The following is a 71,024-nucleotide window of genomic DNA, read 5'->3' on the forward strand; positions in this document are numbered from 1 at the left end:
AGTTTTTCAGCCCATCTCAGTCTTGTTATTTCTCTGAATGGAGTGATGTGGCTAATTGTGTTGAAAGTGGGTGTCCGTCATGTGGTTTTGAGTTATTTTCCAGGTGCAGAGGTGAATTGTTTTGTGCCTCTACCCCCCTTCACGACAGCTCTCCCTTGTGACTGGTATCAGGCTTCTGTGAGGCAGCCCTGTGGGACTGGGGAGCTTCCCCCGGGCTGCTCCTTATGCAAAGAGCTGTCCTTTATGCAAAGCTGCAGGCCTGCCCTGGAGTCGAACTGGCACCCTAACCTCATTTGCACTGCTCTCTAACCATGGAGCTGAGTTAATCATGTCTGAGAATAAACAGACTGTCAGCCAGGCTTTGGGAAAGTGGCTGAGGAAAGTAAGCTTGTTCTTAATGATGTATAACCATGAGAATATTAAGGATATTTGTACTCGATCCCTAGACTCCTTGAAACAGAGGTGTAGAAAGCTAGCTAGCTCGCTTTCTCTCTCTTTACACTTCCCATCTGTCAGTCGTTTACTTTACAGACCTTTAGAAACACCCAGGTTATACATGTACTGTGTTTGCTGTTTTGTTCAGGACAGAGGGAATATGCCTTCACGAAATAGGAGATAAAAAACTTCCTTGGGCTCTGGAGCCACAGTTCTGAGCTCCTGTCCCAGCTCTTCAGTTTGCGGGTTTTGTGATTTGGGGCAAATTACTGAAGCATTCTGTTCCTACTTCAGCTTTCTCATGGGGTGAGAACAATTCCTACCTCATAGCGAAGTGCTTAGCGAGGTTCCTGGCAGCAGTCAGCATACTCAGTAAGTGTTAGCTGCTACTGTGATTGATATTCTGCCTTCTGGGAGATTATAATCTTAGATGTGTTTTGGGGACTAGGTTACATATACAGAATAGAGCAGGCTCGAAGAATTACAACATAAAAGAGTGGGAGAGGATATTCAAGATTACTGGAACAACCTCCGTATTTTACAGATGGGGAAATGGAATTTTAGAGATGCTGGAGGATTTACTCAGTCTTCCGGGCAGTACCAAGACTAGAGCTCATTCCCAGTCTAGTTGTTAAACCAAGGATTTTCATAGAGTTGGCATCAGATGATGATGATGATAGGATGATACCAGGATTTTTTTGTTGATGTTGTTGGGGGTGAGGCAGAGAGAGGCTTGTGTTTAAATAGAAAAAGCACACTCAACATACCTATTGTTTTTATAATGCAGACTGCAGTGAATAAGTTAAAAAAAACTCGGCAGATGAGAGTATACTGAAGATAGTGAGAAAGCATGATTGTGGGGGCATAGGTTTAAAACAGTTCAAGTACTGTCTGCTGTCCTTATAGACATGGGGTAAGTGGGATGTAAGGATGTTTTGCTGTTGGGAAAACCAGGTTATATTCATCTTTGGGGTGAGCAGCAGAGATAAAACAGGTACGAAGGGCATTGTAGCTCCATAATCAGAGTGGGATGGGGATCATTACAGGTCAGTTACTGCTAGGATTTTGGTTTTTTTCCCCAGTAGTTAGTATTTATTTTGGATTAAAGAAGTAATACACTGTAAGTATAAAATTTAGAAAATACAGCCAAGCATAAAGAAAATAAAGACTGCATAAAATCTCATAACCCAAAGATAATTTACTATTAACATTTTGGGTTTTGTTTTTTGTTTTTGTTTTAGTATGTGTGTAATTTTTCAGAAACATAATTGAGCTCATATTTTATGTATGGTCCTGTATATTAACTTCAAATGTTGAAGTATAATCTAGAGGCAAAGTGTCAGGTTTTCAGTTCTCTGAAAATGTGGACTTTACCACATGCCATAGAAGCACATTCTTTGGTATGTGTTTTATATAGTAGTAATGTCTAAGTCAGGCTGATAGTGCTGCACCTTTGTTTTTATCAGAATGACTCATATTTCCCCATCTGCAGGCAGTCTCAGAAATTAAAATAATAAATTAATCCTCAAGGAAGTTTTGCCTGACTCAACAAGCGCTGTTTTGATCGCTTATAGCTCTTATCGGTTGTTAAATAATATTCTAGGACCAGAGCTCAGGCAGTCTGCTAATTTAATGTTAAATTAACCGGTTGCCAGATAAAGCGAGGTAACTATAGTTCACAGCAGAGAGAATAGTTCATTCTTGCCAAGAAAGATACGGTTTGGTCATACACAGAAAGGAAATCCATGTATTCAAGGAATGTAAATTATGGATAAAATTGAAATCGTGGCTGAGGATTCTTCTGTAGAATATTTTATGCTCCCATGAATTAATAAAAACAGAATTTCAGCAAGCAAGAATAGTTGTTAAGTAAAGGATTCATATGTTGGGCATACCAATCAGTGCCTTCTTTGGGGCTAAATATTACATTAAAAGGTACTGGCAGCAAATTAATTGTTGGATTAATATCACTTAAGGTGGAATTTAAAGGAATTATAGGAATTTAAAGATGTCACTTTTCCCCAGCTTTACATATATAAGTATATAAATTTAACTTTAGAAATGTGCTTTCATTTAATATTTCATAATTAAAGTGATCTTTTCAAACATTGCTTTTCTAAGATTGATTCCTCACATCATAGACTTGAAGATTGTTCAAAATGCATTTCTGAAAAAGAGTGGGTTAGAAATGACACTTGCTCTGGGAGGGGGAAATGAGCGTTGGGATTGACCACAAAGAGGCTGAGGAAACTTTTGGAGTGATGGTGTGTTTCATATCTTGATAGGGATTTGGGTTACACAGGCGTGCCATTATCAAAACTCAGCAAATGCACACTTTCATTTTATGAAACTTTATATCCAAAGGGGAAAATTATGCAAATATTGAGCTCTTACTAATGATATGCTGAAGTATTTAGAGAGCAGTTTACTGATCTCTGCAATTTACTTGGAAATGTATGAAAAAATAAGATGAATGGATGGATGGCTAGATGGATATATTTGTGATAAGAAAGTTAAGAATAGAATCAGGATGGTGGGTATATGGGTTTTCCCTGTAAAATTCTTTCAACTTTGCTTTATGTTTGAAACTTTTCATAGTAAAATGTTGGCTTAACTAATGTAAATTAGTATCTCTAAGATTCTGTCACCATGGGGCAGAAATGGAACCATTTGAATCTGACCACTGCCTTGATCATTTTAACTTTGAGACTGATAGAGAACTAAGAATTGTTGAATTCTTGATCTTTACTATTGGGGCACCTGGGTAGTATAGTCAGTTAAGTGTCCAACTCTTGGTTTCAGCTCAGGTCTGATCTCAGGGTCAGAGATTGAGCCCGCCCCGTGTTGCGCTCCGAGCTCAGGGGGTCAGCACAGAGTCTGCTTGAGTTTCTGTCTCCGTCTCTCTCTGTCCCCACCCCACCCCCGACTCTGCACGTGTGTGTCCTCTCTCTCTCAAATAAATAAATCTTAAAAAAAAAAAAAAGGAAAGAATCTCTCAGTGTCTTTCTCACTGAGTCCCAAGATTATTGTTCTGATTATCTTACTGTTCAGAAATAACCAAGTAACATAAACCCTGTATAGTTGTCAGAGAGGTAGTGCCTATGTTCATTTCCACATACAATATCCAATGGACACATAAACACTATTTGCCAAGACACTTTCTAAGGCTAATGCTCAATACAAATCTGTATTTTTCTGTTCTTCTCTCTGGACTTCAATCTGGGTATTTTTCATTGCCCCGACATCTAGTTCACTACTTCTCCTTTTTTGCTGTATCTAATCCAATGTTAAACCCATCTATTAACTCCTTAATTTCAGTTACTGTATTTCTTAGTTCTGCAGTGTTTATTTGGTACGTTTTTATAGTTTCCAATTTCAAGATGAAATTCCCCACTTTCTCCTCATTTTTATTCTCTTATTTTTTTTTTAATCGGTAAACACAGATTTTAGAAGGCATGCTTTCTTGGAGTTTCTTCACAGTGCATCTTAGAAATGAAGCAAATTTTGACTCGCTGGTACACAGTGTATTAATGTATTACATTAACGTATTACTGTGGATCCTTTCCTGTTGTCTGGTTCTTCTTTTGCTGTTCAGTCATTTGGTCCTGTCTTTTGGCATGCTTGGTAATTTTGCTTGAAAACTGGATGTTGTGTATAAAAAATTACAGCAGACCTCTATGATTTCATGCTTCTCTGGAGTGGGCTTAGTCCATTTGCCAGGCAAATAGGGTGGGAACTGATCCCATTCATACTGTTAGGGAGTGAGCCACCAAAGGTAGGGTGTGGCTGTGGTAAGGCTCCACTGACCTCTGGTTTGCCTGTACTCTTAGGGAGTAGCCCTGTGGGAGTTCTGAGAACCTGGGGTGTTCACCACAGCGTGTCCTGGACTTCAGTCTTTGTCTCCTTAGCACAGGGAGTGGATGAACTCTGCTGTGCTCTTCTGAGGATTTTGTTTGGTGTCTTAGCCTCCTAACCTCTGCAGCTATGGGATTCTGAAAATCTCTTAAGGGGAAAACTGGCTCAATTCTTTTCACTAGGATTCTGGCCCATTAAATCTCTATTTTTGTTTCTCCTGACAAGGAGGTATTGCCAAAGTTTTGCTGGTTTCTCTGCCTCTTAGTGGCTTCAGTCCTGTGCCCAGACCGCCTGCTCCCTCGGCCTTATTCTTGGTACCTATAATTGGCAAGTGCCCTGCATAATAAACCCATTGCAGTAAGCTGGCTCGCTTCTGAGGGGTTCACCCTTTTCCAGGAGCTTGTCCCCTGAAGTCCTAGTTGCCTCAGCAGCTCTCCAGAGTCTTCATACTTTTTTTTTTTTTTTTTAAATCTGGCTTTTCTAGTTCTCTGAGGGATCCCTGATCTACAGCAGGCTACTCAGTCATAGTCAGAAGCAGAGGCTATTTTATATAATTCTTGTTTATGTGTTTTGTTCCTTATGTTGTAGAAAAGATACTAGTCTGTGCTGCATTTATTAAAGAGGACACGTTCAGTTCAAAGGGAATTGAAAGAAATACCTGTTTATTAATCTAAAATGAACAGCCATTTTATTTTATTTTATTTTATTTTATTTATTTTTTTTGTAAGATTTTATTTATTTATTTGACAGAGAGAGAGACAGCCAGCGAGAGAGGGAACACAAGCAGGGGGAGTGGGAGAGGAAGAAGCAGGCTCACGGCGGAGGAGCCTGACGTGGGGCTCGATCCCAGAACGCCGGGATCACGCCCTGAGCCGAAGGCAGACGCTTAACCGCTGTGCCACCGAGGCGCCCCTGAACCGCCATTTTAAACTCATTTGTACATACTGCTATGCTTTTTGTGTAACGATATCAACAGTTAACTTCAAAGGAAGTTTTAACACAAAGAAGTTAAATGCAGAGTTTCTCAATCCCAGCACTAGTGACGTCCGGGCCGGTTAATGCTTTGCTGTTGGAGGCTGTCCTGTGCACTGTAGAATTCTAGCGGCATCCCTGGCCTTTTACACACTAGATCCAGTAGCACCCCTCTCCCTGAGCTATGGCAACCAAAAATGCGTCCAGGTATTGCAACATGTCCCCTGCGGAGCAAAATCACCCCTGGTTGAGAACCACTGGTCTAAGAGTTAGGATTAGTTTTCCTAATCTGGTACAGTGCCAGAGACGTGGAGTGAACTCTGTGGTACGCAGGTGAACTCTGTGGTACGCAGGTCATTACCCTCCATCACTGGGTGGCTTTCCAGCTTCATTCTTGCCTGATCATTTGATGGTGGAAAATGGTATTAAGAGTATGTGGATTCTTTCCTTATTCGCTTGCCTGCTGTGAATGGGGAGTTCAAGTCCCCCGTTCACTTGTCCTGGAGTTGAGAGGACAGATTCTTGATTTCTAGGCGACAGGGACTGTTGCAGCCTGTGTGTGGTATCTCCTGGGGCTTCTGCAGAACGGTATCTTTGCAGCCTGTTCTCGCTGTGATCTGACGCACGTACAGCCTTTAAGCTGACAGGAGCAAATTAACACAGAGAAATCCGCTCAGAGTCTAAGTAACCATTTGGAATTTAAGGTAGGAAGGACATAAAGAGACCCAAATTAGGGCTAGAACTAAGAGTTAAAAGAGGAAAAGACTGCTTAAGAAGAGAAATGACTTTGGAATGGACATTTCTGAATGGTATGATGCTGCCAAAAGTGATTTAAGCTGCTTGCTACTCTTTTTCTTACTCTGCAGACATTTTCCTGTTTTCCAAATCATTCTGCTTTGATGCCAAGGCTCTTATTAATAATGCATGGCTTGTTTATGGTCCTCCCTTCCCATCGTGCCTTCTAGGTGCTGAGTCAGAGAAGATGGCAGGGCGGCATCCCAGCACCGGCAAGGAGGAGAAATCCCTCTGCGGTGCCCAAACGCTCCCATTTTCTTGTACATACATCTTGTAGCAAGCATTGCACACGAGTTACTCTAATGCCCCAATTCAGACGATGCTTTCTTCTGACTCTTAAAAAATGAGGCTTTAGAGGCGCCTGGGTGGCTCAGTGGGTTGAGCGTCCGACTCTTGATTTCGGCTCAGGTTGTGATCTCAGGATTGTGAGATCGAGCCCCACATTGGGCTCTGTGCTCAGTCGGGAGTCTGGTTAAGATTCTCTCTCGCCCTCTGCCCCTCCCCTGCTCTCCCTCTCGTCCTCTCTCTCTCAAATAAATTAATTAATCAAAAAAAAGAGATTACCTTACAAAGAATGAGGCTTTAAAAACTATCCAGAAATGTCTATGACGGGAGCCTTTTGAGAGCTCTTCAAAGTGAGCCTGAAACAAGAAAAAAGTTGGTTCAAATGTTAGTGTGAATCTTACTCAATTTCTGGGACAATAGCTGTTTTTTTCCCGCTTTTCTAGCTGTTGTCTGGACATGTCTCTTCTGAGTCTCTGATTTCTGTTTTGTAAAATGTAGAATGATATTTTTGCATTACCTTTATGATAGGCAGCTGCTAGGAGTCAAGCAGATATGAAGAAATGGGACTGGTAATTAATTGTTAAGTGTGTGCTCGGATCCAGGCTCACATCCAACATTTTTTCCCCTACCTTTGCCAGCCCACAGCATTCTGGATGGCCACTCAGAGTCTGACCTTCGAGAGCCCAGCAGCTGCTATCCCTGCTGCTTTCAAATGCAGGCCTGTCTGGGCCATAGAGTGTTTCATTTTCTGGTTGGTTAGGAAGTACTGTGTTGTGATGGGCCTTGCAGGGAATAAAAGGTGTTTTTGAAGCCTCTGGGTTTGTGGTGTGACTCGAGGAGCTACCCCCGCACGTGCCGAAGCTCCTATCGGAGATGGTACCGTCGAGAAGGTGTTGCTGTGTCTGTGACGAGCATCGTAGCCTCTTACTCAACATCTGCCTTTAAACGTATCTTACGACATCTCTAAACAGACCCGTTAAATCGGTCCACTGATGTGGTCTGGTGTATTTAAGTGCTTCAAACAGGATTTTCCCAGAGTGACCGTCTTCACTGTTGTCAGGGTTTTAAAAGTAGCTTAGAAATCATTTCTCTGTCTTTATAACCACAATAACAATGGGGATAGAAGTCATAATTGTATGGGAACACTTTGTAATATATTCACCATTTTTCTGTAAATCTAAAATTATTCTAAAATAGAAGGCATATAGAAAAAGTAATAGCTGTGACTTCCTGAAGGCACTATTTTAATCACTACCTCGGGGGTCTGACATTTGTTATTTCTAAGCCTTCACAGGACTGTGAGCAGTTCAGTCATGAGCTCAGGACCACAGGATCCTGACTCACACCTTCATCTGAGCCGAAGGAAAGATGAAACGCACCCCATTTACCTTCCTCTCGGTCTGCTGGGGAGTGGGGATAGAAGTATTTGAACAAGTGGCTCTTCAGCATATGCCCACACGTATGCCTCGATTTCTTTCTGTTATAGCACCAATAATAGTGTGTGGCACTTACTGATTTGTATGCTTGTGTTCTGGCCGTGTGGCCTCTGTCAGTTCAGGGATCAACTTCTCTCTCTTTTTTTTTTTCATTAATTTTTAGAAGTTTTCATTTAAATTCCAGTTAACATACCTGAAATATTAGTTTCAGGGGTACAGTTTAGTGATTTCTTTAAATAAATTTTGAACAAACACATGAGTGTTAACCGTATACAGGGCCCTGGTCTTTGAACTTGGATGTGTTGCTTATCTTCCTAGCCCAGTGAGATAGGTGTTAATATTTGTTTCATTTTGTAGGTGAGGAAAATGAGGTTCAGAGAGGCTAAGTAACATGACTAAGTCTACACAGTTAATACGTGACAAAGCTTGCGCTCAAGTCCGGGGGGTTTGCTCTGGAGGCCAGCTCTTAACCACTAAGCTGTAGTCCAGTTTTAGTGTCTTTGGATCCTCATTGTTTCATAGTAGACACTCACATGTTGAAGGATGGTTAGTGGGGTGCCTCTCCGATTGGGTGGGGGCCCCCAAATGTGGGGTGACTCGATCAGCTGGAAGCCAGTGGCACAGGCAGTGAAAGGATTCACCCGAGGCAAATGGAAGTTTATCGAACGCAAAGCAAGGGAGCAGCTGTCTGCAAGCAGGCAGTGGGTGGGGGCCATATTTAAAGGGGGAGGATGAGGAGGTATGGGGACATAGGGTATTTTCCCTTTTTGGAGACTGTACCTGGTTCTAAGTAGCCCCATCGGTCAGTTAGGGCCTGTGGGTATTTTGAGGTGGGTCATCTAATGAGCTGGTTTGTATTCAGCTTAGTGGTCTATGTGGGGCCCTTGTGGGTTGATCATGTTTCCATTGCTCAAGCATGTTGCCTAAAAGGGGCCTCTGTAGTTATATAATATAAAAAAAAAGAAGTTATAATATAACTTCTTGGAGGGTAGAAACAATGAAATTCTGATTTTATAAAATATTTTCCTTTTTCAGTTTAGATCAGCATAAATGGGGGATTAGGGTCAACTAAAAAGATTGTGTTCTGTTAAAGGGAGACAGCCACTGGGCTATTCAGCACCTGATGATTGCATCAAGGTGGCGAGGTGGGAATCTTATGCTTGTTTTTGCTAGATCTTTCAATATTTCGAGAGACTGTAAAAATGTGGATTTTTATATGAATGATAGTAACAAGCATGTAAATAAATGTAGTCCTTATTATGTTCTAGGCTTTCTTCTTGGTGTTTTACAAATATTAACTCATTTAATCCTAAATGAAGTACAAATATTGTCCCTGTGGATGAAGAAACTGAGGCACAGAATGGTTAAGTAATTTTGCCTAAGGTCATTCAGCCAACTATGATTTAACCCCAGGTAGTTTACCTCCAAAGTTGATACTTTTTTTTTTTTAAGATTGTTAAATTTTTATTTGAGAGAGAGAGAGACAGAGAGAGGGAAAGCATGGAGCATGAGTGGTGGGGGAGAGAGGAAGAGGGAGAAGCAGATTCCCCCCTGTGCAGGGAGCTTGACTGTGGGCTCCATCCCAGGACCCTGTGTTCATGACCTGAGCCGAAGGCAGATGCTTAACCACTTAACTGACTGAGCCACCCAGGTGCACCCAGAGTTGATGCTTTTAACCACCAAATTATTTACCTGGTAGTTAAGTCACAGTTTAAAGATAAAAGGAAACCAGAAGACACCTTATAGGCCCAACAAAACAACCTTTGTGTGTAGATAACTTTGCAGCTTCTCATCTGAACGTTAACTATTTGTGAGATCAAAATAGTTTATTTATAACATAACTGCTTCATTAATCATTGCTGGGAATTTTTATCTGCTGTATTTAAGCTTGTTTCACTCTTCTATATGATTTCTCTCTATATTTTTCTTTTACAAAGGAAAATGGAGTTACAGAAGATTAAAACGTTACAGAAATGTATACTCTTAGAAGGTTAAAAGCCCTGCGTAACCCCACCATTCCTCCAAGTAACTGCTATTAAGCAGCCTGGTACATATTTTTCTAAGCTTTTTTCTGAACATTAATAATAGTTTTTGAGTTCATTTCAGGTATATTATTCTTGTTAAATGTCAAAGTTGTATTTATTAAGCTGTCGCCCCTTAAGGCCAATTTGTTACAAATTTCCTTGATGTTCTTGATTGTGGGGCAGAGAATTTACTACCATTCTTCCATCTTTGACTTTTCTTGAATGGTACATTTTTCTTCTTTTAAATATTCCTTATAGCAACTAGAGTTATCGGGTGCGTGGGTGGCTCAGTCAGTTAAGTGTCTGCCGTTGGCTCAGGTCATGATTCCAGTCCTGGGATTGAGCCCCACACTGGGCTCCCTGCTCAGACGGGAGTCTGCTTCTCCCTCTGCCCCTCCCCCTGCTTGTGCTCACATGTGCTCTCTCTGTCTCAGAGATAAATAAAATTTTGAAAAAAAAAAAAACAACTAGAGTTATCCATTTTCTCAGCTCTGGGTTGATGTGTTTTTTTTGCTAACATACCTTTTTTTTAACTTTCATCAAAACAGGAGGGCTTTTTTTTTACCCCCTAGTTCTGATCATTTCAGCTAAGAAGGTGGAATGAAAAGCAGTATTAATGGGAACTGGAATGGAATGATAGGATATATATAAATTAAGATGTTGATTTTGAAGATTAAAATAAAGTTCAGTAAGATATGAATAAGTTGTAAAGCTAGAGCTCGAAACAGGTTTCAAGTTATGAGCACAGATGGTATTTATTACTTACTTGCAACTCTAGACCCATGTTTGATTTTTTTTAATTGAAAAATTTGTCTTTAATTTTAGACGTATTTGTCTATATTTGGAACGTGTCATAAGCCAAAATTGTATTTTCAGTTTCTTTTTAAGTATGGATCCTAATTTTTTCCATCTCTTCTGTTAATCATTTGACCCCCTCCCCCACCATTAAAATAGAAATCTTGAATTTTTGCCTTAGGCTCGCTAGCTGCTAGCCGTACCACACACACTCTTCGAGCTCTAGGTGACATTTATTTATTTATTTATTGGGCTGCTACGGTATGCTAGCTACTGTATGCTGGGCACTGGGATAAGCAAATAGAAATCACAAAAATCTCTCCTCTGGAGCTAATATTCTAGTGTGTAGGGGTCAAGTGAGACAAAGAAAATTATGTATCATATTAAGTGATTAGCACTGTGGAGAAAGATAAACAGGAAAAAGGAAGGTGCCGGTATGTGTTTTTTTGTTTTTTTTTTTGCTGGGCGAGGGTTACAATTTTAAATATAGTGTGATTAGTGAAGATCTCACTGAAGTGACAGCTAAATACTTTCAGGGTTTAGGAGACAGCCATGGTCCAGAGTTTGACTTTTACTCCGAGAGAAATGAGAATTCATTGGAAGTTTTGACGAGAGAGGACTGAGATCATCTGACTTGTTTGAAAGGATGCCTCACAGTTCCTGGTTGAGAATGGCTGTTAAGGGGTGAGGTGGCAGGGTGGGGTTGTACTTAAACCAAGACAGGAAGGCTGTAGGCAGGGCGGTCGTGGGTGAGGACGGTGATTTGGTTTACACAACTTAAGTTTGGGGAGACTGTTAGACGTCCAAGTGGGGACATCAAGGATGCAATTGGCCTGCGGACCAGTGCGTAGGAGAAGTCAAGGCTAGGAGAAGTCAAGGCGGGACTCAGTTGGGAGCCTTCAGCATGCATGTGACATTCAAGGTCATCAGACGGAATGGAGAAGAGTGGGAGCGGCTATAGCTTTATCTGGACTGTTTCTACACTTTGGGAGTGTTGATTCTTTTCATTCTTTTTTTTTTTAAGTGGGGGAGGGGCAGAGGGAGAAAGGGACAGAGAATCTTAAGCAGGTTCCACGCCCAACATGGAGCCAGACTCCAGGTTCCATCTCATGACCCTGAGATCATGACCTGAGCTGAAATCAAGAGTCAGATGCTTAACTGACTGCCACCCAGGCGCCCTGATTCTTTTCACTCTTAAATGGATTTGAAGTACAGAACCTTCGTGCCCTTTGGGTTAGGCTTATTATTTACCACCTCTAATCTTACTAATTCTAGTTCTTACATGCAGCTTTTTAAAAATTGTGGTAAAATATACATGACGTACAATTGATCATTGTACCCGTTGTAAGTGTGCAGTCAGGTGGCTTTAAGTTCACTGTGAATATTGTCTAACCATCACCCCTGTGCGTTCCTGGAACTTTTGCTCATCCCAGACAAAAATTCTGCACCTGTTAAACAACAACTCCCCAGTCCTGCTTTTTCCTGGTCCTTGTTAATCACATTTCTACTTTCTGTCTCTATGAATGTGCCTGTTATAGGTCCCTCGTATAAATGGAATCATGCAGTATTTGTGCTTTTGTGTCTGCTTTTTTGACTTAGCATAATATCCCCAAGGTTCATCCATGTTGTAGCCTGTCAGTGCTTTCATTATTTTTTTTAAACTTCTTGAATAATTAATACAAACCTCTTATTGAGTCCTGTTTCAAAGAGGAGTTCCTTGCTTCTGAGAGGTCTCAATGACTCAGCCTTGTGTTCTAGAACATTCCTGGTCTGTAGATCTGGGAAGCCACAAGACCTTGAGGAAGTGCTCCTTCAGCCCACACAGCCCCCTTCTTCTTCTTTGTGCAACTAGTAAAATAGTGACCGTGATAATGAGTAGCTGGATGGTTGACTCTCTGATGTGATCTGAAGCATTTTCTGATATTATATGGCATTTTTAATCAGAGGATAAGCTGGTCTCATTTGAAATCGATAGAAAACCTTTAAAAAGTGACAGCTTATAGGTAGCAGTTGTGTCAGAATAGTTCCTTCTGGAAATGGGATGAGAGGTATTTCTGGAGAGCATAATTTTACAGCTTGCTCATTTGACAAATTGCTAAGATTGGGGCAAGTCCTGTAATGTTTGCCTGTTGCCTCAAGGCATTTGTGGTGTTCTTCGCCGAATCTCCTACGTAAGCTCCTGACTCTGTGCTAGGTCACAGTAGTGTTTATGGCGGGGAGTGCATTGAGGGAGAACCTGGCCCTCCTTTGGGGTTCAGAAGTTAAGTCCACTGAAAGCTCAGTTGACAAGTGAACAAGGTGTTGTTTGTTTAACCAACATTCAATCTCCTAGGCAAGGCTCAGTAATGTTCTTTACTGTGGTGGCAGAGAATAATGAAGAGTAGAACAAAAATCAATTTTTAGTTTCACTTGAAGACTGGCAGTTGCAAAAAAAAAATCTCTGTTAAAAAATTTTATTTTATTTTTTATTTTTGAGGAGAAAATTAGAGGCAAGAGGTTGTTTTCAGGACGCAGCCCTGGTGTAGTCGTTTCCGGTAGAGCTTTCAGGTCACTTCCCAGAGCTCATTGAGTCATCCCAGCAGTGCTGAAAACCGTCCACTCTACGGAGTTGAAAAGGAACATCAAAGTATCCATTGTTCTCTCCTTTTGAACTGTGGTTAGTTTGGGGTCTGGCCCTAGGTTTTTAAATTTTTCTTTTTTCTCCTTTTATGTAACCATCTAGTAGGCAAGGGATGAAATTAATATATCTGGGAGATTGGAGGGGACTTTGCTTTGGGCTCCATGAACGCTGAGAACTGTTCATTTGTGCCCGTTAGCTGTAAGAGCAAGGGCAGCCTTTACTGAAGTACTTCCGGGGGCCAAGGATCGCCAAGGTCTCGGTAGCAAGCTCGGTGAGAGCTCATAGGCCACATCAAAGCAATGTTTGACTCTCAGCTTGTTTTTCTATAAAATGGAAATATTGGTACTTCATCAAAATTAAATGAAACCGCTAAGCGCTTAATTTTCTTCTCGATTAAGGCTTGTGCAAGGAAGAAGTTTGAAAAGAATGTGCCCTTGTTACCTGTCTACCTCACTTTGACCTGCCATAGCCCCCGTAAGCCCCTGCCTGAATGGCTTCCAGGGCTCAGTGATTGTGTATCTTATCACGTGTGCATTGCTAGGCTTTTTTCAAGACCTCCTGGCCAACTGATTGTAAGTCTTGCCCTGCAGAGGTGGTGTCCACACCGTTGGGTGTGTCCGCTTAAGGGCTGGTGGCTGGTGCCTAGCTCGTGGCTACAATAAGAAGGCACCTACATTCTTTGAGCAGTAGGTGAATCAGCTCAGGAAAGGGCCTAAACTCTTATCCAGCCAAATTATTATCTACTTGTTCTGGACTATAAATAATGCTGTGACATGCATTTAATCCTATTCGAGTGTTCCGGGGTTGGTTCTGCTTTTCTATCTTGATTCCCTTGGGCTGCCTCTGGGAAATTAGTAACCAAGTTGACCTTCATCTTTTAATTTAGCTCAGGAGCCCTAGGCTGTATCTGATTGGTATATCAGGAGGGGTGAGATCTAGGCTCCCTTCCAATGTCATCTGATTCTCTACCTTGCCATTTTCCTGTGCTCTGAAGAAATAAAATTTATTTGCTCTGTGTCTTAAGGTGGAAAATAGCTCTTTTTTAAAAAATTGTTTTTAAAATTTATTTCTTTTTAAGTACTCTCTATGCCCAATGTGGGGCTTGAACTCAACCCCAACAGTAAGAATCGCACACTTTTCCAACTGAGCCAGCCAGGCGCCCCAAGATGGAAAATACCTTTTAGAACACATGCTGACACATGACTTAAAAGATATTTCACCTGCCACGTTAGCCAGATCTGTATGTACTTCTGCAGGATGTGACTCTTGTTTTGTATTGCATTCTGGTTATATTTATATTTTGTTTTATCCATTCAGCTGCATAATAAAAAAGCAGTCTCCCCCCTTTCCTTACAGAGACAGTTCCACTTCAGAAATCAGAAAATAGATCGAATAAGAATCAAGGAAGCCTTCCTTTAACATCGTTGCCAAGAAGTGTGTGCACCTAGCATTAGGCATCAGAAATCAGTGTTCACAGTCTAAGTGGTACGCAAGGGGATTAAAAAATGAAGTAACGGGGCGCCTGGGTGGCACAGCGGTTAAGCATCTGCCTTCGGCTCAGGGCGTGATCCCGGCGTTATGGGATCGAGCCCCACATCAGGCTCCTCCGCTAGGAGCCTGCTTCTTCCTCTCCCACTCCCCCTGCTTGTGTTCCCTCTCTCTGGCTGTCTCTATCTCTGTCAAATAAATAAAATCTTTAAAAAAAAAAAAAAAAATGAAGTAACAGTACATATTAGCCCGAATTGTCTGTGGATTAAAGAGCAGTGCTGTCCTGAAAGTGCCGCTTTGGGAAACTGCCTTTGGGTGCGGTGCTGGGGTGGGGGCTGCTGATGGCCTGTTTTACCAGACTTAGTGTCTGTGGTGTTATCTTGGGGCCGGGCTCTGGGGAGGGAGATTGACTTCTCTTAGTCAGGAGGAACTTGTATTTTAGTTGACTGTGGGTCACCTGTGCACAACAGCTCGTGTGGTTATGACCACCTTTGAAGCTCTGTGGTTCCTTTCTAGCCCATGCTCACCACATGACATCAGAAAGCTGTAGTGCTCTCTGGCTAAACACTCGAAGCTTCTTCTGAAAAGGCTGCATGCAGACAAAGAAAACTATAGCACCTCTTAAAAGATAGGCACACACACCTCATCAGGTGGGATTCGAATGCCCCGGTGCCATAATTTGGGGATGATTATGCCTTTATGTAGGTGGAGGAATACAGAAGTAATTCTCTGCTTCTCAGAATGACTCCCCTTCATGATGACTCATCAGAAGGCAGCAGGTACTAGTCATCGTAAACACAGAGGATGAGTGCCATTTAACCTTGTTCCTCTAAAAGAAAAGAAAAGAGTGTGAACACTCTCTGTGTAGTGCTTCCTTTTCTTCCCCCAGCACGGGCCGGGACAGCTGTTCGCTGTCTTGTATCCGGTTGTGCCTCTCCTCCCTTCAGCCAGCTTCTTAGTAGTTGTGCTATGTGCTGCTTGAGCCCTGGCACCACGGGGCCGTTGCACACTTTGCAGTCAGTGCCCATCGGCCAAGTGCAGACAGTGTTGCCCGTCAGAGCAACGGGACGTCTTCAACAAGATCATTTGGCAGGTACATCTGCTGGGTCTGGAAGGTACCCATTCATCCTTCTCTCTCTCTCTCTGTTTGACAAGGTTAGTATCTTCAATCAATAGCTTAACTTCATCTCTGCTTTTATTATTGCTCCCAGCATAAATTATTTACCACAAATGCAGACATAATCTTATAAAATTACTTGGTGTTAGTGTCCTGCTGTGAGCATCATTTTCTTGAGTGTGTTGTGCTCTAACTGCAAATTAGCAAGAGACACTTCAAGAAAATCTTTCTGTGAATCCATTGAGAGGGGTTGTAGTTGGTGTAACCTGATTTTTTTTCATTTTTCCTTTTATTCCTTTTTTTTTTTTTAAAGTAGGCTCCACACCCAGTGTGGAGCCCAGCACAGGGCTTGAACTCATAACCCTGAGATGAAGAACTAGCTGAGATCAAGAGTCAGATGCCTCACGGACTGAGCCACCCAGGAGCTCCTACTTTTATTCTTATATAGTTCACAGCTTTCCTGGAACATGGTTTTGTGTGTTTTTTTGTTTTTGTTTTTTGTTTTTTTAGTTTAACTTTTTACCTGATGATAATCCCTCAGAAATTTCTCAGTTACCCCATCAGTGGCCTGGTCATTTTATGAGCAGGGATCCAGAAAGTGCAGGCTTTGTTTGGGGGGCTGGATTTGGAGGAGAGGGGAGTCTTCTCTAACCAGAAGTCTCTGGGCCTGTAGTCGTTTAAGGATTGGGTTTTTTTAGGGGCGCCTGGGTGGCACAGTAGTTGGGTGTCTGCCTTTGGCTCAGGGCGTGGTCCCGGCGTTCTGGGATGGAGCCCCACGTCAGGCTTCTCCGCTAGGAGCCTGCTTCTTCCTCTCCCACTCCCCCTGCTTGTGTTCCCTCTCTCGCTGGCTGTCTCTGTCAAATAAGTAAATAAAATCTTAAAAAAAAAAAAATTGGGTTTTTTTAGGGTGGCCTCATAGTACAATGACCCTGCTCTAAAGATAAAATAACTCGTCCCCTTAATGATTTGCCAGATTGTTGAAGTAACGTCTAGAGCTAAAAATTTTGCTCCGTTTTAACAGTGATGTAATTGTGAAAATCACAGATGGCTACTGACAGTTTATGAACGTTAGGCATTTGCTGATATTCAAAATTAACTGTGGGAAAGGAAAATCCAAGGTAAGAAGAGAAACTAAAAATCAGGGGCGCCTGGGTGGCTCAGTCGTTCAGCTTCTGCCTTCGGCTCAGGGCGTGATCCCAGGGTCCTGGGATCTAGCCCGCATCAGGCTCCTCCACTGGGAGCCTGCTTCTTCCTCTCCCACTTCCCCTGCTTGTGTTCCCTCTCTCGCTGGCCGTCTCTCTGTCAAATAAATAAATAAATCTTAAAAAAAAAAAAAAGAAACTGAAAATCATATAGCTACGTTATTGGGTGTTGGGGCCTTCAGACAGCAAAAGAAGCAAAACAGTACAGGCGTAGGAAATTGGCTCGCATGGTTATACTAGTTCAAGTTCGGCCTCCCTGTGCACATGAGCCCCCAGAGCATTGATCGCAGTAGCTTATTGGTCAGGGGCCTCTGCCGACAAACCCACAGGGTCCTACCTCAACTTGGAAGCCTGGAGAGTCTAGGTGTTGGGCGTGGTGGGAAATGTTAATTGGCCTCTGAGTGAACTAGGAGTACTGCTAGGATTCTTATCCCTTGATAAACTTACTCCCTCCGGCAGTCTTGTTAATATTTAAAAATAAAGTGCTAAATCTATTACAAAGCACCGTAATTTAATTTTTGTGGCCTTTCAGTGCTCTGTGCTTGTCAGCAGAGGGTCGTTTTCATAAAGTCTTCAGGCATCCTGAGTTTTAACTCTTAACCTATACAAGGTTTTTTTTGTTTTTGTTTTTTGATTGTGGGGTGTGCAGTCCTAGGAATTTTTGTCTGAGAGTGAGGTCAACCTCAGGAATTTTTAGCCACTTTTCTTTTGGTAAACCTGCAAGTGTAATTTTGAAAGGCAAACAAGCCAAGCTAGGAATGCTACTTGCAAAGAGAGAGGGAAGCACAACTGGGTTTGGCATTCACTGGCATCTTCTCCATTCCCCCTCCCTTTTCATCCTGAGCACATGCTTTTGTTGTGATGGTTGATCCTGGAACTTTTTCCTTGTTGCAGAGTTGCTGATGTCCATCAGGGTGGAATTGGGGAGTGGCAAGATAAGAAATTGCAGAGACAGGCCAGGTTTCAGGGACTCTTTAAGTCATGCTGTGCAAGAGGAATTTGAACTTGACCTTGATGGCAGTAGAAAGCTATTCAAATATAAATTGAGGGAGCCACAGGAAAATTTATTTGTAATTTCTCTTCAGTTCTCCTATGAAATTGTGTAAAAAGAGTAAATGCGATTCTTGGCTTCAGAAACAATATAATTTTTTGTTGGCATAAAATAGCCACCGAATGCTGTAACTTCTTATGTGAATATTACTTAGGTATTTACTCCCCATATTATAATTTTTGATCCATTTACAGGATTCTTAGTATGGTATTAATATACTGTGATTTAGATTTAGTTGGCAATTTAGATAGCATCCAAAATCAAACTTTTGCCCCATCTTTTTATTATGAAAAAATTTAAACCTACAGAAAAAATTAATAACACAGTATACACATTACCCTTCATCTAGGGTCAACAGTTATTACCATTTTGCTTTATTTATTTCAACTCTGGCTATTTTCTGCCCCACCCCAGCCATCTGAAATTAAACTGTACATACAGCAAGACATTTAACCTCTAAATGCATCAGCACGTTATCTCTTAAAAATGGCAAGGATAGGGATGCCTGGTTGGCCCAGTCGGTGGAACATGCAACTCTTGATCTTGGGGTTGTGAGTTCAGGCCACACGTTGGGTGTAGAGATTACTGAAACATAAAATCTTTTTTAAAAATGATAAAAGATATTTTTCTGCATAACCACAATACTGTTATTGAAATTAAGAAAAGTAACAGTACTTTGAAAGTATCTTCTGATATCCAGACCATATCCAGATTTCCCAAGTGGTGTTCAAAGTGTTATTTATAGCTACCCTCTCCTCAGATCACGTACTATATTTGATTATGTCTGTTTGGTCTCAGTCTGTAGCCGCCTTCCCGCCCCTCCCCATACCCCTCATTATAGTAACTTTTCAAAGAGCCCAGGCCAGTTGTTTATAGAATGTTCTACATTCTGGAATTGCTTGGTGTCAGTTTGATGTGTTTTTTAATCCCCTGAATTTTTGTAAACCGGGAGACAGTTCTGAAAGCTTGATTAGATTGAGGTTACAAGTTTCTGGCAAGAATATTCTGAAGGTAATGTTAGCTTGTTCCAATGTTAGGCATGCCCAGCTTGGTCCCTTGGTCAAGGGGTGCCCGTCTGAACTCTCTGTTGTAAATGTACATTTTCCCCTTTGCAGTCAAGTAATCTGTGGGAAGAATTTTTTTTTAATGTTTCGGAATAGTCTTAAACAAGTTTTGACCATGAATTACGCTTTCCAGCATTTTCTTGATTGGCCCTTCTGTTTCTGTGGACTTGGTAGGTCTTGCTTTGCTTAAACATGTGAATATCACTTAGCTAAAGAAAGAAATGCTAATGTCTTTTTTTTTTTTAAGATTTTTATTTATTTATTTGTCAGAGAGCGCGCACAAGCAGGGGGAGCAGCAGGCAGGGGGAGAGGGAGAAGCAGGCTCCCCACTGAGCAAGGAGCCCGATGCGGGACTTGATCCCAGGACCCTGGGATCATGACCTGAGCCGAAGGCAGATGCTTAACCAACTGAGCCACCCAGGCATCCCAGAAATGCTAATGTCTGGGGGCGCCTGGGTGGCACAGCGGTTAAGCGTCTGCCTTCGGCTCAGGGCGTGATCCCGGTGCTGTGGGATCGAGCCCCACATCAGGCTCCTCTGCTATGAGCCTGCTTCTTCCTCTCCCACTCCCCCTGCTTGTGTTCCCTCTCTCGCTGGCCGTCTCTATCTCTGTCAAATAAATAAATAAAATCTTTAAAAAAAAAAAAAAGAAATGCTAATGTCTGATCATTCTGGGTCAAGTGAAAGACAAAGCAATGCAACAGATGAGAGAAAATGAGTCCAGCGTTTTGCGTGGCTCAGAGGACCTCTTTCTAGGACTACAATTTCATGTCTGCTAAGGACAAACCTTCTGGTCTGGAGGAAGGGTTCATGCCCATAGGGTGTCAAGGGAAGATCTTTCTTTGCTAAGTGTTTATGCCGAGAGTCAAGACATTTTCAAGTGCTTTCTCTGGTAATTTTGCCTTTCTATGGAAATGATGGCTCTGATTTCATGTGTCTTACAATGTAAGTGTTAATGTCAGGTAGAATGATGCCTTTTGGAAGCACTTAAATTCCTAAAGAGTAGATAACCCTATTAGTCTCTTACAGTCTTCCAGGCTAACAGTAATATGATTATAATATATTATCCCCATAAGACATGGAGAATAATCTCCTTTCCAAAAGAGGATCAGGAGGGAGGCCAGAGAACTGTCTGGACGAATACTTGGGGATTATGGGCTAGGTAGAGGAAAGTTGCTTGGTGAGGTTTTAACTAGAAGAATCAGAAGTTTTAGGATAATTATGAATCATTTGGGTGTAGGTGAAGATGGAATAATGGTTTAGGATCAGGGAAATTATTTCGGTGTGGAGCAATTAAGAATGAGGAGCTAATAAGGCAAAAGCTGGGTTGTGGTTTTGTACCGCCTGCCCCCCCCCATTAAAATGTATGATTGTTTTAAAAAATGAAAAGAAGGAGGGGTGCCTGGGTGGTTCATTCGGTTAAGCATGTGATTGTTGGTTTCGGCTCAGGTCATGATCTCAGGGTCAGAGATAGAGCCCTGCTTCAGCTCGCGCTCAGCACAGAGCCTGCTTGAGATTCCCTCCTGCTCTGCCCCTCACCCCTCGAGCACATGTTCCCTCTCTCTCTCTCTTTCTCTCTCTCTCAAATAATCTTTTAAAAAAATGAAAAGAAAGAAAAAGACCATGTTTGAAGGCAGCATTCCTAGAGTGTGCTCATAGATATTCAGTGGGTGCTGTGTGAAAAAGGCATTCTCAGTAACTCTGGACACTTCAAAATTTGGGGCCAATTCAAACAGATTTGGTTACTGAAAGAACTTTGTTGGAACAGAGAACTTTATTATACGAGGATTTCTCTGAGGGCCATGGAAATGCTGCATTGTAACAAAGAAAAGAAAGTACAGATGACCCCATAATTTTAAGCAGAGATGGCCCCGAACATTTGACGTACAAATTTAAAAAATTGTTTTAGCGGTTAAGCATCTGCCTTCGGCTCAGGGCGTGATCCCGGCGTTCTGGGATCGAGCCCCACATCAGGCTCCTCTGCTATGAGCCTGCTTCTTCCTCTCCCACTCCCCCTGCTTGTGTTCCCTCTCTCGCTGGCTGTCTCTATCTCTGTCGAATAAATAAATAAAATCTTTAAAAAAAAAAAAAAAGAAAGAAAGAGGAGGCAAGTCCAACTTTAAAAAATAAATAAATAAATAAATAAAAAATAAAAAATTGTTTTATGCATGTATTTTCCTCGGTGTCTTTTTCTTTGAATTCAGGTGTGGTATAATATACACATTCTTTTACGGGATGATTTTTTTAGATGAAGTAATAATCGCTTAGATTTCCATGGTGTGACTTTGCCATAATTTTTGCCCGTAGTCCTTTTTTTGCACATTTAGGTAGGTTTGTGGTTTTACTTTTATAAATAGTACTGAGATAAACATCCTTAAACACACTTAATTTATCCAGTTATTTCTTTTTTTTTTATTTATTTATTGGACAGAGATAGAGACAACCAGCGAGAGAGGGAACACAAGCAGGGGTAGTGGGAGAGGAAGAAGCAGGCTCATAGCAGAGGAGCCTGATGTGGGGCCTCAATCCCAGAACGCCAGGATCACGCCCTGAGCTGAAGGCAGACGCTTAACCGCTGTGCCACCCAGGCGCCCCTCTTTTTTTTTTTTTTTTAAAGATTTTATTTATTTATTTGACAGAGAGAGAGACAGCCAGCGAGAGAGGGATTCCCTACACAAGCAGGGGGAGTGGGAGAGGAAGAAGCAGGCTCCCAGCAGAGTGGGGCCCGATGCGGGGCTCGATCCCAGGACCTTGGCATCACGCCTGAGCTGAAGGCAGAAGCTTAATGACTGAGCCACCCAGGTGCCCCCAGTTATTTCTTTAGGATGAGTATCTGGAAGTGGTAACTGTTGGGTTAGAGTGTGAGCGTTTCATTTTGATAGACATTGCCAGGTTGCCCTCTAAGGATTGGTTATCCCAATTTATGTTCCTTTCAGCAGGCGTGAGATACCTATTTCCCCCGCATCCTCACCAACATTCATTATTATCAGTCCCTTTTTTATGTTTTATTAAGTAGGCTCCATGCCCAGTCTGGAGCCCAATGTGGAGCTTGAACTCTCGACCCTGAGATCAAAACCTGAGCTGAAATGGAGAGTTGGAAGCCTAACTGACTGAACTACCCAGACACCCCAATTATTATCAGTCTTTTGAAAATGCAAGCAACTTGTAGCTTCATCCTAAAATCTTACGTTTCATATTTGCAAAAGGATAGAAGAAACTTAACTGTAGGCAGATAGCATTTCAGAGATAAAGAGATTCAACTCTTTGCTATAGAATTGCATTCTTTTAAATCATCATTAAATTATAATTTTTCAGCATAAACAAGAGAGGAAATACAGAGAATTAGAAGCCCTTTTATGACCCTTGTTCATTGTAGGTAGTGCCAGTATCATGTCCTGACCGGCTTGTTTGGAGAAGGAGGTAGCTCTGGGAGTGTGCTTTCCCATGGCGCCCTCCAGCTTTATCATGAAGGGGTCTGATGCACCATTGTTCTAGAAGTGAAGACCAACGGTGTAGGACAGTCAAACCCCAACCAGCTGTGGAAAGAGAGAAGGCAGACAAATGTAAATCTGAGGTTGTATGTAGGCCGGTTTTTCCAAAGTGAAGAAAGGATAAAATACACTTAGAATTGTGAGATTTTTAATGTAAGGAGCTTGGCAGTTCAGTGATCCTCAAGGTCCAAAGGGAAGGAAGAAGAATCAGAATGTTTCAGTATTATATTTTGAATGCATGTAGTGTAATTTTATCTGCAGATCTCCTGAGTATCAGTGATGGGGATTGAGGCTTGGTTGGAAAGATTGAGAAAACCACATGCAGTTCAACATGAATGTTGTATGGATGGGGTGGCCGAGGTTCAGAGACCACAGAGCCAGCCAGGGACAGGACTCAAAACCAGTGTCGTCGACCTCCCCAGTTGAGGCGTTTCCTCTCCACCATCTTCCTTAGAAGGAAGATTTTTATGAGGGGCTTCTTACTCTTCCCATCATACCTGTCATTTGTGCGGTATACATACGCTCCACTCCCCAAAGACAGAAAACTGGAACTCCTTGTCAATACATAAATTCCTGAATTCCAGAGACATTTCTGGTTCTGAGAAGCTCTCTTGGGCTTCAAGGTAGGGAGGAGTTGAGGAGTGGCCGTTATTGACAACCTTTCTAGAACAGAATGTTGATGAGATAATTCAAGTATGACTGCTGCATACTTTACATACTTGCTCCTCTCCCCACCCCCAGCCTGACTGCTAAAGAGTGAAATTGCGAATATTTTGTTTATTAATGTCTGTTGTCAGAAAAATTCAGTCTGGCTGGAGGAATCCTTTATTTTATATATATATATATATATATATATACACACACACACACACACACACACACATTTTTTTTTTAACTGTTGTAGAGAAAAGTTGTAGAAACAGAAGAAAGTCAGCTCACACCTAAACACATGGGTCACCTTGCTTTTAGTCTTCTTTTGCCTTACGCGTGTGCTTTTTCTTTTGCACTGATTACCGTAACGTAACAGAACTTTTTCATGTCAGGTGTGGCAGTCCGTGCTAGGTGTTCTACATTTGTCGTGTTTATGAGGTTTCATAGCTTTTTAAAATAAGATTCTGTCAAGTATGTGTATCACAGTTAACTTATCCATTTTCTTACTGTTGCTTTTGAGTTGTTTTCCAAATTTTTGGTTTTAGAAATCATTTAATAAAAGACTGTGCAAAGAATGTCTGCATATTTGGAATAGTTTCCTTGGAATTGCTAGATCAGAGGATATGAGCATTTTTATGGCTCTTTGTTAAATTTGCAAACAGTTTTTCCAAAGGGTTATACCAGTTTACACTTACAGCAGCGCAGTTAGTCAAGTGTAAGTTTCACTCTGCCCTTTTCTGTCTTAATCTTTGCGGTGTGATTGCAGAAAAGCCAATATACGTCTAGCTTTCGAAAACAGGTCACCTCCACCAAATGGCCATAACTGCATGCTGTGTGCTGAGCTGTAATTCATTAATTTAATAAATAGCTAAGTGTCTTCTATTTATCAAACATCATAGATGAAAAAAAAAGAATAAGACAGTCTGTACTCATAAGATGCTTACAGCCTGCTGGAAGAGCCATGCTCAGATGTGTGGGGTCATGGATAAGAGTTTATGTATCAGTTGGAAAGGAGCCATCCCGGGGGGTGGGATGATATCAGGAAAAGCTATGAAAGGGGCCATGAAAGCTTAGTAGGAGCAAGTATCACCTGAGCACATTCAGAGGGAGGAGTGGTTCTGCCTGGTGGTGGGGAGGTGAGGGCCAAGAGGTGGGCAGAGCCTTTGTCTGGAGTCAGCTGCCCTGTTGGTCCCAACAGTGACATCCCCACCCTCTCTGAGACTTTTACCCCCAGGGCAGGGCCCGCATAGCTGCAGGTATTCAGTGAGAACAGTGCCAGAAAGGTAATTTCTAGTTTTCTCTGACCCAGGGTTCCATGCAGGTTACACAGCGCAAGATCGGGGCATCTTTGTTAGCTGAGCCCCTCTTGTGGGTATGTACTTGTGGAGGTTGGTAATCATGCTCACTCATGGTTAAGAATTTAGGGGGAAGGGGCGCCTGGGTGGCACAGCGGTTAAGCGTCTGCCTTCGGCTCAGGGCGTGATCCCGGCGTTATGGGATCGAGCCCCACATCAGGCTCCTCCGCTATGAGCCTGCTTCTTCCTCTCCCACTCCCCCTGCTTGTGTTCCCTGTCTCGCTGACTGTCTCTATCTCTGTCAAATAAATAATAAAAATTAAAATCTTAAAAAAAAAAAGAATTTGGGGGGAAAACAAAGCTAAAGCCGAAGTGACTGCCTTAGGCTGCTCAGCTAGTTAATATCTGTTTAGGCAGAATTTTCATTTCTAATCTCATGTATAGTTTAATAATTTAACAGATAATAGACTAACAGGTCAGTGGAAATGTTTACAGAGTATTTCATAGTTGTTAATTTTTACCACTTGGGTTGTTGGTTTTTTTTTTTTTTAATAGCTGGGAATAATAACTAGGGAGGGTGGAAAACAGAACCTGTGATTGACTTGGCAGTTTTTCTGCTTCAGATGGGAAGAACTAGGAAACCAAAAGACTTGTCGAGTGAAATTTTTCCCTGAAAATAATTTTGGGGGTTCCTTACTCTCATAATGTCTCCCCTGCCAACACCCAGTTTTCTTTAAATACTTTTTGTGTGAAAATTGCCGCACAGTTGCTCTTGAACATTAAAATAGATGTGCCAAAGGCTGTAAATTTGTTGTCAATAAATTCCTTGCGGGGCGCCTGGGTGGCACAATGGTTAAGCGTCTGCCTTCGGCTCAGGGCGTGATCCCGGCATTATGGGATCGAGCCCCACATCAGGCTCCTCCGCTATGAGCCTGCTTCTTCCTCGCTCACTCCCCCTGGTTGTGTTCCCTCTCTCTCTGNGCAGAGGCCCGTGCCAGGCTCCATCTCACAACCCTGAGATTTGTGACCTGAGCCAAAATCAAGAGTTGGAGGCTTAACCAACTAAGCCAGCCAGGTGCCCTGAAAAAATTCCCTGCATCTTAAAAAACAAAACAAAACAGGCTTATTTTCTTTCTTAAATATGTGTCACTGTGCACCCACAGCCTCTATCTTAATATCTCTCAGTGTATGGTATGAGCCTCCAACATTTTAAGTTGATTTGAAATGCAAAAATTCAGGATTCACATTAGAGCTTCAAACTTACTGCATTTTTATAAAACTTAATAAAATTTAGGGATGCACCGAACTATGTATCATGAGCATTGGCACCCACTAGTGAAGTGTGATATTGGGAGCCAGTCAGGTATAAGATACTGACACTGAGGATCCAGATAAAAGGATCTGTAAGCAAAGTGGGGGAACAAAAGCTGTGTGTTCAAGGGATTTCTAGGTATTTGAGAACCTGAGAAGATGATGGAACATAGTACTTGTTAAAAACTTGGACTCTGGAGACAAATCTTGGCTGCACACAGTCAAGTTACTTTTCCTGGCCTGAGTCCCCTCATCTATAAAATGAGGGTGGTAACCTACCTTGATTTAGTGTAAGGAGGGAATGAGGTGACACAGGTATTTGGGAAAGTGCTGGCACACAGAGGCTCAGTAAATGTGTTACTTCTCCCAGGAATCCCATCTCTTTATAAGCAGAATAATTCTTTACAGAACACCTCTGTGCAGAGCAGTGAACACTGGTAATCTCTGTTTTTGGTGGTTGAGATCAGTTATTTTTGCTGGTTCTTGTTTTTCTCAAAAAATATTGGTCAAAAAAAGTAGTGTAGGTTTTGCAGATACTCTTGTATGGCAAAACTCAAGCCCAAAACTCCTGTGACACATCTCTGTTCTTTGTTTCCCCTTCATTTGTATCGTATCTTGTAGGTGGAGGAAGGGAGAGAAAGTGAGCAGCCTTCCTGTTTTCCTCTAGTTACTCCTTTTCTGCTTCTGTTCTCTTTACATTCTCTCTCTTTCCCCATCCTTTATTTTATTTTGAGAGCGTGGGCATCCGAATGGGGTATAACCCTGGTTCATAGATTTGTTGCAGCGTTCTCCTGGAATGTATTTGACACTGTTATAAATCACACATTGCGTGGTCTGTAGGGGTGGACAGAACAGAGATGCCTGGTGTGAATACATCGAGGGGAAGAACACGGAGTCTGGCAGCCCACTCGAATCTGATGCAGCACCGTTTGCCGTCAAAAGCCCGCCCCCCACCCCCTCCCTCCCTGGCTGTAGTTAGTATGAGTAGTCCCCAGCTTTCTGTCTTGACATCTTCACTCCATCTGCTGGCTCTAAGATTTGGCAGACAGGATATTCCTCCTGCTGCCTCACGTCGAGCGAAAATACGGCCTTTGGTAAGATTTGGACTCCCAACTTTTAATAACCAAGTGGGATTCTGCACACAGAGCCCTAGTCAGTTCATCCAAAGAACTCCCTTCCTTTGATTAAAAACTTAGGTCTAGATACTAAAAATATCAGCCCTTTATCTGGAGTCATGAATGTAAGTAGGGGTGAATTTACTTGTTTTGATTAATGCCTACTTAGTTGGCCCACCGGAAATCTGATCCTGGACTATTTCTTCAATGTCAAGCCCCTAAATATAGCACATAAAGTCCTTTGTGATCTCACCCCCTCTGTTTTTCAAGCTTCCTCTCTTGTTTTTGCCATACATACCCTTCAGTCCAGCCATACTGAGCTGCTTTTTGATCCTCAAACATGTTTTCTCCTTTGATGCCGGTTCTTTATCATGGGTGCTCTTCCCCAGCCTATTCCACGCTCCTCCTTCGAGACCTAATCCTAGACTCAACCTCTCTTTCTTTCTTTCTTCTTCTTTTTTTTTTAAGGTTTTATTTATTTATTTGACAGAGGAAGAGCACAAACAGGGAGTGGCAGGCAGAGGGAGAGGGAAAAGCAGGCTCCCCGTTGAACAGAGAGCCCAAAATGGGGCTCAGTCCCGGGACCCTGGGATCATGACCTGAGCTGAAGGCAGACGCTTAACCAACTGAGCCACCCAGGAGCCCCTAGACTCAGTCTCTTCTTGAGAGTATTTTCCCAACCCCGCCCTCACAGTATGATTTAGGGACCACTCGCCTGTCCCTTGGAAACATGACTAGTTACAGGTTTCCTTGTCTGAGTCCTGCACTGCAGATAATCGCAAGGACTGTATCTTATTTATAGTTAACGTTTTATCCACAGAGCAGAGGGCAGTTCTTGGCACATAATAGGTGTATAATGAGTGTTTTACCTAGTTTGCCTTTTGTATGTTTCTTTTTATAAAAATGTGTTAGTGTATGAATTTCATCTCATTGCTGAACTAGCACACACACCCTGTTAAGGCTCTTTGCTTTCTTTTCATTTAACAAGATATCCTAGAATTCAGTTCATAGATTTTCTTTATTCTTTTTTGGGGGGGTAAATTCTATGGAAATATAACATACTTATTAAAGTATTCACAAAATGAATACACCTTTGTGTGCCCAAGAAATAAAAGAATTACCAGAAGCCCCCTTCGAACCCCCTGCCCACTTCAAGGTATTCTCCTGACTTCTTACACTGTAGACTTATTGTGCCTGTTTTAGACTTTATGTACATGGAATGATACCATGTGCTCTTTGGTGTCTTTGTTCCACACAAGAGATCCATTTGTGTGGTTGCATATAGTTATAATTTGTTCATTCTGGTCGCTGTATAGTATTTCAAGATTCAGATAAGCTACAGATTTTTAATCTGTTCTACTGTAGATGGACTTTCGGGTTCTTTCCAGTTGGGGGCTGTTTTTACTGGTTCCTCCCTCTTCTTTATGGCCTCATAGTACCCCATCCATGTGAATGTACAGTAATTTATTCAACCAGTCTTTTTTGGGTGGACATTTAGATTCTTCCCAGTGTTTTCTGTTACAAGTAATATTGTACAAGGTGTTTTTTTTTCTTTTGAAGATTATTCATTTATTTGAGAGAGCATGCATGCAAGTGGGGAGAGGGGCAGATGGAGAGGAAGAATCCAGACTCCCCGGCTGAGCAGGGAGCCCGATGCGGGGCTGGATCTCCTGAGATCGTGACCTGAGCTGAAACCAAGAGTCGGATGCTTAATTGACTGAGCCACCCAAGCACCCCTTTTGTATAAGATTTTTTTTTTTAAAGATTTTATTTATTTATTTATTTGACAGAGATAGAGACAGCCAGTGAGAGAGGGAACACAAGCAGGGGGAGTGGGAGAGGAAGAAGCAGGCTCATAGCAGAAGAGCCTGATGTGGGGCTCGATCTCATAACGCCGGGATCACGCCCTGAGCCGAAGGCAGACGCTTAACCGCTGTGCCACCCAGGCGCCCCTGTATAAGATTTTGAATAAACTTGTGCATTATATTAAGGAACATGAAAAAACCAAACAACTTCGTGAGGAGGGAGAGTACCAGAGAACATTTTTGAGGGGAAAAAACGAATCTGTTTGGCAGTTCTGTTCAATTAGTAAAAAGGAATTGCTGAACTTTTCCTAGGAACAGGTTAGTTCAGGGAACAACATTTGGGATTTCTCTCATAAAGGACGGGGGAAGCTAATGTAAAAGAAAGGCTTGGGATCCTGTATCTCTGCCTCCTTGGGCACAGCCTAGTTCAGAAGACCCTATTGTTTAGTGTCCTGACTGACTTACATATTGGTTGTGCATTTTCTGGGTTCCAGACACACTGTTCTAGCCACTAGGGGTATATATAGCTCCTTGCCCTCATGGAGCTCACATTCTAGTGAGGGAGGTAACAGTAGACAAGACAAAAAAGAAAATGGGTAGTATGTCAAATGGGAAAATAAAGCAGGGAAGGCAGATTGGGCTGTGTGTGTACATGCGTGTGTGTGTGTGTGGGTGTTGGGGTGTTTGCACATTGGGGGTAAGACACATCTTCAAGAGTGGTCAGGAAAAGAATGGCTTTCTTTTTTCTACTTTTAGCTTACCAAGCCAGATGTAACAAACCCTCATGAAGAATACACATGTTTAGGATAAAAAATTGTGAGCTCTTTAAGTACATAGGATCTTGTCATTTTGTCTTTTCCTCAAATTATTTTGCTCCTAATCTGGAATGTCAGATCTCATTATCTTGTGAGGGATTTCTGTGAGTCAGAGTCCTTTATTGATGTGTGAGTTCAAGTGAAAATCATTTACCCCATTCATATGGATATGGGGGCTGACCAGAATTCTAATGGAGAGGAGAGAGTATGTTTTCCGTTTAGGAGACCAAGCGCTTTGCTCCCAGAAATGCTCCAGTTAAAGCCATGGCCCAAGGCTGCTTACATTGGCACCTGGATGGAAATTTCCAATTATGCAAACCTGAGTGGGGCTTACTTTTCTCCACTGCATTATGGTCATAAGAGATCCCTCAACCTAGATACTGGGGCTGGATAATATGGTTTCTTGTGAAAGTGTAAAAAAGTCATTAGTAAGCCTGAGTTTGTAGTAAATGTTATTTTAGCATTTATGACCCTGCATTATAATTTCTTGTTTGTGTCTCTACCTTACTGTGTGTTGTCCTACTCATCCTTGGCTCCCAGTTGCCTAGTACTGCCTATAAAAAGTACCCAGGAAAGCAGGTGCTCCGTAGATACTTGTTGACGTGATGGAGGACTTAACAACTGTGTGCCGATTTAAATTAGGTTTTATTAGCTGTGTTTCAGCCACCCTTGATCAAGACCATATTATGGGAAAGTGACTGTTTTCCCAAAAGCTCATCAAAGTGTTAGGGAACACCTGATCTCACCTCTCTCTGGTTTTTGACTTTGGTGACCATATGACCTTGGGTAAATGACTTTTGGAAGACTTGACTTCCTTATCTAAAATTTAAAAATCCAGATGATATCTACGTCACAAAGATGTGAATTTTAAATGAGATAATTTAGATAGAAAGCAGTGTGTGTGTGCATATGCTCTTCCTACTTTAGGCCAGAGCCACATGCTAAATTTAGTAACAGGGCTTTTAATGGGAACATTTGTAAGGTCCTACAGTTTGATCTATATAACCAGCTGTGTGAGCACAGAAGAGGAAAGGGGTAGCTTTAGCAGCCTCTATCTAGAAAGATTGAGGGTTTTTGACTCTAGCAAGCTTCATATGAATCAGTAATGGGGTGTGACTGCTGTTTATCAATGACATTCAGCAATTATCAGTTGATTACCTACAGGTAATGGAAAATTCTAAATTCCTTAATAGAAATGTCTAAAACAGAATTTCCCGAAGTTCTGCAGAGAATCACTTGATGTTGCTGGTTATCATCTGGAGGAAATGGGGCTGGTTTGGGAAGTGGCCGGGTTTAGATAATTGAACATCTCTGTTGTAGAATTTCTTTGCCCTTGTGTTGTCCTGCATTGTGAATCTCCAAGAGGGGGTCAAGTGGACGACTTTGTAACAGATGGAACAGGGTTGCTGGTGGTCCTGCTTGTTTCTGGGCCCATCACACTGCACCCGGACTACTCTGTCAGCATGGCATCACCCTTTGTCAAGTGCAGATTCCTGGGCCCATATCCAGAGGCCAGCAGCCTCGGATGCAGAGGGGCACACAAAGGACGTGGGGCTGCCTACCGTTGGGGATGGGAGAAGGTTAGGTGGATCGAGGTAAGGGTGGAGGGGAATTGAAAATGCTGTCCCTGCCTATCCCAGGTGGGGGAAAGGGATTTGACTGTTCTGTCAAGAGGTGGAATGAGAACCAGTGTGTAAAAGTGATTAGGAAACATTTTGGACTGAATCCAAAGTAGGATTTTCTTCGAAGATGGCTGCGTTTTATATACTGACTCAGTCTTCTTGGAAGGCACAGTTTTGGGGTTGGTGTGGAAGCATTAAATGGTGATGAAAAGTGTCCTTCAAAATCTCATCCAGTCCAGAGTTTGTGAATTTGTGATTATTTTCTTTTGTTTGGCAAAATTTATTTCTTCGGCCTTTTATTTTTTTCAGCGTTGTGCTAATTCTTGTAAATAATCAGAAAAAGCACTAATAGGTGGTTTGTGTACATTTGTTAGTTGAATGGCAAGACCAACATGTGAGACAGTTGTTAGCCAACTAAGACAAATATAAACAAGAAGCACATTTTTGATCATCTGTAACAGTACTGCAGAAATTCCAGAAGAGGAGGACTGAAGAAGCATGTAAACTGGGAGTTGAAGGATTAATGGGATTTGCATGGCAGACAGGAGAGCAGAAGCCCCTGGATGGAAGGCTTTTGAGCAGGAGCAGTGTGGATAAATCTGTAATTAAGGAAAATCCATCTGGCAGCTTTGTGGAGGAGATAAAGATTGGAGAGCTGGCTCCTTAGCAGTAATCGTGTAAGCCATGTGGGTACCTGAAATCTTTGAGGGAGAGGCGGCAGCTAGAGCCTGGACGAGCAAGGTCTTACAGCTTAGTCCCCGAGCACAGGTACCCCTGTGCAGGTCTGTTGCTCAGCTGACCAGGTGAAGCTGCATGGAGAACCTGAAGCCTAGGAATTGTCTATAAATTGAATAGTATTACTTGCCTCTTAGGATAATTATGAGAATTAAATGAGATAAGGAATTCTATCATTAAGTGCTCAATGAATGTTACTCACTATTTATTATGTAGCTGATGTTCTCTAGAGCCATGGTTCTGGAAATGTCCTCAGACCCCCCACATTGGCATCACTTGTGAGCTTGCTGCAAGTGCAAATTCATGGGCCCCACTTGGGATTCCAGAACAAAGAAAAGGGGGAGGGGCGCCTGGGTATCTCGGTTGAGCATCCAGCTCTTGGGGTCCTGGGATCGAGCCCCGTGTCGGTCTCCCTGTTCAGTGGGGCGTCTGCTTCTCCCCCTCTCTCTCTCTGCCCTTCCTCCTGCTCTCTCTCTCTAAAATAAATAAATCTTAAAAAAAAAAAAAAAGAGAATTTAAAAGAGGGGCCAACAACAGTGTCCTTTGGAGTACAGAAGATAAAAGTACCCAGAAGACTGAAATTTCGGGGAAGGGAAGTAGTCTGTTTTTTGCAGTGCCCAGCTAACAGCCTTACATGCAATAATATTTGTTTTCATATTATTGAAGACAGCTGGCTTAGTATTATGTTGGGGATGGAAGGAAGATTTCAGGGCAGTTATATATCATGTGTATAATGTACACATTCTATAGCCCAGGTGATAAAAAAAAAAATACCACGAAACCACATTAGAAATTTGATATTGGATGGAGAGTAAATCTTCTGTTTAGGGGTATTTCTAGACTGCCTGTCTCCTGTGACCAGGCGCTATGCTATCTATCTGCTGTCGATAAAAACTGAGATGTGACTCTTGCTTTCAGAGGCTTCACAGAATTATACTTTTTAAGGATTTGAAGCTATCTTTTCCTGTAACTTTTCTGGCCACGGAGAAATATTCTATCTGATCTCTTCTTTGCAGCCGTCAGAAGGTGACGTGTGGTTGTCTTCCAGTCGGTGCAAGGCCTGCTTTGAAACCACCTCATTTCTGAAAGCATTATAAGCATTGACTTCTTTTTTGTGTATTATTTTATGGCTCAGGATATACCTTAGAGATCATATAAATCCTTCGCAAGATTTTCTGTCCCTGTTTAATGTGGGCCACATGGGGTTTTCTTGGAGAGTTGTGCCAGTTGGTCTGTCCCCATCCCCACCCCTGTCACCAGGACAAGCACCAAACAGAGTAGCTTGAAATAAAGTAAATTGACTTCTACGTTTCATCCATTTAGTCATTATTTACTGCCCGTTGTGTGCAGGACACTGTGGATGATAATGATGAAGTGGTGTCGATAAAATCCACCTCACGGAAGAGCCAGGACAGCCCGAGGCCTCGTGTATTGAGTCTGGCAGAAGGGCCTGGTGCAGTTGGTAGCGTACCTGCCTGGGGCCTGGTTGGAGGGCAGCCAAGTGTTCAGATGATCTCCAGCACACACCGGAGTTTGCATTTGTAAATGTGCCACCCCTGTAAGACACCCCCCCTTCTACAGTGATGATGAAGAGAAAAGTGGGTAGATTAGAATGGCTGGTGAAGAAGTTGTGTTTTAAAACCTTATAATTTCTTGAAAATGGGTGGCATGGTGTTTGAGATTGCAAGGGGGGGAATACAGGAACCATACTCGCTCATCCTTGTGACTCTCTAGTTTCACATCTCAGAGACACTTCAAAAAAAAAATGCGAGTGGAGATTATTCCCCAGAGATGACGATGATTGAATAGTTAATCTGAGTAATTATTTGTTAAGAATAAAGTTTTTGTTTTGCTCTTATTGTAATTGACATATTTGTCACAGGTGTGCAGTGTAATAGTTCAGTATTTGTATATATTATGAAGGGAATGTTTCACTTGACACTTGGATCAAGTTGTGTGATCTTTTCCCATTGCTTTGGGCTTCTGGGCTGAGGTGGGTGGGTAGTCAGACTGATGACAGTCTTTTTATCTTCTTGTCCCCAAATCCCCCAAAGAAAGTAGCTGGAGCCTTAGTCTACCACTTTCAAAGGTTGCCAAGACCAGATCTGTACCTAAATGTTTCTAGTATGCAGAGCGGGCAGTGGTTTCCTTTTTCTGAGTATAGCCAGTGAGTGTTGAGAAGGTGAACTTAAATTGAGATCTTTTTTAAATGTTTTAATCCAGGGGCGCCTGGGTGGCATAGCGGTTAAGCGTCTGCCTTCGGCTCAGGGCGTGATCCCAGCGTTGTGGGATCGAGCCCCACATCAGGCTCCTCTGCTATGAGCCTGCTTCTTCCTCTCCCTCTCCCCCTGCTTGTGTTCCCTCTCTCGCTGGCTGTCTCTATCTCTGTCAAATAAATAAATAAAATCTTTAAAAAAAATAAATGTTTTAATCCAATCTATAAAGGTTTTGTGATCATCATAGTGCAGGTGGGATATAACTTTTTTAATTTATGGGTTTTGTTTTCGAAAACTGCTGATATTAACAGAAATTCCCCTTAGTCCTACTGAGCTTCTCAAGAAATGTTGGTATCCTGGAAGCATAGAGCCCAGGATGGGAAACAGAGTTAAGGCATTTTGGGGTTTTAGAAAAGAAGGTTTTTAAAAAAAAGAGAAAGAAAGAAACCCCAAGTATGTATGGGTTTTTTGTTTTGTTGTAATGACTGTTTTTGAATTCACCACTTTCCCCTTCCCTTCCGTTTTCTGCAGTGAACACCTACCTCTTCATGATGCAAGCGCAAGGCATTCTGATCCGGGACAACATGAGGACGATCGGCGCTCAGGTGTACGAGCAGGTGGTCCGGAGTGCCTATGCCAGGAGGAATAGCAGCGTGAACGACTCAGGTATATTTTTAGTAGGGAGGTGGTCTGATTAGAATGTCTCTTCCCCACAGAGGTAAATTTGGTTCGAATAATTATTTTTGATGGGGAAAAGTGCAGTGTAAAAGAGAGATTTGGCTGTCTTACCTTATTACTAAAAAACAAAAGACTCTTGCAAAATGAATCTTTGTCCCTTTTGCTAACAGTATGTATTAAGAGTGGCTGGATGGCTCCAGTTTTGCTCCTAAGACTTTTCGGGGTGGGGGAGGTAAGGAATATCTTTAAAGACCCCTTTTTTCAGTGCACTAGCCGCCAAGAGGGTACCAAAATTAAGCCTGTGTTTAGGACAGAAGCAGTACGGGAGCACCAAAAGCTGTTTCTGGAAATACTTTTATTTCAAAAAATGTTCCACACAACCAGACTTCCTTCCACTTATTTTACAGTTCAGCACTGTGGAGTTGCTTCGTTTCGTTTTGTTTTGTTGCACGTGCTGGTGGTAGTGGTGGTCCATAGTGTTTTCAAAGCAAACCTGGCTCTGGGCCACACTGGAAGAGTTGCTCCCGCTCTGTTCTTCCTGTTGGACTCTACTCAGAATTGGTCAGTCCAGTAGGACTTGTTTACCTTGTTGTTTACGAATACTTTGAGACTTAACAGATTTCCATTTCGTAGTAATCACGTAATCTGGGACAGTCTCCACACATTAAAAAAGCGATTTCTGGAAGACAAGTTTAATCGTTTACCTGGTTTACCTTCCCTAGTCAGGTGTGGTTTTCATCCTGTGGTTTAATTCCAGCTACGTGACTGAGTTTGGTGGTCAGAATCATTCACCTTTGCAGAAAGCTTCTCAAACTATTTAGCTAAAGATAGCAATGACAGACACAAGAGTGAACATTTCTGCTTTCTCAGTCTTTGGAACTTTCACCTGTGGCCTTTATTATCTTATAAGCACTAATTATATAAAGAGGAAAAAAGAACACAGAGGTTAGATGGCTTGCCTAACATTATATTAAAGGCTTGTTCCTGAATCATGGTTCCTATTTTTATAAAGGCTAAACAAGGCAAGTTCTTCACCTTTGAAAGCTGTTTTTTTAGTCTCTCTTTTTAACTCTTCCAAAAATTGAACATAGAAAGTGTTTCCAGATGGTTAAATGGGACGGTCGTGAGGCTTCTCCTGTCTGGCCAGGGATGATTTTTATTTAAAAAACAGATTCTGAGATTTTATTTTGCTAAGCATTTATGATTTGCCTTTGATTTCTTTAACTGAGAACCTGTGTGCTTTCCTGTGGCTCCTCACTGATTTCACTCAAGCCTTGTGCAGTGTTATAAAATGAGTATAGTTTAAGAAATATTCTTTCCTCCAAATCAGCCCTCTTTTCTGTAGTAAGTTCTGCAGTTGTCCAGAGCTCACTCTAGAGTGTGAAATTGCTTTGCAAACATTGCAAATGAGAATTCTGTGGTGCTTGGGATCTCAGGAGAAAGCATTGCCTCTCAAAGGGAAGTGAAATCCTTAAAAGAATTGACCACATCCTCCTTTATCTTCAGTCTGCCCTGCTGGCCAACTTAGCAACAAAGGAGTATAGTTAGCAAACTGAAGCTTTAATACTTCCTTTCTTCTTGTTTGCAAAGAGCAAGTGATTGACTTTTTAGAGCTTTTCGGCCAAATTGTGGTTTCAGGAGACAAACACCTGAGCTCTGATCTGGAAGAGGAACCCATAGAGAGCCTGAAGTCATGGGAGAAGGCTGAGCACACTTTTGTTTCCTCCTCCGTCGTGTGTGGCATTAGGTTTTGCAGATAATCCCCTCACACCTTGTCTCCCTTGACTCCAGCCTGGCCCTGTCAGGTAGACAGGATTTTATGTGACTTCCATTTCTTTTGTGTAGTACAAATAATATTGGGGGTGTTGTAGTGACTTGGTCCTGTGACTCCCTGGACCCTGCCGAACCTGCTTGTCATCGTGTGATGAAACTAGGGAGTCCTTCGACTGCTTCTCCAGAGCTCTTCCCCCGGATGAATCAGGAAAAAGGAACGTTTGTGCTGCCATGACATTTATCCTGTCCAACTGTTCATGCCTCTCCAAGGTCACATGATGCTAGGACTTCCATCTGGGCATTTGGCAAAGCAGTCTGTTCTCTTTCAGAAGTTAGAGGGGCACAAGTAGGATCTGTCCCTCCACACGCACAGGATCTCACTAACTCCCCCAGGGGTGGTTGTCCTTGAAAACCAAGCACCAAGTGAGTTGTGCCCTTGGAAGGCATATCCAGGGACCCATTACTATTTGATTTAGCATGTGTTTATTTTCAAATTATCATACACTGAAATAATTCTTCCCAGCATCCCTCTGGTTGGAATAATCATCCATTTTGTATTCACGGTGTCTATTTCTCTCATAAATTAGAAGTCTTTGCTATCAGGGGTCGTCTTACTATGTGCTAGACACTTAACTTGCATTACCTCATGGACTTGTCACAGGAACTCAGTAAGGTAACTGATGTGTCCCCACTTTAGGGACGAGAGGGTGGAAGCACCCAGGAGTTACAGGACTTGGTGTGGCTGTGGGGTTGGGCCTGCTGACCCCTGGATCCTGCAGTGCCTTCATGGCCTCTCCCGTCTCTGTAGCCCCAGCAGTTGTACCTACTTAGCACATAGGCCCTCAGGAAGTGGTTTTTGAGTGCGTGAGTGAATAGATTCAACAAGAAAACATTTTAAGTGTTGTAACCTAATTCTGAGATTACCATCTTAATTGGCTTCTGTGTTGTTGGCACATCCTTGGGGAGTGGGTATTGAAGAGGAAATATTCCATTGGCAGTGTATCCAGTGAAAACCCACCATTTTTATTCATTTCAAAGCAGTTCTGTGCCTGGCACCATCAGAGAGGGCACTCTGGACCTGAAGCTTGCTGAGATAGTCGAGTGTCTGTCATTTCTGACCCGACCACTCCCGCCAGGAGCCACCACGGGCTTGAAAGCTAAAGTGGTGATTGTCTAACAGGAATGCACTTTAGGGGATGAGGACTGTGAGCCAGAAATACACCTGATGTTATAACCTGGAGAAGAAGCTGCTTCTTGTCACTGAAAGCCACGTGTGTTTGAGATGGGGAATCCTGCAGAACCCCCTGTGAGCAGTGGGGGAGATGCTTAAAAGAACATTGGCATCAGAAGAAAATTCCCACTTAGGTTTTTTTTTTTTTTAAGGTTATTTATGTTTTTTAGTAATCTCTACCCCGACAGTGGGACTCAAACCCACCCCCCTGAGATCAAGAGTCACATACTCCTCTGACTGAGCGAGCCAGGCGCCCCCGCCCCCAGCCACTTAGTTTTATAGATAAGGCAAGTAGTTGGGTGACCTGTCCTTTCTCATCCTTACATAGGAGTTTGCAGGTGCGCTTCTACCTGTAACTTTCACCCAGAAGGAGATTTCTTACCTCTGCACGCACACAAACCTTCCCACAATTCCGACCCCAGCCCTCTTGTAGTCACATACTCAGAAAAATATTCTGTTGCCCACATCCTTGGAAATAGGACTGTTGCCATAGGCAAATAAAGTGAATAAAGTCATTGCTAGGGCACTTTGTAATATAGTCACTGAGCTAGATATTCTTATCCTCTTCCTGGTTTTTAGGTGCTTAGTCCATAGTCTTCCTTGTGTCTACTCACCCAGCAGGTGCAGGTCATCCTAGGCATGCTAACTTGTGAAAAATGCAAATTCTTTCTATTTTATGGATATTTGTTTGAATGACATCTTTCTAGTATATGTAAGTGTCCACATTTTTCAAGCAGAGAGGCAAGTGTTTGGTCTTTTCTCAAATGGAAGGGGAAGGTGGTGGTTCTTCCTGGAATCTGTTTTGGTCAGCATTTTCCAGTCCCTGCTCAACTGGATTTAATAAGATAAGAGAAAAGGCAGATTTTTGCCACCCCTGTGTATTGGGGTGGCCATGTCAATCCTGTGCACATGGAAACCCCCCCAAGGTGGGGCTTTAAAAAATACCAGTGCCTGCACCCCACCCCCAGAGGCTCTGATTAATTAGTCTGGGAAGTAGCCTGGGTGTTATTAGGATTTTTAAAAGCCTCTAGATGATCTAATGTGCAGGCGTGGCTGCCGAACCAGTGGTGTAAAGCAAGGTTGAATCATCAGGCCATCTCTGAATTTGTAGGTAGGAAGGATGTCTGTTGTTTTTCATTTTATAAATGTAGAAGCCGTGCCTCCTTTGCCCTTCTACCTCCCTTGCTGGGAGAACATGTCCTGATTTAAAATAGATTACAGGTAAATTAAAAAATAGAGCCGCGGCCATAGAAATTCAAGGGGCTCGCTCTATCCTTGCAGCCGCTCCCTCATTCAGTAGGGACACGTCGAGGAAGAGGAAGGGGCCCCTGGCCAGCTCAGTGGGAGGAGCGTGCGACTCTTGATCTCTGGGTTGTGAGTTCAAGCCGCACGCTGGGTGTAGGGATTACTTTAAAAATAAAATCTAAAAAAAAAAAAAGGGAAGAGGAAGAAGCTGTCATTTGGATGTGCCCATTTCTGGGCAGCTCATGAGGACAGCGGGCACCCCACAGTCAGCAAGCAACTTCACCAGGTCACGAGCAGTCAGTTTCCTCTGCCTCTTCGACGTCTTTGAAAGGTTTCTACTGGTGAGAAGACAGATTTCAATTACATTTTTATGTAAAGAATTTAAAATTAGAAAAGAGGAAATGAAGGTTTTTGGGGGGTTCCCCCTCAAGGTGTAGAGCAAGGCTCCTGCCACTTAGAAGGCGTGTGCTTGTGGGGTCTTTAAAAAATGATTTCATTGGGACGCCTGGGTGGCACAGCGGTTAAGCGTCTGCCTTCGGCTCAGGGCGTGATCCCGGCGTTCTGGGATCGAGCCCCACATCAGGCTCCTCTGCTATGAGCCTGCTTCTTCCTCTCCCACTCCCCCTGCTTGTGTTCCCTCTCTCTCTGGCTGTTTCTATCTCTGTCAAATAAATAAATAAAATCTTTAAAAAAAAATAAAATAAAATAAATAAAAAATGATTTCATTAATTTAGTGATCAGAAGAAGAAAAATGAGTGGTGCTGATTTTGTCTTGCTTTGTTCCATGCTGGTTGCTCCTAGGCTTATTAGTGTTTGAAGGGAGTAGAAAGGGCTCTATGTGTGTCTTCACTCAAACCCCCAAAGGTAGGATCATTAAGGCTAGAAAGTGTCTTGTCTCTTCTACACGTTAGTTTTTTGTTTTTGTTTTTACTTCTTATTTCCTGTTTAGGTTGTAGTTCTTAGGCTGGGTTCTGTCATTGCCCAGAATTATTATTCTTCTCTTCTGTGTTTTTTTTTTTAATTTGCTTATGAAAATGTTATTATAATGCCCCTGGGAATTTCTTCTCCTTCAGAGGCAAATGTAATTACTGTGATACTGTTTCGGATCAGCTTCTCCCTCCACACATGTGCATATCACAAAATACACATTTTCTAGTACACATGAAGACTTTTCTTAAAGAGAATCATTTATATATTTATGTACACACATATTACATAATTAAGCAAAATCAGGGGGCACCTGGGTGGCACAGCGGTTAAGCGTCTGCCTTCGGCTCAGGGCGTGATCCCGGCGTTATGGGATCGAGCCCCACATCAGGCTCCTCTGCTATGAGCCTGTTTCTTCCTCTCCCACTCCCCCTGCTTGTGTTCCCTCTCTCTCTGGCTGTTTCTATCTCTGTCAAATAAATAAATAAAATCTTTAAAAAAAAATAAAATAAAATAAATAAAAAATGATTTCATTAATTTAGTGATCAGAAGAAGAAAAATGAGTGGTGCTGATTTTGTCTTGCTTTGTTCCATGCTGGTTGCTCCTAGGCTTATTAGTGTTTGAAGGGAGTAGAAAGGGCTCTATGTGTGTCTTCACTCAAACCCCCAAAGGTAGGATCATTAAGGCTAGAAAGTGTCTTGTCTCTTCTACACGTTAGTTTTTTGTTTTTGTTTTTACTTCTTATTTCCTGTTTAGGTTGTAGTTCTTAGGCTGGGTTCTGTCATTGCCCAGAATTATTATTCTTCTCTTCTGTGTTTTTTTTTTTAATTTGCTTATGAAAATGTTATTATAATGCCCCTGGGAATTTCTTCTCCTTCAGAGGCAAATGTAATTACTGTGATACTGTTTCGGATCAGCTTCTCCCTCCACACATGTGCATATCACAAAATACACATTTTCTAGTACACATGAAGACTTTTCTTAAAGAGAATCATTTATATATTTATGTACACACATATACACATATATAATTAAGAAGCAAAATCAGGGGGCGCCTGGGTGGCACAGCAGTTAAGCGTCTGCCTTCGGCTCAGGGCATGATCCTGGTGTTGCGGGATCGAGCCCCACATCAGGCTCTTCCGTTATGAGCCTGCTTCTTCCTCTCCCACTCCCCCTGCTTGTGTTCCCTCTCTCGCTGGCTGTCTCTGTCTAATAAATAAATAAAATCTTTAAAAAAAAAAAAAAAAGAAGAAGCAGCAAAATCAGAATTATCCAGAGTAATGGTTAGTATTGGAGGTTCTTGACATAGGTTTTTGAAGTGTTAATACCTTCAGAAAGGATCAGTTTAGGACAGGTTTGCATGTACGAACTGAGGACTTTGGGGCTAATTTCTGTGTAAATGTAATTTTGCCTCTAGGGTTCATGCCAGCTCTGTTTATATCTGTAAAATGCAGGCTTGGTGTTTTTCAGGAAAGCTACTACTGAAAAGGACAGAAAGCATTCTGTTCCTCTCCTCCCCTGTTAAGAGACTTAATTCTCGGGGCGCCTGGGTGGCACAGCGGTTAAGCGTCTGCCTTCGGCTCAGGGCGTGATCCCGGCATTATGGGATCGAGCTCCACATCAGGCTCTTCTGCTATGAGCCTGCTTCTTCCTCTCCCACTCCCCCTGCTTGTGTTCCCTCTCTCGCTGGCTGTCTCTATCTTTGTCGAATAAATAAATAAAATCTTTGGGGAAAAAAAAAGAGAGAGAGAGACTTAATTCTCTTCCAGTCGACTCTCACTGGGTTGTGTCCCATGGGCACTTGTACAGCAGACAGCATGTGCCTGTAGAAAAGGATTCACTGCATTTATTGGCCATGGATTTTTGGAAACCCTCTCACAGTGTTGCTTAAAAAATATCTGAGTTGAAGATTGTAGAATTCTCCAGTGCAAAAGCAAGTTTGAATAGGAAGTTTTAATTTTCATGGAACCCGCATGAATCCCAAAGGGTATTGGTGAGAGAGATTTTAATCCTCTGAAAAAATAGTACAGTGTACTGGAAAGATCACTAACCCAGAGTTTAGTCAGGTCTCTGTCATACACTAGCCAAGTCTTCTTGTACCAGTTGTGTATATGGTGCCTTGGTTTCTTTATCTGTTAAAAAAAAAAAAAAAGGAAGTTGGAGGGCCCCCTTCATGCAGATTCCCTAGAAAAAAGGCATCAGCTTCACATTCTTAAAGCCCCACTAAAGTGACAGTAAAGAGGGTGTGTGGGTGTGGGTGTGTGTGTACGCGCGCACGCGCGCACACATATCTGTGTGGGTTCAGTGGCATAAACCCCAAAGAATGAAGAGAACAGGAAGTTGGAAGTTGGAAAGCAGACCACTGATGCAGGATTCAACAGACCCAGGAAAACGGACTGCTTGATGGGTCCACAGGGAAAGCCACTACCACCCCAGAATCCCCCAGAAGCTCAGGAATTAGCAGTTGTCAAGTACTTTTACAGATAAGAAAAAAGTGGCAGCTAAGATAAAAATTGGTTGAAAGCTACTTAAAAAGCAATTGGATATCCAGGTCCTTTACCCATCCTGGCAGAGGACTAGAGACTTGGTTACCCTCAGGGATGGTGAAACAAGGGCCCCTCAACCTGGGGGCACCTAAGGGGCCCCTCAGCTCCTTTTTCCTCTTCTGGCAGGAGGTTAGAATAGAATGCCCTGTGGACACCTGGCTGGCTCAGCTAGAGAGCATGTGACTCTTGATCTAAGCGTTGTGAGTTCGAGCCCCATGTTGGGGGTAGACGTTACTTTAAAAAAAAAAAAATTAGCGTTCTCTAGGGAATCTCATTGGACCAAGAAGAAAGACCCTAAGATATTGACTCTGGAGGCTTCTAAAACCAGACTTCTGGCCAGAGCACTCTACAATGAGGAACCTCAGTCCAAGTCCTTCCGGTTAGCTGGATAGTGCCCCACTCTGAAATACTAGGTGCTGTGGAGCGCTGTGCTAGGGATCAGAACAAACAAGCAGCAGCAAATTGAGAGAAACAGGCTATGCTGGGAGAAGAAAACGCAAAACAGTTTTCACATACGTTCTCGAGGGTGAGGGGAGAAGGATTGCAAACATGAAGAAAGAGTATATGGTAAGAAATGAACATTCAGAAAATAAAAAGGACTTTTTAAAAATAGCAGAAATGAAAATTAAACGAAGGTCTGGGGGGTGCCTGGGTGGCTCAGTTGGTTAAGCATCTGCTTTCGACTCAAGTCATGATCCCGGGGTCCCACGATGGAGCCCCATGTCGGGCCCTTGCTCAGTGGTGAGTCTGCTTCTCCTTCCCCCTCTGCCCCTCCCCCTGTTCATGCTTTCTCTCTCAGATAAGTAAATAAAATCTTTAAGATTGAAAAAATGAGAAAATCAGAGGACCAAGAGGTCTAACATCTAACTCATGTTTTCTGTTCTCCAGAAAGAGAGCGCAGAATAGAAGGGAGGGAATCATCACCACAGTGATACCTCTAGTGCTGTCCCCAAATTCTAGAACAGGAGGACATGAATTTCTAGACTGTAAAGGTCAAATGGTCAACACAGTGGGTGAGAATAGAACTCAAAATAGAAATGTGACATTTCCTGAACCAAGAGAAAGTTCATCACACTTTTAAAAGGAAGTTCCCAGTCACCTTCAGAAAGAGCCGGAATTGGAATGGCTTCGGATCTAACAGGTGTAGGTGGAAGCTAGAAGGCAGTGGTAGCACTTGCACAGTCCTCAGGGGGCATCGTCTCCAGCCGAGCATATTCTGTAAACCCAGCCGACCTATGAATCAAGAGAGAAAGAGCAGAACCAGTCAGGTGTACAAGGCTTCAAAACCACTTCCCATTCGTCCCTGCTTAGGAAGCCACTTGGAAGATGTGTTCCAGCGAGAAAAAGGGAGAAACTGAAGGCAGGCAAAGTGAGGTTTCACACTGGTGAGAAGTGAAGGGAGTCTCTAGAACTCCAAGGAGGGGAAACCACAGAATGGCGTCTGCGCTGCTGGCACAGGGGAGAGCCAGCCGGGGAGGGAAAACCACAGGACGGTGTCTGTGCAGTGGGCACAGGGGAGAGCCAGCCGGGGTTGGAGGTGGTTGGAAGCTGCAGGACTGTCTCTGGGAAGACAAGGTTGAGAGAATGCCTGATGCTGGCAGACATCCTAAGGGACTGTGGTGGCAGAGGGCATGGTGTTGAGTTAGTCATGATGCCATATCAAACTAAGCAAACAGAGAAACAAAACAGTCACTTCGGGGAAAAAAAAAACAACCCAAATTATGTGGGAAAAGAAAAGGAATCATAACTTTGCACATTTCTCAGCTATGAATAGTATCTATAGAATAAATACTTCAGTGTAAATACTAAAGATGGGCTGAACCACAGCGACCGTAGATGGTGGGAGACAGGACGGTGAAAGGGTGTGAGTGGTGGGGGCAGGGGAGGGAAGGGACCAAAATCCACAGGCTCCACAATGGGAAGTCAGTGGGTAAGACTACATCTGAAGCATCTGGAACAGTTGTATAGGAAGTAGATACTAAAATAGTTGGCTAAAAGAAATGAAACTAGCTCCTGTAGAGAGTAAGACATGGGTGGAAAGGGGTCCTGGTGGTTTTTTGTTTGTTTTTAATTACGTTGTAGAGGGGCGCCTGGGTGGCACAGCGGTTAGGCGTCTGCCTTCGGCTCAGGGCGTGATCCCGGCGTTGCGGGATCGAGCCCCACATCAGGCTCTTCCGCTGTGAGCCTGCTTCTTCCTCTCCCACTCCCCCTGCTTCTGTTCCCTTTCTCGCTGGCTGTCTCCATCTCTGTCGAATAAAAAAAAAAACCTTAATTACGTTGTAGAGTTACTCGACTGGACATTGAGTGCATATAAAGCTGTAATAACAGTAAGAATAGAGACACTGGTTAAAATAGTATCATCTGGTTAACCTTTTTATTGATGGGTTCAAATTTTTAGCTGCAGTGAAGAGCTAGTCCAGAGTCCTGATTCTGCAAAAGATGATACCTAAGAAAAATGCCTTGGTAGGCCTCTGAGAATTGCAGAATTGATGACCTGTCCCGGTCTGAGCTGCCTTTTTTCTTCCCTCTCTAGATTATCCTCTTGACTTGAATCACAGTGAAACCTTCCTACAAACCACAACGTTTCTTCCTGAAGACTTCACCTACTTCGCAAACCATACCTGCCCCGAGAGGCTCCCTTCCATGAGTGAGTAGAGCATCTCCTGCTTTTCAAACTGACTTGTCTGTTTTTTTGATTAAAAGGAAAGGGAGAGTGTTCTCGATCTCTCAGGATGCCTCCCCTCTGTAGGGAATAGAAATGCCTCCCTGCCACTGGAAATGGATTACAAGAGCTACGCGTGTACTGACCCTTCTTTAGCCCTTCTGCAAGGTTGCCTGTGTTCCTGGTGCCATTTTCTGCCATATTTTTCACTCTTTCTTTGCACGTACCCCCTTCTTGGTGACTTGGGGCCTGTTAGGATGTCCTAGAGAAAGTACAGGCGACCAGCTTTATCTTTATATAAATCCCACGTTGATTATACCTTGTTCGATCACAGGATGAACGTGACCCCCTCCAAGGGCTGGTTCAGAAGAATTCTGGGGTCTTCTGTCTTCGCTCTCGGTGTCTCATGTGTGATATAAAGCAATGGCAATAAGCCCTTCTACCTTTTCCGTGCCTTTGGGCTTCTCGGACCGGGCCCCTTCTTCACTTAAGTCAGTGATGACGAGCGACTGATGAGTGAATTGGGCCCTGTGTCTTCTTGCCTCCAGAGCACGTGGAGAGGCTCCAAGCTCAGCCTCGCTCTTTCCTCCTTCCTCTTTGAGAAGTTCAGCTGACATTCCGCTTAGTCTTAATTTCTTAACTTGCTGCTTTACCCAGTACTAGTGATGAGCTGAAATGCAGGGAGTTGCAAAGCAGGGGAAGGGCCTCCCATCTCTGTGAAAAACACAGCTGAAAAAAAGTATTGAACCTCCCTAGAGAGTAAAACCCTGATCACAGGGGGAAAGCATTCTGTTACTTTGTGGCCTCTTAATTCTTTTTCTTCCCCCCATTCTCTATTCAGAGGGCCCAATAGACATAAACATGAGTGAAATCGCAATGGATGACATCCATGAAATCTTCTCTAAAGATCCAGCCATCAAGCTCGGAGGGCACTGGAAGCCTTCAGATTGCGTGCCTCGATGGAAGGTAGGGTGTGGAGTCAGGCCCAAGGTGCTGGGAGGCCCACCTGGCCTTGCCATCCTTCCAGGCCAACGTGGGATTCATGGACTGTGATAATTCGTAATTTGCACGCTATGACCCGATGCAAAGTATCTGCATTTGACGGAAACACTTCAGAGGCTTGAGTATCCCTAAGCACACTGTGTAGCTCCAGAAACGTGCATCGTTCTATGACTGAGCAGGACCCTTTTGTCTTCTTTATAGGAATACTGGCTAAGCACATGGAAGGGTTGGTCGGTCTCTTGTGCCACTTTTGTAAAAGCTGTCTTCACAAATTCACTGCTTCGTGCCTTGTTTGGCATTGTTAGTAGGAGTTTAGTGCAACAAAGAGCAGAGCTATCCAGCCTGACACTGAGAATTGCTTAGTGGTTTTCTGCGTGACTGTAGTCAGAAGCCATCAGTGTGGGGGTCTGCCTCATGACACTGGCTTAAGTCCATCCTTTCAGCGAGTATTTGTCCAGGTGCTTCTTCTGTGCCCGTCCTACAAAGAGCAAGGCAGATCTCAAATTGACGGGCATTTGCAGCCTGTCTGGGATATATCAATTTAATGACCAGCATTTAAATATGTATAAAGATAGATACATGTCCAAGTGCACCGCATGTTGTAAGGGGAGCAGTGTTTTGTGGAGTGCATTTTCGTTGTGTGCTTTTATCTGTGGACATGTTTGTGTGTGGGTCATGGTGCAGAATGAGTCTCTTCCTCTGGGTTGTGGTCTAGAGTGAGTTCAGTCAGCGGGCCGACCGTGTACACAGGGTGGTGTGTATCAGAGCGAAGTCCACTTACTCCCAGGGGCCCACCTGCCGGCGTAGCTCTTCCTTTAGTGGAGGTCGAGGACAGGTCAGCGCTCCAGAACTCCCCAGGGGCCAGCTGGTCACCGGTTCTTTGGCAGTGTCCTGCTGCAAAGCAGAAGCTGAGGGGGTTCACGGGGTGGCTTCTTTTGCTGTGCCCTGTCCAGGTGGCGATCCTCATCCCCTTCCGGAACCGGCACGAGCACCTCCCGGTCCTGCTCAGACACCTGATCCCCATGCTTCAGCGCCAGCGCCTGCGGTTTGCGTTTTACGTGGTTGAGCAAGTGAGTGGCCCATCCTTTTCTATTCGTTCTGTTCTGAGACAGCAGTTCAGAGTGCTTTCAGCCGATCCACTTTTGGGGTACAGAGCCAGTGAAACTGAAATCTTAGGACTGAGCCACCCAGAGGTGAAAGGGGGCGTAGAGAGCAGTTCTGTGCTGCTGGGTTGAGATGTTACTCGACACCGGCAGCCTTGCGTGAGTCCAGGGTGGAACTTTGTTTACCCTTGAACAAAGGCCCCTAGTCTGGTGGTTCAGCCAGTCGTGCTTTGGGTGGTGTCTTTGGTCTCCAGACCCAGGAAATTCCCCTTAAGATAAGGAGCCGTGGGTAGAAATGGCCATATTGTTCTTTCTTCCCTTTGTGGGGCTGGGTACTCCTCCAAATGCTGCCCTAGGTCGAGTGCCTGTTTTATGACAGTCTTGGGAGAGAGGGGCTTGGGCTTGTTATCCTTCTTATTTCTAAAGAAATCGAGGCCAGATGTCAAGTAGCTTGCGTCGCGGTGATGAGCGTGCGGGCCAAGCCATCAGGTTCGTTAGCTCTCCTTTAGGTGGGGCTGAGGCAGCGAAGATTTTGCTCCACAGTCCTTTTAAAACTAAAGCTCTGCTTCTTTTAGGTTGGCACCCAACCCTTTAATCGAGCCATGCTTTTCAACGTCGGTTTTCAAGAAGCAATGAAGGATCTGGACTGGGACTGTCTCATTTTTCATGATGTGGATCATATACCAGAAAGCGATCGGAACTACTATGGATGTGGGCAGATGCCAAGGCACTTTGCAACTAAGCTGGACAAGTATATGTATCTGTGAGTATCATTTCCTCTGGAAGAGTTTAAATCTAAAAGGATGCTGAAAGATGCAAAGATGGCAAAAGCCAATTAGCCCCACCCCGGTTTGCATCGGCTGACGAATGGAGAAACAAAATGGAGCGCAGCCACGGCACAGCACACTGTTAGGCAGTAAAAAGGAATGGAGTCCTGCTACATGTGACTGGAGGGATGAACCTTGAAAACACTGCTGTGTGAAAGAAACTAATTACCAAAGGCCACATGTTGCATGATCGTGCTCCCGTGTCTTGTCCAGAATAGGCAAATCCATAGAGACAGAAAGAACAGCGGTTGCATCGGGTTGCAGAGAGGAGGGGGGAATGAGCAGTGACCGCTAATGGGTACAAGGCTTCTTTTTGGGGTGATGAAAGGTATTAAAATGGATTGGGGTTCATGATTGCACAACTCCACGAAGATCCTAAAAACTATGGAATTGCACACTTTGGAAACGGGTGAATCATTTGGAGTGTCAATTATGTTTCAGTAAAGCTGTTGTGAAACAAATCAATTAGAGAAAGATGCAGTTCGCCACAAAGGTCAGTGCGTCTCAGTGCAAGGAAATGGTTGCAGGTGGTGAGGGCAGTAGGCGCTGTGTCACGTAGGCTGTTGTTCTCCAGTAAGATGGTGGCCCCAGGGGAAGAAACCATCCTTTGATTCTCAGATGATTCAAGCTGTACGTCTCCTTCTAGGCTTCCTTACACCGAGTTCTTTGGTGGAGTGAGTGGCTTAACAGTGGAACAGTTTCGGAAGATCAATGGCTTCCCAAACGCTTTCTGGGGTTGGGGTGGAGAAGATGACGACCTGTGGAACAGGTAATCTCCTCTTCCGGGTTCTGGGGTCTTCTAGAAGTAACTACCTTAGGCTCCCCAGACCAGCGCCACACAGGAGGGACAGGGTGCAAGCCGTGTAGGTAATGTGAAACGTTCTAATAGCCACATTTAAGAAGGTTCAGAAAAGAATTTTGAGATGAAATTCATTTTAATGTATTAATAAAACATGCCAACAGTATATTTATCACAGAGTATAAAAATAATATCCTTCCAACATATAATCAGTATGAAATGTTAATGAGAAACTCACATTTATTTTTTCTTTTACTATACCTTGAAATCTGGTATATATTTTACGTTCGTAGAACATTTCACTGAAACCTCCCCAAACCAGAGGTCATGTATTTAGTGATAAGTGTACACAGATTTATCTATACTGTTGGATAAGGCTTGTATTACACAAGTGTGCGAGAATGATGCTGTATTTGAGTAGTGTAAATTAATCTTTTTACAGAGTAAGTAAACAGTAACCTAGTAAGGAACAAATAAGCAAAAGCATCTCCACCTTGTCTAGATGGACTTTAAAAAAGTTACACGTTGCTTTTTTTTTTTTTAAGATTTTATTTATTTATTCGACAGAGATAGAGACAGCCAGCGAGAGAGGGAACACAAGCAGGGGGAGTGGGAGAGGAAGAAGCAGGCTCATAGCGGAGGAGCCCGATGTGGGGCTCGATCCCATAACGCCGGGATCACGCCCTGAGCCGAAGGCAGACGCTTAACCGCTGTGCCACCCAGGCGCCCCGCACGTTGCTTTTTGATTACAAAGTAATACTTGCTGATAATAAAGGTGCATAACCAAAGGGTATCATTCTTAATCCCCATTGCTGTCCTATCTCGTTCCCAGGAAGTAGCCGTTTAAACAGGGCTGTTTCTTTCTCTGCTTCTTTGTATTCATACGCGAACAACCCAGACCGTCCCTTCGCCCCTTCCGACCATGTTACTACAGAGAGAGCCGCTTTGTTATCTTTAACAGTTGCATGGTATTTCTTTATGGAGATACACGCTATTTTATTTTAATCCTCTCCTGTCAATGAACATTGTTTACAATTTTGAATATCCTTGTTCACGTGTGCAAATACTTCTTCAGATTAAATTCCTCGTTGTGGAACTGCAGAGTCAGGTAAATGCTCTTTTAAATTTGGATAGTCATCAGGATTCCCCCCAAAAGTGATCGCAGAAAGATTCCAAGCAGCGGTGTGGCTACATTCCCACTTTCTCACATCACTGCCAACACTGGTTATAGACAACCTTTTGCTTTTTGCCACATTTCGGCCCTTCAGCAGCCACGTGTGGCTCGGGGCTGCTGTTCTGGGCAAAGGAGCTCTAGCCAGTTCTTCCTCAATCTGAGAGGTAAAAATGGCTTGTCATCCTTTTAATTTGGGTTTCTTCGGAACCTAGTGAGGATGAACAGCTTTTCCATAAGCATAACTGGTATGACTGGTCCCTGAATCCATTTGAGCTCTCCCAGGACATCTGTCCTAATTCTCAGCTTGCGCTCTCCCCAGCTCCCCCAGGCAGTGCCCTGCACAATTCCCAGGCACACACTAGGCGTTCTCTGTATATTTATCAAATCAGAGCGAGGACACATGTCCCAAATATCAAAAGGAGAGTGTAATTTGGAGTAAAGAGGAGGATGTTGAAATAATATTCTCCCAGGTTCTAAAATATGAAGACAACCATAGATTTCACATAGATATCCAACATCTGTCTCCGTGTATTAATTATTTCTTAACAGCCCTGTCAGCTTTCCAGTAGTAAATCCAGCTTGTGAAATCCTGTCTTTATCACATTAAGGATAAATAACCAAACACCTCCTTAAGTTCTGCTTTCCTCCTAGAGTTGGGAAGTTTTACATCGAGATCAGAGGACATGATAAAAATTATCTCCCTGGTGATGGGGGAGGTGGGCAGAGTAATTAAGTTCATAAGCAGAGAAAACACAGTGCAACTCTGGCTTTACCAACTTGCTTTATAGTAGGTTTTGGACAAGAGCGGTGCCGTCCGCCAGGAGAAAAGCGTTTTTGATAGGACCCAGAGAGAGGACGTGTGCACTCCTCTCCTCTCCTGGCGAATGCTCACTGTTATACCTGTCCCTGAGAACCCATGGTACACCTTACTCTCAAGAACTTTGAATTCCTTTTCCTTTTCAAAACTTTTTGGTATTGTAGACCTCTTTTCTTTTCTTTTTTTTTTTTTTAAAGATTTTATTTATTTATTCAACAGAGATAGAGACAGCCAGCGAGAGAGGGAACACAAGCAGGGGGAGTGGGAGAGGAAGAAGCAGGCCCATAGCGGAGGAGCCTGATGTGGGGCTCGATCCCACAACGCCGGGATCACGCCCTGAGCCGAAGGCAGACGCTCAACCGCTGTGCCACGCAGGCGCCCCTGTAGACCTCTTTTCTAAAGCCATGAACTTACCCAGAGGGACAGGCAATTGAATATTTAGATGCAGAATCAATTCTGTTGTTCAGCTTGGGGTTTCTCAAGCTTGGCGTAGGTGTGGTCATCTATGGTACTTGATCGTTTCATCTGAAAGCCCAATCTCTTTGTCTCGGACAGAGTACAGAATGCGGGCTACTCTGTGAGCCGACCGGAAGGTGACACAGGGAAATACAAGTCTATTCCTCATCACCATCGAGGAGAAGTCCAGTTTCTTGGAAGGTTGGTACAATTTATTTATTCTTCTTACAAATATCCTCTATACTTTGAGTTTCCAGATGTCCCAGAGCATATCATGTTGCAGCCCCTCGTTTTACTCCCTGCCTCCTCGACACGGTCCTGTTCTGGCTGCCTTATAGTTCCTAGATAGATTTTCATTTACCCGTGAGGCAGGCGTTTATGTGAAATCAGATTATCGGTGAAAAATTTGATCATAGATCTTGGAAGGAAGTCACTCATTTAGCGTCTTAAGCTTCATGGTCTCCTCTGTAGTCTTCAGGGAGCTGGAGAAAAATCCACTTGGTCCGAGGTTCCTGGGTAACTTACACTGACAGGACAAAGCAGAGTTGGCCCTCTTCCTGTGAGCTCTGGTTCTGGAAGGGTGCCCCCGAGCTTCTGTTCGTGCATGATAAGGAAGTTCTGTACTGTAGTAATTGGGGCATGTGGATGGAGTGACAGCTCTCGTTTTCAAGAGTGCCTTTTTGTCTTGTTAACTGGGAGGAGGACTGTTCTCTGGACCACCAGTTCTGATTGCATGAACTCTGTTGTCGGGGGAGTGAAAAGGCACTGAATGCAGACCCCGACCTCGCTCATCTGATGTATTTTTAATATCTTACCTCCCACTTCCCCATTCCGTGACCTCACCTCGGGCAAGTCATTGAACACCGGGAGCCTTGGTTTCCTCATTTGCTTAAGGAGCGGTGCATTAAATGAAATGATGTTGTAAGTAAAGCCCCTGGCACGAAGTAGGAGGTGTTCCTAGTAATAACAACTTTCAGCAGGGAGCAGCTGGACGGGGTGGGCCGGTCGCCCCGCCGTGTGATGCAGGAGAGCTGCCCTGCTCTGTCTGCCACCGTGAGGAGGTTGGGCCCTCATTCAGAGCCATCCCCTGTTCTCTGCTCAAACAGGTACGCTCTGCTGCGTAAGTCCAAAGAACGGCAAGGGCTGGACGGCCTCAACAACTTGAACTACTTTGCGAACATCACATACGACGCCTTGTATAAAAACATTACTGTCAACTTGACACCCGAGCTGGCTCAGGTGACCGAGTACTGAGATGAGGAGAGAACCTCTGTTTGCTTTACCCACCGCCACCAAGAAAGCAGCCTGGGGAGAGGTCTTGGGGCTCCACACAGGAAGAGAACGGAAATACGGTGTCTGATGAAGGATCACAGGGTCCGAGGAGAAAATGTGAACAGAGTACACGCACAAAACGCCTTCACTGTGGCTCGGGAACTTCCTTCATCAGGACTGGCTTTCTGTTTCACAAGACAGACGTCGGTCCTGCTGCTCTTCTCCCCTGGTCTCGAACCCCAGCGTCCTGTCCCAGCTGGGGTCTCCAGAACAGGAGCTGATGTCTGCCGTGGTACTGGCGCCGAGCCCGTTCCTCCGAATGGCCTTTGGAGCTTCTCGGCCTTCAGAGCAAAGAGGCAACCCCACCACAGGGCAGCTGCGTTTTAGGAAGGGCAAATGAAACTCCACACACCATTCTTCTCCATCTCCGGTGTTCTCTTTGGTTTCAGTTTTTTGTTTTTGTTTTTTTTTTTAAATTACCTGCTTTGGGTGGGGATTCAGGGTGGGGGAGGGATTGGGGAAGATAAATAGACCTATAACAATCACTTCTTGAAGAAGTATAATTGTAAATAAGCCATGTAAAATGCGTTTTTTAAATTTAATTTTATAGCTGGCTCCAATTCAAACCAAGGGTTTATATATTAGATGACTTATTTGGTTGGCAAATGCAGGAACTCAGTTAAAATGCAGTGGAAGGGCATCACCTCCCGAATTGCTGTCACCTTGGAAAGGAGTGGATACAGGGCATGTCCCAAACAGATCGGGACAGTCCAGGCTATCACTGGTAGCTAACTCCTGCCCCCTCCCATCCTCCTCTTCCAGAAGTCTTGCTCTTGACTTTTGCTGTGGACTCTGTCTTCCCTGTTGGGCACGTATGCTGTCATCCCAGTCTTCTGCTAAACAGGAGCCCTCCCTGCTCAAAGCGGACCCCTTTGGGGGGCCTCCTTCTGCACACGCTCCCGGATCCCTGGACTTTCGTTTTTGCCCTTTCCTCACCGAGAGGGGGGGGATGGGTGGGTCTTCTGCCTCTTCTTTTTTCCATTTTTCTTTTTTTGCTCTTGTGGAACTTGGCCACAATTCCGGAAATCTGTGCCTAAATTTAATCAACTAGCTTCAGTGATTCCTCTCAATATTTCCCTTTTTGGTTTCTGGAAAGATTCTTTGTCAACATTATGAACTAGTTCATAGACCTAATGAGCGATGGACTGAAGAAGTCAGCCAGGGATCAGGTGACACTTGTGTGCTGTGGGTCAGTTGGGGGCCAGGGCGAACCCAGTCAGAGCTTGGCGGGTAGACAGACAGAGCTCCCGGATGCCAGGACCCAAGCCCGAGTGCTGGGTTCACACCCCATGCACTTCTTGAAGTTAAGATTCTAAATTGCCCTTGAAGTTGTGCCTCTCTGTTTTTCCCTGAACCAAATCCCTCAATTCGTAGTCCCTCTTGGCTTCTGCAGGATTCTGAAAAATGCCAGTCTTTTCCTCTCCTTTTCCATAAAACATATTTATATATTGTGATTAGGAGTACTTTCTGAAAAGTACTTCATATTTTTTTTAATTGCCTTGTTTGCCTTCAACTTCCTTAATTTTCATGGTTTACATGGATGTGTGTGTAGGGGGTATATTTGTGTATATACGTGTGGGTGGGGATTTTCTCCATTGCATGTGCTGGTTCCATGGACATATGATCCCCACAAGCTGTGGGAGTGATTGGCCAGGCCTTGTTTTTTGTTCATGCTTTTGTTCTTTTGAAGAATAGAGTGGTATTGTAGAAAACCAACCGCGTTACAAAGCTCTTATCGGCTCATATGAGAGAGCAGACTGCTGCCCTTGAAATGCTGGTAAGTTGTATCATATGTTTTAAAAGAATGTTGAGCATCTCATGCTTTAAAAGACCTTCATGAGGGAACATTACACACAGGAGCTCACTTGGTTTTCCTTTGAAGTCTGGTGCACAGAGCAATAAAGATTTCTTTCCCTTTTCCTCCCGCCTCCCCTCAGGCCTGTGTGCTGGCCTTGACTCTCCACCTTCTCCTTCTTCTCCTTCTCCTGTCCTCTCTCATCCCTGAAGGCCATGAGTGGCTTTCAGTGGCACACAGCCATGATGTCATTTGGAAGAATATGCCAGAACAGACCTATCCTTGGTTAAGGATGATGTGTGTGTGCACGGCCGTGTTGTAAAATGCTCTCGTTCGAAGCTTGTCACGAACATATTTGCCACCAAGACCAAAATGTTGGCAAAAGGCTAAACAGCTGATTTTAGAAAGAAAAATGCTGATTTGAGGACAAAAGGAAAGGTGTCTTTTCACTGCTTGAAGTAAGGTCACTGAAATTATTTTGCGATCATGTGTTTGTTTTATTAGTGTGAAATCTCTTAATGTGCACCACTCAGTCATTTACCCGCCAAGCTGAGTATCGTGTGGGAAACATAGAAGTTAAAAACATACAGCCAGGCCCGTGAGCTGTTAATGGTGTGAGATTCTCCCGTTTAAAAAAAAAAAAGAAAAAATAATAAGAACCAAATGTGACCTTGTGCGTATTTTGGCAGCTGAAATTCTTTTAAGGCTACTGATGGGTGACCCCTTAAATCAATCTCGTCTCAGCTGCGTGCAGGGAAACGTTTCTCCTTTTACGCTGTTTTTCTGGGCGAGGAGTTATGGCAAGAATACTCCTTTTGACATGATGGGGACCCTTGTTGGAGCTCCTCTGCCACAGTCACGAATCGCTGAGCAACAGCCGCATGTACTCATTGTGTCCGCTCGCTGTTGACGATGGCATTGAACGTAGCTAGCTTCCTTCCATCACGACGTTTTTTTGAGCTTGCGCTTATGTTTTAAGAGGTGCCAGGGGTACATTTTTGCACTGAAATCTAAAGATGTTTTAAAAACACTTTTCACAAAAATAGTCCTTTGTCATTACATTATTTACTCATGTGTTTGTACATTTTTGTATGTTAATTTATGAATGATTTTTTCAGTAAAAAATACATATTCAAGAACCAAACCTTGGTGGTCGTCTGTCTTTGCCTAAAACAGTTTGGCTTCTAGGAGGCCTTTCCTCTCTTTTTCTTGTGGGAGTTTAGCTCCTGTGTGTTCCTTCAGGAGCTTGGCTTCCACGTTGCTCGGCTGACCCGTGGGTATGCCCGAGAAGGACTGCCTGCCTGAGCCCGGACACCAGACCAGCTGAGTAAAAAACTCAGCCGAGGGAGCAAAAGCACTAAACCCCACTGTGCGACCCAGGCGTCCTCCCACTCTTGGGTTTTCTTTCCAGGATGGGCCCCGGTGATGCCTATTGAGTGGAACGAGATACTTGGGCAAGAAGAGGATGAGAGTGGATGGAGTTTGGATCTAGAAGGCCCTCTGGGGTCAGTCCAGAGTTTGCTCTCTGCCTGGTTTTGCTTGGAGATTGTAATCAAAGCTTCTGTTTGTTGAACGTTTACCAATCACTGATGGTTATTGAGAGTAAAGTTCTGTGTCCAGGTGCTAGGAATATAATGATTAGCAAAATGGACAGGGTCAGTGGCCTCGTAAAACTGTCCTCTTGCCCCACACCCCCAGGTGGAGAGTATGATTAAAATTATAACCGGGGCACCTGGGTGGCTCAGTTGGTTAAGTGCCTGGCTCTTGATTTTGGCTCACATCATGGTGTCAGGGTTCTGGGATCAAGCCCTCCACGTTGGACTGCATGCTCAGCGAGGTGTCTACTTGCCCCCCCAGAATAGATAAATAAAATCTTTTTTAAAAAAAATTACAACCACAAGGAGTGCTGCAAAGGACATGGCTGCAGGCCACAGGCGCACCGTGTGGAAGTGACACCTGGTGGGAGGTGGGTGAGCTGAGGGGAGACCAGCAGGTTACCTGGTGAGCTGCAGGAACAGAGTAGTGTCGGGCTGGTGCAGGGGACAGTGGGCTGGACCGGGGACTGCGAGGCCATGAGGGGGATGAGGCCAGAGTGCCTTGCGGGGCCTTGTGTGCCAAGGTAAGGAGATTGGGTTTTATCCTTAGAGCAGTGACCTCAAGAGTTCCCAGCAGGTGGGGCTGTGAGTGATGTCATTAGACATAATCTTAATAGATGGCTCTGGCTGCAGGGAGAATGGGGACTATAGAGAAGCCAAGGAAAAGTAGGGGGACCAGGGAAGTGCACACGGTATGGAGGAGGGGCTAGGAGGATGCTGCGGAACAGATTGCCGTTGGGATGGAGGAATCCTCCTAGCTTCTGGCTTCCCGGCGTGGGTGGATGGCAAGGCCATTGCTTGGGACGAGGGCACCAGAATTGGACCAGGTTTGTGGGCAAGACCACAGGATCAGTTAGGAGCATGTTGAGTTCGGGGGTTCTGAGGCCACCAAGCAGATAAGGCAAACAGGCAGTTGGACATTCTCCGGTTTGGGGACTGCAAGGACCAGTGGGGACCGGGGTGGGTCATGAGGACGGGGTGGGAGATGAGTGATGGGGACTGGGCTGGGTCGTGAGGACAGTGTGGGAGATGAGCGATGGGGACTGGGCTGGGTCGTGAGGACAGTGTGGGAGATGAGCGATGGGGACCGGCGTGGGTCGTGAGGACGGGGTGGGAGATGAGTGATGGGGACTGGGCTGGGTCGTGAGGACAGTGTGGGAGATGAGCGATGGGGACCGGCGTGGGTGGTGAGGACGGGGTGGGAGATGAGCGATGGGGACCGGCGTGGGTTGTGAGGACGGGGTGGGAGATGAGCCCAGGTGGAGGAGCGGCTGCAGTGGCTCTGGTGCTGAGTGGAGCAGGAGCCTGGAGGGAGCCGGTGGCCTTGGCCCAGCCTCTAAGAGCTCCCTTGTAACAGCTGAGAAGCAGAGGTGGAGGAAGCAGCAGTGGGCAGGACAGGGAAGGGAAGGGAAGAGCCGTTTGAGGGGAGGGGGCCCACAGTGTTGGGTGCAGGGAAGACATGAGTAAGCTCACTGTCGGGCATGGGGAGGAGGTCACCAGCAGGGCAGGCCACGGAGGGGGCTGAGAAAGGAGGCTGAAGCCGCAGTGGGGATAGCGGCCTCGAACCCCACCTGAAGGGGCAAAAAAGAAGGCTGGGGGCTGAGGGAAGCGTGTGAGGCGCAGGGAGGGTTTTGATTTTGATTTTCCAACAAGACAAACCTGAGTGGTTTTGAACCATAGGGAGGTGGGGACCAGAGAGAGAGAGAGCTGAATATCCAAGAGACAGGGGCTAATTTAGCAGGAATGTTCCTGAACTGCTGGCAGGGATGAGACTAAACAAAACCCGGGAGGAATTAGGAGCCCTTCCTACGTCAGCTCTCATCATCGGCAGACAGCCTGTGAAGACCTGTGTGGCTGTTTGAAAAAAAAAAAAAAAAAATCAAGGCTCCCTTTCAGTAATAAGTCACCAGAATTGGTATTAGGCAGAATTGATTCCTGGCATTACCACTTCCTCCCCACTCAAAAAAATTTTTTTTAATTTGGGGGAAGTACAGTCCTAAAAATAGTGGTTCTATTTGTTGATGTTTACTTTGTGCCAGAGGCTGTGCCAATTAGTCTTCAGCCCTGTGGGGGAGATGTGGCCCCTCTTTCTAGAGCAAGGGGCGCTCAACCCTCGGCTCTTAACATTCGGGGCCGGATCATTCTTTGTCTTTAGCTGTGCCCTTGGCCTTCAGCCTCTGCAGGCCAGTAGCAACACCCCTCCCTCCCCAGCCGTGACGACCAAAATTGTCACCAGACGTGGCCAAATGACCCTGGGGAGAGCAGGGTGGCTCTAGAGCTGGGAAACGAAAGCCACCAAAGGCGATTTTCACTGGACGTCCCAAAACCAGCACAGACAGACAGCTGGGGTTTGAACTCCTGGTCGTCTTTACCCCAAGGTAATCTCTGAACCCTAAGCTACTTCTATTTTTTTTCTTTTTGTATATGTGCTCTTAAGTGCCTTTTGTTTACAGGCCGTTCATAAACATTTTTATTAATGAACATCACACAGGAGTACACGCTCACCGGAAAAGTTTTAGGTCCCTCCCCCTCGAATGGCAGGAGTTCGGCTGGTATTGATGCCTGTCTACCTGCATGCACGTGTGGGGAGATAAAGACACGTTTACTTTAAAGAACAACATAAATTGTAATTACTTGCGGTGTTTTATCCTAAAATTTCATGGAGATGTCTTCGCCGTGATTGAAAAACTTCCTCAAAGAAAGCTCCGTGTCCCCTGCTCAGAGAGGCATTGCGGGAGCCCCACACTAAAATGCTACGTCCCCCGGTCTCCTTTATTTTGGTCCACAGGATTTCTTACTCTGAATCCCGTTATTTTTATTGGTTCTTTGTTCATGGACTGTCAACCGCACTAAAATGTCGTCCCCATGGAGGTAGAGACTACTTTGTTCTTGCTCCGTCCCGGGTGCGAAGCACTGGCCCCAGCACATAGTAGATTCTCAGGGAATCTCTGTGGAACGAAACCGCCTTCCTCCTCCGAACGGCCGCCTGCGGTTACCCCTGTACGGACAGATGACATGTATTTAGCTCCTTCCCCCCTGATGGACGTGGAACTTGTTCTCAGTTTTCCACGGTCCCATCATATGCCCCACAGTGAACATAGCTGTGTGTAAATCTGGGCATGGATGTAACGCGGTCCACCTGAGTCTCAGAAGGGAGGGGGAGCGGAGTGGTGGTCAACGATAGTACGATTGTAGTTTTGCAAGATGCAGTTCTGGAGATTGGTTACAAAACTACGTGAATATACCCGGCAATACTGAGCTGGACATGTAAGAATGGTTAAGATTTCACTTTTATGTGATGCATATTTTTACTGCAATCTTAAAAATGATAAAATTCTACTTACGAGGGGCGCCTGGGTGGGTTGGTCAGTGGGGCATGTGGCTCTTGATTTTGGCTCAGGTCATGATCTCAGGCTCATGAGATCGAGCCCCACATTGGGCCCTGTGCTCACCAGGCAGTCTGCTGGAGATTCTCTGCCCCTACCCACACCTTGCACCCATGCATACACTCTCTCTCACAAATAAATAAAATCTTAAAAAAAAAAATTCTTATTAACTTCATCCAGTAGAAACTTCCATGATCTCCACTTGAAGTCTTGGTACCCCCTAACATAGTAGGCCCCTATTAAATATCTGTTGAAATTAATTTGTAAATTTTTTAAAAATCTGATTTGCTTATATGCTGTTTTTGGTCTTCCGTTAAAGCAGAATGACGGACGCAAAAATGGCATGTCCCGCATTGCCCTCCATCGCCAGGAGCTCTGTCTGCAGCCAGGACAAGGATCAAAAAAAACACAGTTCAGGGTTGTAATCAGCATGTCCTTCCCGTGGCATGTCCTTCCTCCGCTCATCAGCCCAGCTCTTCTGTGTTTCCGTGTAATCTGTCACTCTTCACTGTCCCTCCCTTTTCCTTTGCGTCAACAGAGCCTTGATTGTCTTTGCTTCTCTTGTTGGGCAGTTTGCTTTCCTTCCATGTCACTGCTTGTATGTGTTACACGGCGATGAACCAGCCAGTACGCATTGTTGGTTTCATTTTTCCTGGACTCCTTCCTTATTCTGTGATCCCTCCTTCTCCGTTCTTATTTCTCTTATTTTCTAGGCTAACTCCGGGCTTAGCAAGCTATGGCCAGCCAGCTGCCTGTCTTTGTAAATAAAATTTCACTGAAACACAGCCATGCCCGTTTGTTCACGCATGGACCACGGCAGAGCTCAGTGATCGTGACAGACTACGTGTGGCCCCCAGGTCGAAGCTATTTACCCTCTGACCCTTGACAGGAAATGTTTGCCAGTCTGTTGCCTCACTAATTCATTTCACGTACAGGTTAAAGTTTGTCTTTGAGCCTTGGCACTTTGTATGCAGGGTAGTAAGTGGAGTGCATTTAAAGCTGATGTTGGGGACCTGAGTCTCGGGGGATTTTCCCTTGCTTCTGCCGGTACTGGGGACACTGCTCTGATTTCAGATGGTAGATGTCTTCCCTGAACACCCAGTCCGAAGCAGCCGACTTGTCCCGTTCCCGTGTGACTTTTCTTCACAGCGCATCACTAGGTGAAACTCCTTGTTCATTTGGTTTTCCCTGGTTTATGAGCTGTCTTCCCCCCCAACACCGTAAACTTCTGGAAGGCAAAGAATCTCAGCTCTCCACCATCCGCAGCCGCATGTGGCAGGAGATGGTGTTAAGAGATTTGTCGAATGAAAGAGAGATGGAGAGAGAGACAGAGGGGTGTGTGTGGAGAAGGGAGGTTGCTCCTACCCAGACTCCTAGGCTCTTTAGTTTGTCCTTCTTATAAAACGACGGACCACCCCTGGTTTCATCTAATTTCTCTTTATCTGACAGCTAAGGAAATGGAAGCCGGAGAAGGGAAGTGACTTCCCAGGCTGCTGAGCTCTGGTTCTCGACATGGGGTCCAGCCATAGAGCATCTTCCCACATCCCTGCTCTTTCTAGAATTAAGAGCAGATTTACTCCCCGACATCCCCTACTCCTTACCCCCAGGCTCCCCACAAAGCAGGGACCCCCTTTCCTATTAGGCTACTCCCTTAAGCCACCCACCATTGTTCTGGAAATCAATCACACCGCTCCTGTGGTGCTCGCCCTGGCGAGCAGTAGTGAGGTGCGGAGGAGTGTGGGTGAGGTGGCAGAGAGGAAAGGTCTACCTTTGGGGCTGACAGAGAAGGGTGGAGGGGTGTGCTCATGAGCTGCATGGCTCATACCCTCCCTGGCAAGTTTTCTGCCAGCAATAAGCAGAATGCATTGCGTAAGTGACATAAATTACCCTGAGCAGTTTGTCCTCACAGCGAATTCGCATGTGATGGTAAGTGTGAATCATTACTCAGCGACCGTGGTCATCAGGGGACAGCTCAGCCCCACTCCACCGTAGCATTATGGGCACCAGGTTTGGAGGGAGCCGGCCTGAGGGGGGCTCCTTCTCCTGATGATCATTGGCGGCAGCAGGGGCGGCTCAGGGAGGGGACATCTCAGATGAGACGGGAAGGATAGAGAATCAGCCATGGGAGAGCTGAAGGAAGGAGTGTTCGGCAGAGGGAACAGCAAATGCAAAGGCCCTGAGGTAGAACAGCTTCCTTCGGAAAAAGAGAAGGCCGTGGGTTGGCACGCTGTATAGGAGGGAGAGAGGGGTCACCGGCAGCGGTGGGGCTCACACAGGCAGAGTCTTGTGGCCCCGGGGGAAGAATTGGGATTTTACTCTGAGTATCCAGGGAGGGCACTAGAGGGCTTTAGATGTACCAGAGTGAAGCTGTCTGATGTGTGCATTGGGAGAGCTCCTCTGGCTTTAGGTCACTGGTGACGGACTCAGTGTTGGTGGAGGGTCAAGAGCGGGGGCTGAGACACCAGTGGGGAGCCTACGACAGCCGTCCAGGTGGCAGGTGGTGGTTGGCTCCAGGTGGTGAAGGTGCAGAGAAGCGGACCACAGTGGACGCTGTGGCAGGCCACCCAGCTCCCGGTGGAGGACCAAGTCCACCGTCTCCAGGCCTCGCTCAGCCTGCAGCCATGCCCCCTCCGCTGTGGGCATCCACAACCAATGTCTGGTTGACACGGCAGTCGGAAGACCCTGTCCCCTTGCCTTGATGAGGGGCAACTCAGAAGAGCCGTCCCTGCTTCAGAGCTCCGCTGCGGCCTCTGTTGTGGCCACATGCCCGCCCAATGTCTCCCTTGGCTGCGTGTCGCTGCCCTCACTCCGTCGCCGGTGAAGCCCTGACAAATGGCCTGCGTGCAAAGCCATCGCTGAGTCTGCTTTCCAGTGAACCCGGTCAAACACAGGGACTGATTCGAGAAGCCATAAAAATAGGCTGGGCCGCACTGTGGGGGCAGGTCCACGCTCCCGAGCTGGTGACTCAGAGGAGGGCCCCACCTCACCTCCATCAGCGCCAGGCTCCCATCCCACCTGCGGAACAAGAGAGTCCAGTCTGAAAGGCTCTGAGGGACGCAAAGCCCGGAAGCGGTCCAGCAAGACCTTCTAGAAGCCCCGAGAACCTTCTCTCCTGATGCTGTGGGTCTTTGCCGCTTTCGCTGAAATCGCGTGGGAGTGAGTTTTTACTGTCACCACAGGGCTCTTCTAATTGGAGGATCCAGTCGTTATTCAAATCATCCCCTCCCGAGAGACACTTACAGCCTCATTTCTGGCCGGCTTCAAAGTTTCCCTGTCACCACACTTTCCTGCTTGATACACTTTGAAACCCTGACCGGGAGCACTCGCCTGAAACAGCGAAATGACTCCCATCTTCTAAATTTGAAAAGGTCAGCTGTCTGGGTCTGAAGCTTCTGCGAGTCTTCCCACTTGCTGGCCACTCGGGTCACAGGGGGCTGCTTTCCCTCGCTCACTCAGCCACTCACTAATTCCTGTATTTATTCATCAGACCTCTCTGACGTTGCTGACCAGGGGCTCTGTGCCGAGACATAGAGGTGGAGACGACCGAGACCCTGCTCTCAAATGACCCCTGGCTGGGTCAGGGGAGGCAGACGGCTAACTGGCCCACTTCCTAATGGTTTAGCATGAATGATTGGTTTATCTGCTGCAGGTGCAGTCACCATCCTATTTGGGACCAGTTCAGAAAGATTTGAAGGCACAATATTCTCTAGGCAGAGAAAACTTTGAAGGCACAATATTCAAGGAAGGTTCTTGAGTGGGAGAGTGGCATGATGAAAGGTAGAGTTGAAGTTCTTTTATCTGGTTGCCTAGCCAGCCAGCCATGCAGCCGTCCTTGCAACCAACATATTTATTGAGCATCTACTATGGGCCAGACGCTGTGCTGCATTCCTGGTTTCCGTCTCTGGCGGTGAACCATACAGACTAAATCCTGCCATCTTGGAGCCAATATTCTGGGGAGGAGGGGTAGGGAGATAATACAAAAGTAAGTAAGTGGGTTCCAGATGTGCTAAGAGCTATGAGGGAAGTGAACAGGACGATGGCATTGAGAGTGACCAGGAACAGGGTCAGGCTCCTTCGGTTATTGGATGGCCAGTGAGGAGACCTCTAGGAAGGTTACATTTAAAAGAAACAAGGCAGGTGTGAAGAGAACAGGGAAGAGAGTTACAGGATGAGGAAAGGCAAAATGCAAAGGCCCTGAGGCAGGAAAGAATTCCGCTTGCTGGAGAAAGTGAAAGGAAGCCAGTATGATGGAAATAGGAGGGGGGCGGAGGCCAAGGTAGGGTCTTGTAGGCCATGGTGAGAACTTTGGAGTTTTGGGGAGAGCAGCCAGAGGCCACTGCAAAGCTCCAGTAGGGGAGTGATATGTTTGGCTCCGTTGGGAGCAAATGTGGCAGCAGAGAAACCAGCCCGGAGGCCACAGGCGAGCATGGTGGTGGCTTGGACCGGGGTGTTGGAGCTGGACAGAAGTAAAAGAAAAGACTGGAGGTTCTGGGTGGGGTTGGGGGGGATATGTGTTTGGGGAAATCAAGATGTGTTTTTAGGATGTCTCAAGGCCAGAGCCAGGAGAGAGGTCAGGATGCTGATGGGAATCTGAGATCATTACACACACAGACACAGACACACACACTTATTTAAAGCAGGGGAATGGGGGAGGTCACCCAGGACAGGGACTGGTGGCGACGGGGGGGGGGGGGGGGGGGCCCCGGGGGGGAGGGGGGGGGGGGGGGGGGGGGGGGGGGACGGCAGCGGTGCAGCATCCAAAGACAGAACTCAGCAAGAACGTTGCTGAGAGGCGACCATGCGCAGGGTGCCACACTTGGACTTGGCAGCAAGAATTGTGACATCAAGAGCCATTTGGTGACACAGAGGGTAGAAACCTGGTTGGAGGGCACTGGGGAAGGTGGTAGAGTGAGAAGTGGGTCAGGCAGTGTGGACACTGCTCCCCAGAAACCTGCCGTGGGAGGGGCGGGAGGGACGGGGCGGTGAGCTTGTGGCGCACGGTCTCCCTCCTCTCGGGTCCTGTTATCTGGGTGGGGCCTGAGCCTCTGCTGCGCCCACAGGCATTTGGGCCTTTATCTGCCCGCCCTTCTGCCCTCAGCCTGGTACCAGTAGCAGCTGTGTGCCGGGACTCCGAGGACAAAGGGAGGGGCACTGTGCACTGGGGTTGGGCCAGGCAGCAGGCACTGCGTAGGAGGCCCAGAGAGGGTGGGGCGCTTACCCAAAGCCACACAGCAAAAGGAGGAGAGCAGATCAGGTGGCAGCTGTACTCAGACTCCCGCAAGGCATTCAGCCCAGGGCCCGGTGACTGGAATGACTGGAACGGCCCAGAGAGTAAAAGGGTGTGGATGCAGCCTGGGGCAGCCCCTGGGGGCACGGTGAGGGGCGCCTCCCCAGAGCACTTCCGGGCTGCTAGAGGTGAGCTCCAGGCCCAGCCAGATGACTCAGGAGACCTGTGTTGGGTCCAGCAGGCAGCTCTCAATCCCTTCCAGCCCTCAGACCCCAGAGACAGGCTGGAGTTGGCCCCCAGGTCTGCTTCTTACTAGCTGTGGAGCCTAAGATAAATCCATAAAACCCTGGAGCCTCAGCTTTCTCATCTGTAAAATGGGGATAACAATGATTGAGCCCTTTGAAAGGAGAATTTTAAATGCAAATAAGATCAAGCCATTCTCAAAACCCTCCAGAAGTGCCCTCCTGTCTCCTCACCCCACAGGCCTTGCAGGGCCTGGGCGCCTCTCCTCTGCTTTTCTCTGCCCCGGCCTCCCTGGCCTCCTCACTGCTCCTCCATCTCACTGAGCCCATTCGCACCTCAGGACCTTGGCCTGTGCCCGTCCCGCTGCCTGTTATGCCCTTCACTCAGCGATTCTTCAGAGCCCCCTCCTTGCTCCCTCACACCCCCACCCCGCTTCCTCCATGGCACGGAACACTACCTGAAAGAATCCTCTTTGTTGGTTTCCCTGTCCCTCCCCTGTCACTGAAATGTGAGCTCTACGAATGCTGGGGCTCCATCGGCTTCGTTCCTGGCTAGTGCCAGTGCCTCAGACACCGTAGATGCGAATACACAAGGCTCTACGAATCTAGCTCTTTCTAAGTCCCCCGGCGCTGTGTGGGTGGAGACAGGCCAGAGAAGGCCCAGCTGTCTGTGGCCGGTTTCTCACGCTCAGAACCAGCTCCCCGAGCACCAGCTGTGCGGGAGGCCCCGAGCCGGGTGCTGGGGATGAAGCTGTGGGTGCAGTGTCCTCGCTGTGCCAACACTCAAGGGCACGAGGGCGTGACCCTCGATTCCCAAGCCTTCCAAGCCTCCTCATCGCCCCAGATCCAAGTCCCCATTCCAGGTCTGCTGTCCCCAACCTGGGGCCAGCCAGCTTTTCTAGCAGGATCTCTCAAGATGCACCCGTGGCCGCGGTCTCTGCTGTGTGGCTTTCCATTCCCAGGGTCTCTGCTCTTGCTGCCCCCCCAGCCTGAGACGTGCTCAACCGCCCTAATCTGTGGTCGAGTTTGTCAGTGTGTTCACACGAATGTGCAGTGGTCGCCCACCTGCCTCGAGGCCCTGCTCACATCCTCCTTCCCCTCCTGGTTCCGGGGTGCCTTGACGCCTTCTCCGTTCTCAGTCATCGGACTGGGCCCCCAGCCTGTCAGCCAAGCCGGCTGCTTTACAGTCATCTTCCCCTGTACAGCTCCTGTTATCTCTGCCTTACAGATGGGGAAACTGAGGCATGGCCTGGGGAGATCCCACCTGCCTCCAGCCAGAAAGCAGGAAATGTGAGCCAAACCCAGGTTTGTCTGAACCAGAAACCCAAGCCACGATCCCCTGCTGGTCTTCACGCTTTGAGCATCCCCCAAAACTGACAACCTAGCCGGCCCCCGCGGCTGACAACCTCGGCGGGCACCACGGCCGGCCACCTGCTCTCAAGCACCTTCCGGGTCACGTCTGGTTCCTGCTGCTCTCATACATGGCCTCCGCCTTCCTTGTAGGGTTGGTCCTGTTTTTTCACCCTGTCTTAGGGGTGAGCTGAAGCTCAGAGAGTAAGATGATGTGGCCAAGGACAACTCAGCTAGCCAGGGGCGGGGCTGGATTTAGAACGAAGCTGTGGGACCTCAGAGCCCTCGCACACCTGCCCTGCGTGCCCAAGTACCCGCATCTCTCTCCCTTACCCTGGGAAACAGGAGTCTACTGAGAAGATCCAGGCTTTCACTTGTTCCAGCCAGAGCTTCCTGGGAGCTGGCAAGAGGGAGCCACTTCTTGGGCCACCTCGGCCCCTTCCTGTCTGACTGTCAATGGGCCTTTGTGTGGCCAGGTCTGGCCCAGCCCCCAGCCACACTCTGCAGCTTCCGGATGACTTCAGGGCTCTCAGCCAGCCTCGGGGCATGGCCTGGGAAACCACCACCCAGGTGAGCAGGGCTTGCCTAGACAGGCAGAGTTGAGCAGCCCCTGGGCCTTTGCACTTGCTAGCCCCTCTGTCAGAAAAGACCTTCACTCAGGGTGCCTGGGTGGCTCAGTCGTTAAGCATCTGCCTTCGGCTCAGGGCGGAGGCAGGGATCGAGCCCCACATCAGGCTCCTCTTCTTCCTCTCCCACTCCCCCTGCCTGTGTTCCCTCTTTCACTGTCTCTCTCTCTCTGTCAAATAAATAAATAAGCTCTTAAAAAAAAAAGAAGAAGAAAGAAAAGACCTTCACTCAGGTTCTCCCATGACCGATCCCTTCTCATCCTTCAAGTCACAACTCAAATGCCGCCATTTTGAAGAGGCCCCTCCTGACCATCTGGCTTACTATTGTGAGCCCCGAGAGGAAAGGGGTTTGTCTTTTGTGTGTGTGTGTGTGGAGGGGAACTAACAATAAAGAAGTTATCAGTCTAACAAAATCCTTTCTGCTAATGATATGTATTGTAAAAATAATCAGAGGTAGGAGCATGCCCATGTGTGTGAGGTGCAGCAAGGAGGCCAGCGTGTCTGGCGCAGAGTGACTCAGAGGAGGATAGTGGGAGATGAGGTCAGGGAGATGAGATCGGTAGGGGCAGGGGTAGATCATACAGGGCCTGTGCAGGCTATAGGGAGGCTATAGGGAGAACATTTCCTTTTCCTCTGAGAAGAGTTCCAAGGGACATGACCTGAGGTGGGTTTCTGCAGGCTCCCCTAAGCTGCCTTGTTGAGAATGGACTAGATGGGGCAAAAATGGAAGAAGGGAATTTATTCATCCAACCAAATGGAGCCCCTATTGTGGTCCTGGCCCCGGAAATACAGAGGTGAACAACTTCACCAAAAAACCTCTGCCCTCAGGGAACTCACGTGCTTGACACGGAAGCCAACAATACACCAGAGAAGGGAGTATAATAGGATGGCAGGTGATGGAGCAGGGAAGCGTCCGGGAGTGTTGGGGAGTGTGTCGGCACATGCAGCATGCACACTGCAGACACCACACCACGTCCCAGCCTGCGAGCTCCTGCAGGGGGACGGTGGGCTCCCCGTGGCGGGATCCCAGACCCCAGCATGGGTCCTGGCTCCAAAATGGACTCCTACTTCATTCTACCTATGGGGAAATTAAGAGACCTACTGTGACTTGCCCAAAGTCACACAGCTAATAACTGGCAAAACCTGGATTGAACCCAGGGCTCCTCTCCCCCATGGAGGGGACGGGGCATGAACTTGACCCTTGGTGTTCCGCTGCCTTGAATGCTTAACCCGCACCTGGGGGCCAGCTCCGTCTGGGCGTGATCTCTGCCAGCAGTGGGTCCTCTGGGCTTCGAGTCCAGCCCAGAGGACACGCAGTAAATGAATGCAGTGGAGCAGGGACCAAGGCTGCGCCTCTGACTGTTCTGGAGCAATTTTTCCCTCCAGGGGATACTTGGCAATGTCTGAAGACGGTTTAGGTTGTCACCCTGGGGAGAAGGGCACATGCTGCTGACCCCGACTGAGTGGAAGCCAGAGATGCTGCTATAGGACCTACAGCGCCTAGGACAGCTCCCACCACAGAGGGATCCCCTACAAACGAGGCTAGTTGGGAGGGACAGGCCGGCCCCGCTGTGCGCTGGCGCCACCTGGTGATCTCGCGGGACAATGCAGCAGCCCGGGAGGAGCCAAGAAGAAGTGATCCCTCCAGGGTTCAGGTAACCGTGGGGGTCGCTCCCCCCAGCATCCAGCACTGGCCCCGGCAACAGCAGGTGCACAACAAACATGTCCTGAATGGATGGATCCTCGTACCCCCCACTCCAGCCTCGCACAGAACTTTGTGGTTCTAGTCTTGCTTCCACCACCGAGGCTGTGCCACCTTGGACAAGCTGCTTAACCCCTCTGGGCCTCAGCTCCCAAACAGGAATAAAAATAGTCCCCATCTCATTGTCTTCTGAGAGTATCCACAAGTGTTGAGAACCGTGTGTGGCACCGAGTGCGTGCTCAACAGGGACCGTGCCTTACTTCAGTCACCATTTCCGGACTTCTTCCTCCTTCTCTTCCATGCCCTAAGTGCCCGAAGACTCATGTCTCTTTACTCCACGGCACACAGTAGGTGCTCATTAAATACTGGTGCTGTGGGAAGATTTGTCATTCACTATGAGGCAGGCTCTTCTAGTTTCTGGGTGAAGAAACCGAGGATCCCACAGGACAGAGGCAGGCCCTGTCCCTCCAAGCTGGTGAGTGCCCTCCTCCCCCCCCAGCTCTGGGGTTGAACGTCAGAGACCCTTGGGAGCAGAAGGAAGGGCTGTCATTCTGCAGAGTGGCCACCAGGGGGCGAGCGGCGACCTGGGACGATTGTGGCTCCCAGGACCAGCCCAGACCCGGAGTGAGCGCCTCCTTAACCTCTGCACGCTTGGCGCTTCACTTGCCTGACGCTAGTCCAGGCCCTGGTCTCAGAGGCTCTGTCCTACCAGCAGATTTCTCCTGCTCTGCGTCAAGCGCTTATGCTCTCCAAGGGGCTCTGGTAAGGGCTTCCTGCCTATATGAACCCACTTAGTCTTCAGGACAACCGGAATGAGGTGGGTACTGTCATTGCCCCATTATTCAGAGGGGCCGACAGAGGCTGGGCTCGTGGGGTCACTCGCCAGAGGCAGTGCTCTTCCACGCTGCATGTTGGGTGTAGGGAGGCAGATCTCCCGCCTCTGGTTGGATATATGCCATGATTGTGTTAGACGTTTGCATGGTCTCCTCGGAGGAGGGGCTGGCAGAAGGGAGGGAGGGAGGGAGGCAGACCGTTGTGCCCACGAGGGTGGAGTACAGCAGAGCACAGTCATTTGTTTAGAACATTCATGGACACTCCATATCAGGGAATCAGGAAATGTCAGAGAGCTGGGGACCAGCCTCCAGGCATCCTTCCCTGTGTGGAAGTCGTAGGACACTCCAGGCTGAGGTGACAGGGTGTACAAAATGATTCCAGGAACCCCAATAGCCGAGTCTGTAAAAATGGCGTAAAAAGATGGGAGGAAGGCAAGACGAGGTTAGAGGGATGGTGGGGCTGAGTTCTCTGAGACCGAGAGGCAGGGGCAGATGCCTGGGGTCAGACCCAGGACGTGGGCAGCCGGGGGAGGGGGGGTGTCCCTGAAAATGGCCCTCCCCCTCCTGTGCAAACCTCAAAGGACCAGCAGCGTCCCCCTTTTCACAGATGGGGAAGCTGAGGCTCAGAGAGATGGGAGCAGCTTGCCCAGATGACGAGGATTTAAGCCCAGGCCCTTGGGCTCTGGAGTCTGCCCACCTAACCACCGCACCCAAGCCTCCCAGCCTCCGGGGGGCTCTGAGCTTTGGGCTAACTGCGCTCTGCCTTCCCTAATATAGATTTTAAATGGACTTCCCACTCACCTTTTTTTTTTTTAGCTGATTTGTTTCTGTACAAAGGACACTATATATCATTAGCAGACATGGAAAACCTATGTCATTTATCACCAATCGAAGATAGTGGTGGAAACAAATACAATAAGAGCTAAGCAATGTCATTACATTCTTGCCAGATCCTCTTGCTGGCCCGGCCAGGAAGCAGAGCCCTGTTGGGGCTTCGTTAAAAGGGACACGAGAGAGAGAGTTAGCCAGGTGACGAGGGACATGCCAGCCGCAAGGGCGCTTTTCCCCTTGAGATGCTCAGAGCAGCTGCGAGAGAATCCCTGTAGGAAAACTGCCTCTCCGTGACCTGGTGCCTTATATTACCTGGAACAATCCAGAGTCCTCGAGCCTCCCAGCAGCCCGAGCAAGCCACTCCACCCCAGGCCAGATGCTTCTCCTCAGCTCTTTCTGAAGCTCAAGGCCCTGCATCCACAGACCCCGTGTCCATGCCCAGGTCGGGGTGGGAGGGATTCCTGGCAACAGAGCCCTGACTGTCCCTCTCACCTTCTGCTTCTCCCTGGCAGAGCCCCCCAGGGCAGGGTATACAGCTGGTGCTCAGCCAGGCCTCTCCAGAGCCTGAGCTGCAGAGACTCAGTGTTCGGTCGTCAGGCTGTTTTTTGTTTTTAATAGAAAAATGTTCCCTGTACCACTAACTCTTTCCTGGGAAGGGTCTGGAAACCAT

General features: G+C 45.8%; 1 protein-coding gene across 1 annotated transcript; it reads left to right on the forward strand.

The window, feature by feature from the left end:
- The first annotated feature begins 15,418 nt into the window (after positions 1-15,418).
- Positions 15,419-55,706, forward strand: B4GALT5 (beta-1,4-galactosyltransferase 5). Its single transcript, XM_034641793.1, has 9 exons — positions 15,419-15,798; positions 34,726-34,860; positions 45,129-45,242; positions 46,099-46,223; positions 47,213-47,329; positions 47,938-48,125; positions 48,836-48,958; positions 51,535-51,636; positions 52,542-55,706. The coding sequence occupies exons 1-9, from the start codon at positions 15,675-15,677 to the stop codon at positions 52,687-52,689; spliced, it is 1,176 nt and encodes a 391-aa protein (XP_034497684.1). The 5' UTR covers positions 15,419-15,674; the 3' UTR covers positions 52,690-55,706.
- The last annotated feature ends 15,318 nt before the right edge of the window (positions 55,707-71,024 follow it).

Source organism: Ailuropoda melanoleuca, chromosome 13, assembly GCF_002007445.2.
Source record: "Ailuropoda melanoleuca isolate Jingjing chromosome 13, ASM200744v2, whole genome shotgun sequence".
In the NCBI taxonomy this organism is placed as follows: Eukaryota; Metazoa; Chordata; class Mammalia; order Carnivora; family Ursidae; genus Ailuropoda; species Ailuropoda melanoleuca.

Coding starts and splice junctions, on each gene's coding strand:
- B4GALT5 (XM_034641793.1), top strand. CDS start 15,675: ATGTGCTGCTTGAGCCCTGGCACCACGGGGCCGTTGCACACTTTGCAG. Junction 45,243..46,098: donor CGAGAGGCTCCCTTCCATGA/GTGAGTAGAGCA, acceptor TTCTCTATTCAG/AGGGCCCAATAGACATAAAC. Junction 48,959..51,534: donor GATGACGACCTGTGGAACAG/GTAATCTCCTCT, acceptor TGTCTCGGACAG/AGTACAGAATGCGGGCTACT.